General features: G+C 37.8%; 2 protein-coding genes and 1 pseudogene across 3 annotated transcripts; 1 reads left to right on the forward strand and 2 right to left on the reverse strand.

Annotated features, from left to right (window-relative positions):
- Positions 1-27,634: 27,634 nt before the first annotated feature.
- LOC115293598 lies at positions 27,635-44,552 on the reverse strand (annotated as a pseudogene).
- Positions 31,740-44,550, reverse strand: BBS12 (Bardet-Biedl syndrome 12). 2 transcript variants are annotated; one of them, XM_029941298.1, is made up of 4 exons: positions 41,883-41,966; positions 37,090-37,246; positions 36,151-36,215; positions 31,740-33,934 (listed from the first exon to the last, which is right to left on the reverse strand). In XM_029941298.1, the coding sequence occupies exon 4, from the start codon at positions 33,922-33,924 to the stop codon at positions 31,783-31,785; it is 2,142 nt and encodes a 713-aa protein (XP_029797158.1). In that variant the 5' UTR covers positions 33,925-33,934; positions 36,151-36,215; positions 37,090-37,246; positions 41,883-41,966; the 3' UTR covers positions 31,740-31,782. The 2 variants fall into 2 exon arrangements, with proteins under 2 accessions (XP_029797158.1, XP_029797165.1); XM_029941305.1 differs by lacking the exons at positions 36,151-36,215; positions 37,090-37,246; positions 41,883-41,966 and adding an exon at positions 44,463-44,550.
- A 257-nt stretch (positions 44,553-44,809) lies between the features above and the next one.
- On the forward strand, positions 44,810-48,420 carry LOC115273478 (centrin-4-like). Its single transcript, XM_029916573.1, has 5 exons — positions 44,810-44,917; positions 46,056-46,193; positions 46,562-46,690; positions 47,304-47,432; positions 47,631-48,420. The coding sequence occupies exons 1-5, from the start codon at positions 44,915-44,917 to the stop codon at positions 47,718-47,720; spliced, it is 489 nt and encodes a 162-aa protein (XP_029772433.1). The 5' UTR covers positions 44,810-44,914; the 3' UTR covers positions 47,721-48,420.
- Positions 48,421-72,089: the final 23,669 nt, after the last annotated feature.

Raw genomic sequence — 72,089 nt, forward strand, 5'->3', positions numbered from 1 at the left:
ATCTATTTTACTTTTGAGAGGGAGACACAGAATCCAAAGCGATCTCCAGACTCTGAGCTGTCAGGGCTTAAACTCGTGAACCGTGAGATCATGACCCGAGCTGAAATCAAATGCTTAACTGACCGAGGCACCGATGCACTCCTTTATTTTCTTGATTTACAGATATTCATTTGATATCATAAATATATATGAACTCTACCTACTGTGTTTTTCCACTACAAAACAAGGGAAGAAAATGATATTTTAGTGGCCCAGCTTAACCAAAAATTAGCTATTATAAAGAAGAGAGTTCCCTACTGGACTTCATAACTTCCCCAATCCCATCTCACCAACCCATCAGAATTTCAAGCTCTTGTTCATTCTTTAATAATATTTACCCTGTTCTTTACTGAATCTTTCACTTATTTCATTCTAAGTATTCTTGGCAAGAAGTGGAAATCTATTTTGGTCTAAATGATACAAACTTAAACTTAATCAGTAAAACATTAGTTAAGTTGAAGGAGAATAAAATTTCCCCATCCAATACTTGGCTTGTTTATTTATTAGGCAATTTGGTTACAAAAGACTTGAAAAGTGATAGATGAATTTAGCTCTTTTTATTCCAAAATGAAACAAGGGGTCAGATATTAGGATCACATTCTCTTATTTATATATATTCAACTTATCACATTATTACCCATAGTAATAATAATAATAATAATAATAATAATAATAATAAAATAATAAAAATGGTTTTCCCTTGTAGGGAACTTTTTGTTTCTCTCTTGCTGCTTTTAAAATTCTCCCTTTATCTTTAAACTTTGACATTTTTATTATTATGTGCCATGGTGTGGACCTCTTTGGGTTCATCTTGTTTGGAACTCTCTGTGCTTCCTGGTAATAAGAAAGTTGGTAACAAAAAAAAAAAAGTTGGTAACAAAGTGACCTACAAGGAAAAAACTATAAGGCTATCAGGTGAGTTTTCCACAGAAATTTCACAAGTCAGAAAGAAGTGGTATGAAATATTCAAAGTGCTAACAGGAAACCTACAACCTACTTTACCTGCCAAGGTTCTCATTCTGATTTGAAGGGGAGATAGATTTCCTCAGACAAACAAAAGATAAAGGGGTTTTTCACCACTAAACTAGCCTCACAAGAAATGTTAAAGGGACTTCATTAAGTGGAAAAGCAATGGCCATAATTAGACATTAGACAAATATTAATAATAAGATGTACAATATGACAACATATACATAAAATGTGATGGGAGTAAAGAGGGAAGATAGAGGAAAAAGAAAAAGAAATATCTTCTCTTTCTTCTTTTTTTTCTTAGGATGTGCTTAACTTAAATTACCATCAAATTAATATGGGCTGCTATTTACTTAGGATGTTGTACATGAACCTGTTGGTAACCACAAACCTATGATAGACACACAAAAAAATGAAGACAAAGAAAGACAAACAAAACACTATAGATACTTATCATGCACAAAGAAGGAGAGCAGGAGAATAAGAAAACAAAGAACTATAAAAACAACCCGAAAATAAAATTTTAAAATGGCAATAAGTACATACCTATCAATAAATACTTTAATGTAAATGGCCTAAATGTTCCAATAAAAAAACATGAATCGATAAAAATAAACAAGACTAAGGGGCACCTGGGTGGCTCAGTGGGTTGAGTGTCCAACTCTTGGTTTTGGCTCAGGTCACGATCTCACGGTTCATGGAACCGAGCCCTACACTGAACTTTGTGCTGATAATATGGACCCTACTTGGGATTCTCTCTTTCCCTTCTCTGCCCCTGCCCTGTTCATGCGCTCGCTTGCTCTCTCTCTCTCTGTCTTTCAAAATAAATAAATAAACTTGAAAAAAAAACCCAGGACCAATCTATATGCTTCATATAAAAGACTCACCTCAGACCTAAAGACACATACAAATGCAAATACAAATGGAAGCAAACAAAAAGCTGGGGTAACAATATTTATATAAAACAAAATAAACTTTTTTTAGTTATTTTAATTTTTTCAGATTTATTTATTTATAAAGTTTATTAATTTTGAGAGAGAGCATGCAAGCAGAGGAGGGTTTGAGACACAGAGGGAGAGATAGAATTCCAAGCAGGCTCCATGCTGTCAGTGCAGAGCCAGATGTGAGCTCAATCCCATGAACTGTAAGATCATGACCAGAGCTGAAACAATCAGACGCTTAATTGAGCCACCAAGGCACTCCCAAAATAGACTTCAAAAAAGGCTATAATAAGAAACAAAGAAGGGTATTATATAATGATAAAGGGATCAATCCAGCAAGAGGATTATAACAGTTATATATATATCTATGCACCCAACACTGGAGCACCTAAATACATAAAGCAAATATTAAGGGACATATAGACTGAAATTGATGGTAATGCAATAATAGTAGGGGACTTTAACACTTTACTTACATCAGTGGATAGATCATCCGGACAGAAAATCAATAAGGAAACAAATGTCTTTGAATGACACACTGGACCAGATAAATATGATGGAACATTCCATCCAAAAACAACAAAATGCACATTCTTTTCAAGTGCACATAGATCATTCTCCAGAACAGATCACATATTAAGTCACAAAACAAGCCTAAATAAATTTAAGTAGATTGAAATCATACCATGTATCTTTTCTGACCACAATAGTATAAAACTAGAAATAAGTCACAAGAAAAAAAACTGGAAAAACACAAACATGTGGAGACTAAACAACATAATACTAAACAACCAATGGGTCAATGAAGCAGTCAAGGAAGAAATTTTAAAAATATGTGGAGACAATAAAAATGAAAGGGCAGTGGTACAAAAATCTCCAGGACACAGTGAAGGCAGTTCTAAGAGGGAAGTATATAGCAATATAGGCCTATCTCAAGAAACAAGAAAAAACTCAAATAAATGATCCAATATTATGCCTACAGGAACTAGAAAAAGAAGGAAAAGCAAAGCCCAAGATGAGTAGAAAAAAGGAAATATAGATCAGAGCAGAAATAAATGGTGTAGAGACTAATAAAACAGTAGAAAAATTCATTGAACCAAGAGCTGGTCCTTTAAAGACAAATAAAATTGGCAAACCTTTAGCCAGACTCATCAAGAGAAAAAGAAAAAAAAATAACTGACATCACAGAAATACAAAGGATTATAAAAGAATATTACGAAAATTTATATGCCAAAAAGCTTCACAACCCTGAAAAAAAGTATAAATTCCTAGAAACATATATTCTTCTAAAACGTTTGAACCAGGCAGAAATGGAGAATAGATTTATTACAAATAATTAAATTGAATTGGTAATCAAGAAACTACCAACAACAAAAAAGGTACGAGGACCAGACAGATTCACATGTGCATTCTACCAGACATTTAAAGAAGAGACAATACTTATTCTCATCAAACTATTCCAAAAAACAGAAGGGGAAGGAAAGTGTCCAAATATACCCTATGCAGCCAGCATCACCCTGAGACCAAAACCAGACAAAGACACCACAAAAAAGGGAAACCCCAGCCGATATCCCTAATAAACATAAGTGCAAAAATCCTCAATAAAATATTTGCAAACTACATACAACAATACATAAAAGAGATGATTCACCATAATCCAATGGGATTTATTCCTGGGATGCAAGGATGGTTCAGTATTTGCAAAACAATCAACATCATATACCACATCAACAAAATGAAGGATAAAAATCATATGATCATCTCAATAGATGCAGAAAAAGAATTTGACAAGATTCAGGATCCATTCATAAGAAGAACCCTCAACAAAATGGGATTAGAGGAAACATACCTTAACATAATAAAGGCCATCCATGAAAAATCTACAGCTGACATCATCCTCAATGATGGAAAAACTGGAAGCTTTCCCTCTGAGGTCAGGAACAAAGACAAAGGTGTCCACTCTGGCCATTTTCATTCAACATAGTACTGGAAGCCCTAGACACAGCAATCAAACAAGCAAAAGAAATAAGAGGTATCCATATTGGGAAAGAAATTAAATTGTCACTATTCACAGATAACATGACATATACATAAAAAATCCCAAAGAGTCCACCAAAAACCTAAAGAAGTAATAAATGTATTCAGTAAAATGACAGGATACAAAATTAATACCTAGAACTGAGTAGCATTTTTATATATTAACAATGAAGTCACAGAAAGAGAAATTTTAAAAAACCGTATACAATTGCACCAAAAATAATTAAGTACCCAGAATAAACGTAATCAAGGAGGTGAAAGACTTGTCCTCTTAAAACTACAAAACACTGTTGGGATAAACTGAAGATTACACAAACAAAAAGATATTCTATGTTCAAGGATTAGAAGAATTAATATTGTCAAAATGTGCATATTACACAAAGCAATCTACAGATCAAGCATTCCTTATAAAAATATCAAGAGCATATTTCACAAAACTAGAACAAATAATACTAAAATTTGTATAGAATCATTAAAGACTCCAACTGGCAAAAGCAACCCTGAGAAAGAAGAACAAAGCTGGAGGTATCACATTCCAGATTTCAACATATACCACAAATCCGTGGTAATTTAGACAGTACGGTACTGGCACAAAAACAGATACATAAATTAATGAAACAGAATAAATAACCCAAAAATAAACCCACAATTATATGGCCAATGAATCTATGACAAAAAAGGAAAGAATATATAATGGGGGAAAAGACAGTCTTTTCAATAAATGTGCTGGGAAAACTGGATAGCTACGTAGAAAAGAATAAAACTGGGCTACTTTCTAACATTATATACAAAACAAACTCAAAATAGATTAAATATGTAAATGGAAACCTGAAAACATAAACATCCTAGAAGAGAACATAGTCAGCAATATCTCAGACATCTGCCAATCGCAACATTTTTCTAGATGTGTCTCTTAAGGCAAAAGAAACAAAAGCAAAAATAAGCTATTAGGACTACGTCAAAATAAAAGACTTCTGCACTGTAAAGAAACTTATCAAGAAAACTAAAAGACACCTAACTTACTGAATCAAGAAGTTATTTGCAGGGGCACCTGGGTGGCTCAGTTGGTTAAGTGTCTGACTTCAGGTCAGGTCATGATCTCACAGCTTGTGAGTGTGAGCCCCATTTCAGGCTCTGTGCTGACAGCTCAGAACCTGGAGCCTGCTTCAGATTCTCTCTCTCTCTCTCTCTCTCTCTCTCTCTCTCATTCTGCTCCTCCCCTGCTCATGCTCTGTCTCTCTCTGTCTTTCAAAAATAAACATTAAAAAATAAATAAAAAGAAAGAAGTTGCTTACAAATGATCTATGTGATAAAGGATTAGTATGCAAAATATACAAAGAACTTACACAACTAAACACCAAAGAACCAAACAATCCAATTAAAAATTGGGCAGAATCATGCACAAACATGTCTCCAAAGAAGACATACAGATGGACAACAGGTACATGCAAACGTGCTCAACATCTTTGGTTATCAGGGAAATACAAAGCAAAACCACAATGAGATATCACCTCATACCTGTTCGACTGGCTAAAATCAAGAAGAAACAACAAGTGTTGGCAAGGATGTGAAGAAAAAAGAACCTTGTACGTTACTGGTGGGAATGTAAATTGGTACAGCCCCTATGGAAAACAGTATGGAGGCTCCTCAAAAAAATAAAAATAGAAATATCGTATGATCCAATAATTCTACTATTGTATATTTACCCAGGGAAAATGAAAACACTATCTTGAAAAGATATGCACCCCCATGTTTATTCCAGCATTATTTACAATAGCCAAGACATGGAAACAACCTAGATGTCCATCAATAGACAAATAGATAAGGAAGATGGCACACACACACACACACACACACACACACACACACAGGAATATTACATAGCCATAAAAAAGGATGGGATGGTGCCACTAGAGACAACATAGATGGAGCTGGAGGGTATTATGCTAAGTTAAATAAGTTAGACTGAGAAAGACAAGTACCATATGACACCACTTACATATGGAATCGAAAATTAAAAAAATTATAAACAAGCAAAAAGCAAAACCAGAACTATAAATACAGAGAATAAACTGGTGGTTGCCAGAGGGCAAGGGAGTAGTAGAGGTTGGGCAAAATGGGCACAAGGAAAGGGAGATATAATTCACAGGAATATAAAGCACAGCATAAGGAACACAATCAATGATACCGTAATAGTGATGTAATGGGACAGATGGTTGTGGTGAACTAGCATAATGTACAAACTTGTCAAATCACTAGGTTGTATTACCTGAAACTCAGGTAACATTGTATGTCAACTATACTCAACTTAAATGAATAAATTAATTCATAATAATAATTATAAAATTGCAAACATATATAGCACTTACTATGTAAAAGCACTTATAAGGACTTAATATGTATTAACTCACTTAAAACTTGACATGTAATGGCTATACTATGCATGAGTCTCTGTTCTCCAAGAGAGGCTTATAAATCTGCATCAGAGCTCCCTAGTGGCCAATTGAAAAATGGAACAATGATAAGTAACATCACAGTGACTATTAATTTAAAATAAGACAATCTGTCAGCAGGAACTCAGAAAATTCTTGTTTTTGTGAGCCAGGAGAAAATTCTTTCATGGATCTTAATAAACTGTACTGTATAGAGTACATCAATGTCAACCTTGATTTTAATAGTTAGATCCATAAATTAATTTCCTTATAGTTTTCTTTGCTATAGGCAGAGAGCCTAACACTCAAGCATAGTTAAGTAAAAGCAGTTTTACAAGAGGCCAACTTCATATGCTATACATGGAGACTCTTCTGTAACCCGGCTTGATCCAAGTATGAAATTTAGATTATTTTGAGAAAAAGGTAATCCATTAGGAAATCCTCCACAAATGTGATTCTCCAAACTGAGATTTTATAGTTATGAGGCAGCACAATTTAGAATTCAAAGATATATTCTGTTAGGTAACTAACAGGCAGACATCTATGCTATTATTTGAGGTTGGAATCCTAAGATTCAACAGTGTCCTGTTGAGAAAGTCTGAGAAATGTAACCAGGATGCATGCCTCTTTCTGGAGGCAGGAGCAGAGAGTGTCTTGCAACAGGCCAACATTCTTTAAATGCTACTGTGGTAATTTGCATTACTGGCTTCAATTCCTCAGACCTTATTGTGTTTGGAGTTTGCCTCTTTACTTAGCAGTTCCTCCTACTAAAGGTGAAGTTGGCTATTCCAGTGTCCTGGGCAGAAGTGACAGTATACTGGTTCTGAACCTAAACCTTAAGAGATCCTGTATATTTTTGCTTGTTCTCTTGAACCTATGCCATTACCATGAGAGGAACTTACTTGGATAGTTGCTGCCCCTTTCATCTCGGCCCAGGAATAAACTAGTGTTGAGCAGAGACGTCCCAGCCTGTCTGTAGACAGATCTATGAGCAAAATAAAAGTTTTTGTTAAGTGACACTGTGGGCGGTCGTTGACAGACCAATAGTTGACTATTGCAATTGTGCTAGGTCAGTTTCCAAAGCCTGAGTAACTAGAAAGTGAAGGTTCTAAATTTTTACCCCAAAGAATATGGCCATGATAGTTTTAGCTTGAAACGTTTTTTAAAGCAAGTTTATTAAGTGCCCACTTTGACTATAAAATACATTAAGTATCTAACAGAATGTCTATCATTAAACAATTTAAATTCTTGAAGCTTCAAATAAAATAATAGTAACAAATACATCTTTTTAGAGACAAAAGTAAGCCAGGTGTTACACTAGGCATATTACATTAATTATCTCACATTAGTTATGCAAGGTAGATGGCAAGAATGCAAACTTCTGTCAGTGAGTTGGCCAACCAATCATTACTTAAGAGAGTTAATTCACAAATTCCCTATAAGTAGCAAAATCTTTGGCTAGTGCTCCCCATTCTATTATTAACTAAAGAGGTTTGGAATAACTCACTGAGGTTTGGAAACCACACTTTGGTCATTTTGCCTACAGAAATAAGACTTAGTACCTCCATTTCCTCTTGCAAATATTTTCTGGGCCTATGACAATTCTATTAAATTTTCTATCCTTGTGATCTGTTAGCATTACTGTGATTTATTGCTGTGATCAGAATTGAAGATATTTAGTCAATTGTCATTCTTACTTACCTGAATAAAAAGTAAAGTCAGATTCTGCTTGGGCGCCAGTGAACCTATTCACCTAAAGGCACTTACTCGTCTTTTTACATTGCAGATTGAAAACCACAGGCACACTCTTTTTGCAACCCATCCTATAAAGAGGAGTCTGTTCCCTACCCTTTAAACCTAGACTGTTATAAAGAACTTAAAAATTCAACACCCAAAAAAACAAATAATCCAGTGAAGAAATGGGCTAAAGACGTGAACAGACACTTCTCCAGAGAAGACATCCAGATGGCCAACCAACACATGAAATGATGCTCAACATCACTCATCATCAGGGAAACACAAATCAAAACCACAGGTGATACCACCTCACACCTGTCAGAGTGGCTAAAATCAACAAGTCAGGCAACAACAGATCCTGGCAAGGATCCGGAGAAAGAGGATCTCTTCTGCACTGCTGGTGGGAATGCAAATTGGTGCAGCCACTCTGGAAAACAGTATGGAGGTTCCTCAAAAAATCAAAAATAGATCTACCCTACAACCCAGCAATTGCAGTGCTAGGTATTTATCCAAGGGATATAGGTGTGCTGTTTCAAAGGGGCACAAGCACCCCAATGTTTATAGCAGTACTATCAACAATACCAAAAATACGGAAAGAGCCCAAATGTCCATCAATGGATGAATGGTTAAAGAAGATGTCATACACACACACACACACACACACACACACACACACACACACACTGGAGTATTACTTGGCAATCAAAAAGAATGAAATCTTGCCATTTGCAACCATGTGGATGGAACTAGAGGGTATTATGCTAAGCCAAACTAGTCAGAGAAAGACAAATATCGTATGACTTCACTCATATGAGGACTTTAAGACACAGAGCAGATGAACATAAGGAAAACAAAAATAATATAAAAACAGGGAGGGAGACAAAACATAAGAGACTCTTTTTTTTTTAACAGAAGAAAAAAAACCAGAATTTTATTATGTGTACACAGATGCCCAACAATGAAATTGAGACCCAAAGATAGAGAACAAATGGAAGGTTACTGGAAGGACTGTGGGAGGAAGAATGGGCTAAATGGATAAGGGGCATTAAGGAATCTACTCCTGAAATCATTGTTGCACTCTATGCTAACTAACATGGATGTAAATTTAAAAAATAAATTAAGAAAAAATAATCTAGACTGTTCTTGTCACTTGCTTTGACTAAAAGAATGTGGTAGAAATGAAGTTATGACTTCCAAACTAGACCTTAAGCTTTTGTCTTGGTTAAGAATGCAGCTCCGAGACTAACATGTAAGAGAGCCAATTTAGCTTACTGAGGGTGAGACCACAGGAGAAGCATCCGCCGCCAGATATGTGCCTGAAGCCATCTTAAACCTCCAATTATAAGCCCAGGTAAAATGAGTAGCACCCAGCTGACACACAGAATTTGAGAAGTAGTCAATGGTTGTTGGTTTAAACCACTAAATTTTGGTGTGGTTTATTACACAGAAATATATAGCTCATATTTTTTTCTTCTCTTTTCTGCCAGCATAGTAGAAAATACTAGATAATTTAGGAAAAGGTAGTGAGCTAAGGAGAACAGACAGTGATTTAAGTTCTATGAAGATGGATCATACAGCTTTACTTCATCAATAGGAAGAGGAAAAATGAGGAAAATAGCATTGAAGATTAGAAGAGATGAGTGACTCTGCAGGTAAGGGAGGTAACCAGTAAATTGTGGGGAAACAGCTCTGTCATGGCACCTTGGTGACCTTACATATATCCAGATAGGTTAGTTTGGTTGTCAGCTTGCCCTAGGTCTGACGGATGCTCCTTATGGTCTTTTTGGAATACGAGAACCTGAAGGCTTGTGAGGAGGGGTTACCAGGACATTTGTCACAAGCTTTCCTATCTGTTAGAAAGACTGACATGAGGCAGTTTCTCATTGCCTCCCAGGTTCTGATGAGGTGTGAGGCTTTCTGCCTCACTCCCCTTCAGATAGAAATATAGGCTATAAAACCATCTAGTTGCAATCTAGAATTCCCTGCTTGGCAATAGAGAGTATTTCAACTTGTTTTGTAATCATCTGGCCCTTTAGTCTCCATGCCATGCCTCTTGGGCTGTGAAACAAGCACCTTTGGCTACTCTTCTCTGTGTAAGTAATAAACCCTCTAAAGCTAAAAGGGACTCCTTGTCTTCCCTGGCCAATTCTGGCAGGTCTTTGCTGTGGCCTTGCCTGCTGTCTGCTTGACACAGGTAGGTAATGAAATTTAAAAAGCACAAAAAACGAAAGACAAAGTTGTCATAAAGAACTAAAAACAATCCATAATTTTGTAAAGTGGAATAAAAATTTGACACATTTTCTGTTCCCCACCGTACCCCTAGTCTCATCTTCAGTAATGAATACACGGATTATAAATGCTTCAATTGCTTGTTAGTCATGCCCCTAACCTTTACAAGTTCACCCATACCACCAATAAATGCATCTCAGTAAATACAAAACTATAAATACTTTGGAAAGATAGCATAGGTTGGCTCAGAAGCAAAGGCACAGCAAATATTTAAAACTTCAACTCATGTCAGTGAAAGTAGGGAGCATAAATTGTTTGAAGTTATTGAAGTATTTAAGACAAGGGGCGCCTGGGTGGCTCAGTCAGTTAAGTGCCCGACTTTGGCTCAGGGGTCATGGGTTCAAGCCCCTCGTCGGGCTCTGTGCTGACAGCTCAAAGCCTGGAGCCTGTTTCAGATTGTGTGTCTCCCTCTCTCTCTCTGCCCCTCCCTTGTTCACATTCTGTCTCTCTCTGTCTCAAAAATAAATAAACATTAAAAAAAGAAAGAAAAATATTTAAGACAAAACTCATGAATTCTATTTTTTTCTTGTCATTGTTAACTTTCCATAAAGAAAAAAAGACAGAAAAATAAGTCAGTAATCCTGGGAATTTAATTTTATTGTTATGTAAGTAGTTTTCCAAATAAACAAAATTCAGATGGGATGGATATTTTCTCTACAAAAGAACCAGATTCTCAACATAAATAAATATATCTCTGATATTAAAGTTATTAGGAAAGCACATAGAACTTAGGGAAACTTTTAGTGAAAATTCTTACTCAAAAAATATTTATAAAAATTAACTTATTTTCTTCTTTCATTCTCCCCACTACCTGTGAATATGAAGTCTTTAAATGTTAATGTAAAACATTGGACATCAGAAGGAATAAGAAGAAGAAAAGCAAAGGACTTGGTTTATAAATAGAGTAACAGAGGCTCTGAGTAATCAAAAACTACCTGTGAACACATCCTGTGTTCAAAACCTAAGCAAGGATTCTGCCCACTCAGGTCAGGCAGAGAACTACTTTTGCTCTGAGTAAATAGCAAGCTAAATGAGCTCGTTTTTATTGAGAGGATATTTGAGCATGTGAAATGTAAACAATGAAAGTGGTCTAGCCAAACTAGTCTCTACTTTTTGCAGACACCATTTATTCTTCCACACTTAAAAAGTTTTAAATTTGTGCAAGCCAATATGGGGATGGAATACTCATCCATGAATAGAAATATAATAATTCAGGGGCCTGGGGGGCTCAATCAGTTAAGTGTCTGACTTTAGCTCAGGTCATGGTCTCATCCAATAAATGATTATTGGATGAATAGTGAATAATAAGAAATATGTGTATGAGTGCAAGCTGAATGTGATCTCAGTGTGAGCTGAGACAGTGGAAATATTTGTTATAGTGAAGATCAGAATAATTCTTCAGAGAGAGCGGGGAGTATCCGGGCAGTTTCTGTGCTGTCAGTGCAGAGCCTGACAGGGGCTTGCTCTCATGACAGTGAGATCGTAACCTGAGCCAAAATCAAGGCACAAACTTAACTGACTGAGCCAACAAGGCATCCCTGTTAACTGTTATTGTTATCCAGTGTATCGAAAGAGAGTGTGAAAGGATGGATCTTTTCTGGGAGTGGCTAGATTCAGTAAGGGTGGAGAAAAATATAATACATTAAAAAGCAACAACAACAAAGAAAAGTGCTTAGTTCTGAGGAAGTTCTTTTTTTTTTTTAAATTTTTTAAAAATGTTTCTTTATTTTTGAGAAAGATACACACACACACAGTTTCAGCAGGGGAGAGGCAGAGAGATGGAGACAGAATCTGAAGCAGGCTGTAGGCTCTGAGCTGTCAGCATGAACCTGATGTAGGGCTAGAACTTGTGAACCAGGAGATCATGACCTGAGCCAAAGTTGGACACTTAACTGACTGAGTCCCGCAGGCACTCCTGAGGAAAGTGTTAAATTGTGCTAATATAACAATGTATTAAACGGTGCTGATATGGGGCCGCCTGGGGGGTCTCAGTCAGTTAAGTGTCTGACTCTTGGTTTCAGCTCAGGTCATAATTTGTGAGCAGGTGTGTGAGTTCAAGCCCTACATCAGGCTCCATGCTAACAGAGTGGAGCCTGCTTGGTATTCTCTCTCTCTCTCTCTCTCTCTCTGCCCCTCCCTTGCTTGCTCTCTTTCTCTCAAAAATAAATAAATAGACTTTTAAAAATTTAAAGAAAAATGGTGCTGAATTAGTTTGAATATCTGCTACTAAAAAGGAACTAAATAATTTACCAAAAAGTTTTAAAGAACTTAACTATAGACATTTCTCTGGGTCTCAGTTTTCTCATCTGTAGATAAGGAGATTTAAAAAAAAAGAATCTATAACATTTTTCCTAGCCACAAAATTATCTATGTCTACTACAGGATTTGATCCCAAATAAGGGAGAATATATATAAAACATATATTTGCTTGTACTAAGAAACAAGATGTACCCTTCTTTTTGCGATTAATTTTCCTTAAGTGAACACAAATAACATCATTAATAAAATAATTAATGTAAGATTTGTTAACCAATGAGGAAACAATTGAAAAAACTAAGAATTAGAAAAAAATTACTCATTATTTCTAAATCTAGCTAAAATCTTGGGTGTTTATGTTATGGTGATGTCCTCAGGAAAATTAGAATAATTAAGAACAAAGCAAATTTAAGATGTTTATTTTCTTTGTAAAAAACAGAACCAAACCAGACAGATATAAGAATATAAAAGCATAGTCTACAATGGACTGTGCTAATGGAATAAGAAGGAGTTCTGGAAATTCGTTAAAAGATTTCAAAGGAAATAGATGGCATGTAAAGCAGAGCTTATGAAATCAGTGGCAAGGTTGAACTGACTCAATTCTAAAGACATAAGCCTGGAACCAAAGGTGTCAATGTTGAACCATGCTGTTGTAGCCTACAAGCATTGTTGCAAAAGGAAGTAGACATTTTCCAGAACCTCGTGATATTATAGTCATTTCTGGAAACTAGAAGTCTTAGAAATATGAGTAGAGCTAAAGAAATCTAAGAGGCAATAAAGTGATGAAACTCTGGAACATACAAAGAAAGAAAGTGGAAACGACTAAGTTCTTAGAGCCTGGAAAAGCAATATGCAAAGAAAGGAAAGAGAGTCTAGGATTGTCAGCATATTAATGGCAATTAAGAAAAAATTACTGGGGATAATATAAAAGAAATGATATTAAATTGATCTTAGAAAAATTCAGTTTGATGACTGGTGAAACAGATTTACAGTAAGTTTTGCTGAAACTAAAAAAAATATACAAACTAGCTAATTCTCTTTGGCAAGTATTCTGTTATGGGAATTCAAAGTTCTTTTAGTTTTTCTTTTGTCTGCTATTTCCCAGAGTAAAAAGTAAATATAAACTAAAGGTAGACTCAAAGAACTAGATCAAGTCTCAAAATACTATCTGGTCATTTACTACAAGGTACCATCCCAAAATAGAACTGATTTTACTGCAAGGCTATTTTTCTGAGATCTAAGGACAGAGATTCTATACCCATCTTTGGAAAACAATTCCAATATCACATGACTGTATTGTTAAACATTATCTTTGTCTCATCAGATGTGCTTTTGTTATAGATTAAGACAGATTATTTAGGCAATCTTTCTGGTATTCTTAAGTGGAGGAGTCTAAATATCTTTTAACCTTTTCTTGAGAACCCCATTTTCTAGGAGCACAAATGATGAATATACAGCTAAAAAATGGTCAAAAAGTGAATTCAGTCCTGCAACCATGATTCAGATCATGAAATAAGAACCTGGCCAGCACTTCCAGAGCCCTCCTTGTTTGCCTTGCCAGCCTACCTTTCTCACCTCCCCAAAGGTAACCCCTAACCTGATTTCAATCACTTTGGTTTAGATATGTCTGTTTTTGAAATTTATAAGCATGGTTAAACCATATGTTCTCTTTTTTATTTTATTTATTTATTTATTTATTTATTTATTTATTTATTTATTGAGAGACAGAGAGAAACAGCGTGAGCAGGGGAGGGTCAGAGAGAGAGAGGGAGATACAGAATCCGAAGACAGGCTCCAGGCTCTGAGCTAGCTGTCAGCACGGAGCCCGACGCGGGGCTCGAACCCACAAACTGCGAGATCATGACCTGAGCTGAAGCCAGACACTTAACCGACTGAGCCACCCAGGCGCCCCGTTCTCTCTTTTTTAGTAGCTTTTAAAATTGAGATATACCTCACACAATATAAAGTTCACCTCTTTAAAGTGTACATTTTACTATAGTCTCTGTTGTCCAACCATTACTATATGGTTTTTACTAGAGTTTTTACGATAGTCTCTGTTTTTACTATGGTCTCTGTTGTGCAACCATTACCAGAATATTTCCATCTCCTACTTTACCCCACAAACACCCTGTACCTATTAGCAGTTAGTCCCAATTAGTATGTTCTCTTTTGCTTTTGGCTTCTTTTTCTTAACATTATGCTTGTGAGATTCATGTGCTATGATCAGTAGCCAATATTTTCTTTTGAATAGAGCCTAAGGAGTAAAGTGCAGGTTTTTCTAATTAATTGTGACTCCATACACAAAACCAATGGTGCAGACCCTGGTTGCACAGTAGTAGCAGCCAGGAGAGTTAAACAACACTGATGTGTAGGTCCCATTCCAGATAAATACATTATAACCTGGGGTATGGAAGGGGTAAGCCAGGGATTTAGTAGTTTTAAAAATTCTCCAGGTAATTCTGTTGTGTAGCCAGAGCTAAGAACTACTATAAGCGAATCAGTAAAAGACTTAGCCTCCCAGAAGAAGACTCTAAGTAAAAAGACAAAGTCTCTTAGACCCTCAGGCATACTGAATTAGAGTTTTGAGACCGTGAGAATCGGCATTTTGACAAGTGACCCATGTGCTTCTTATAAGGCAGTTTCAGAAAAACTTCAGGAAACCAATAATTATTTCTAAAAAAATAAATGATTTCATCAACAGGTTTCCATTGCTTTTAAATAAGAAAACACAAATGCCAGCTTAAAACACTTGTAATACATTAAAAAGAAACGATTTTAATGTATGATTTAATTAGAGTGATGAGAGGAAAAATATATTGCATATGCCTCATTTCTTTTCATTTGATATCAGTCCAAAGTGAAAACCTATTTACTGGGAAGTAGCCTTTTCCACTTCCTGCTCTGAGGTTAACACAGGAAACAGGTCTACTTTTTTTAGACATCAATCCACTCTCAATGTTGTCAACAGACTCTGAAATTCGCAATTTGCTTTTCATTCCTAGTAGACAATATACAAAGAGTCTTCTTCACAACACCAGATTAACACATTGGGAAAATTTTTAAAGCGATTGCCAAGAAAAATGGCAAACAAAATGGAAAAGGAAAAAAAATTCAGAAAAGGAAAAGACACCCCAAACAGTCTGAAAAAGATTTGATTATATAACATAGTATAATAGAAACAACTTTACATATTGATAAGTAAGAACATTTTATTAGACACCAGATTTGCCATTGGGCCCTTGTAATGCACTTCTGTCACCTAGTCGTGCTGGAGATAGTTTCTGTACCCAAGGTAAGGACAGTGCTTTCTATAGGGCTCTGTACATCCTCAGCTCCTAATAATGTGTCATGCTCATTATTGAAGCATAACTTCCCTTATTGAAGTGTTCTCCTGATATACTGCATAGTTATAAATATGATGTAGTAATTTTTCACTTTACCAATTAATCATTAACAGTAAACTAGATTCTGTTATTTAGTACACTAATTCAATATATTGGATGGTGGTTAGCTGTTTAAACAAATTAACATTTCTAAAATAAATTTTTAACTTTAGGATAGTTTAGATGCACAGAAATACCGTAAAAGTAGCCAAGAGAATATCTATATCCTCCACATCTAGTTTCCCTTATTATAACATCTTTTATTAGTATGGTACATTTATTATAGCTAATGAGTCAGTTTTGATACATAATTCCTAACTAGAATCCAGAATCCATACTTTGTTCTGATTTCCTTGTCTTTAGCAAATGTCCTTTTCCTGTTCCAGGATGCCATCCAGGACATCATGTTACCATGTAGCTGTCACACCACCTTACCCTCCTCGGGGCTGTGACTGTTCTTCACACTGTTCTTCAGCTGGGTAAGTTTTAGAGTGTCACATACTATTAAACTTTAAAGATACTTAATTTATTCTTAGATTCAGTTAATACATTAGAAAAATCAGACTTAAAGCAATCCTAAAAGGAAAAAATGTATCTTTTGGAGATGGTTTAAACTATTAGAATCAATTCAAACAGACTTGAACAATTGGTCTTGGTGTGTATAGAGGTAGAATACGAGAGACTAATTATGACTAATAGAATTATTGTCATTTCTAAAACTTGAAACTTTACAAACTAATACAAATGAAATCATTTACATTCCTCTGGGTTCTAATCTTTGCTATTGCTTTTACATAGCCATAAAGTTCTTTTTTTCTTGAGTTCTGTTTTTTAATTTTCTGCTATTTATAAACATGTTTATGTGTTGAAGTAAAATGTATACTTGACAGTTTTAAAAGCAGTGTTGGGAACATTCTTTCATATTAAGATGTCATATTTGTCTAAATACCCCCCCATTGTTGGATATTTGGTTGTTTCCATTTTTTATACTACTAATATCATCATCTTTGTGCAAGAACAATTTAAAGTTGAACCAATGTGCATTTTCTCCAGCAATATATTTAAATACAAGCTTTTCTGCACAATACCAACACGGAGTTCTATCTTTCATGTATTCTCAACTCTAGTATGAAATGCTGCTATAAAGTTGCTTCTCTAAATACTGTATTATTGGAGCAAAGTTGTTCATTTTTCCATGTCTTCTTGTGAAAACTGTCCCTTCTTTTTCAAATGGGAATTTAAATGCCAACCTTACAGATAAATTAGATGGAGAAAATCTTACTTACTAAAATCCTCTTAGGGAGAGTTGTCCTTTTTGGAAAATGGGAGTTTATAGTCAAGGGCAAATATAAGAAGAACTCTTTTTGAGATTAGGGATAATTCAACTGATTAAGAAGGAGGGGAGATGGTGGGGGTGCCTGGAGGCTCAGTTCGTTAAACGTTCGACTTGAGCTCAGTTCATGATCTTGTGGTTCCTGAGTTTGAGCACCACATCTCTGCTGTCAGCACAGAGCCCATTTGGATCTTCAGTCTCCCTCTTTCTTTTCCCCTAGCCCATGCTCTCTCTCTCTCTCAAAAATAAACAAACAAACAAAAAAAAAAAAGGATGGGGGATGAGGGAGGAAAAGCAAGACAGAAGGGTATAATGAGAAAATAAGGAAAGGTCAGCACTCCACATTTTGACATCTGCCCTCTAACTTACTCAGATCTTAAATACTTTTAAAAACTCATGAAGGGGGTGCCTGGGTGGCTCAGTCGGTTGAGTATCTGACTTCAGCTCAGGTCATAATCTCATGGTTCATGAGTTCGAGCCCTGTGTCGGGCTCTGTTCTGACAGCTCAGAGCCTGGAGCCTGCTTCAGATTCTGTGTCTCCTCTTCTCTCTGCCCGCCTTCCCCACTTTCACACTGTTTCACTCTGTCTCTCAAAAATAAATTTTAAAAAACTCATGAAGTACATAGTATGAATAGGTAGATCAGTTGTAGACATTAAGATTGAAGACGTAAAGGGTGAGAAGAAGAAAAAAATAGTTTACCAATAAAATACAGAAGGCAGAGAGAAGCAAAAGTATGTGTGTAGGGTGCACAATAAAGGTCTCAGGAGTATTTTTTATTTTTTAATTAATATCCACTCCCAACAGGCTTGAACCCACAACCCTGAGATGAAGAGCTGTGTACTCCACTGACTGAGCCAGTCAGATGCCCTACTCAGAATGTTTGTTTGCTTGAAGTTTATTTATTTATTTTGAGAGAGAGAGAGAGAGAGAGAGGCTGAGAGAAAGGGAGAGAGAGAATCCCAAGCAGGCTGTGCTCTGACAGCACAGAAACTGACGCAGATATCAAACTCATCAGCTGTGAGATCATGAGATCATCACCTGAGTCAAAACCAAGCGTCAGATGCTCAATCAACTGACCTACCCAGGCACCCTGAAAGTGTTTTTGATATCAGAGCAACTGGGTTTAAGATTTGGGTCAGGTTTAACCTGTGTTTTCGGTGCTCTGCTGCCTGGATTATACATATTTATACTATTTAAAATGGTAAGTCTTTGGAGCACCTGGGTGACTCAGTTGGTTAAGCATCCAACTTCGACTCAGGTCATGATCTCACAGTTCATGAGTTTGAGCCCCCCATCAGGCTAGCTGCTGTCAGCACAAAGCCCACATCAGATCCTCTGTCCCACTCTCTCTCTGCCCCTTCCCTGCTGGTTCTATCTCAAAATACATAAACTTAACAAAATACCATGTCACGTTTATTTCTTCCTGTCATTTAAAAATGTTTTTATTCTTGTAGTATGAAAAATAAATATTTTGTGTTTAATGGCTTCCTCTCTTTTTTATTTATTTTTATTTCTATTAATTACTTTGTTTGTTTTGAGAGAAAGAGTGCAGGGAAAGGACAGAGGGAGAAAGAAAATCTTAAGCAGGCTCCATGCTCAGTAAGAGCCTGCTGTGGGGTTTCATCCCACAACTGTGGGATCATGCCCTGAACTGAAATCTTAGTTTCAGGTGCCCCCTTCCCCTTTTTTTTTAATATCCATTAATTTATCTCCTACCCACAAAAGGGATACATATGTTATTCTGTTTCCTTTGGGTTTTATATTTTATATTCTGGTTTCTTACAGATTTATAACTTATATGCTTGTTTTGAACTCATTGTAATTTATGGATATGGCTAAGGTGACAACAGTCTAAGTTAATTCTTTTTCAGATCATTGAAAAAGTTATTTAACCCTCTCATATTACTTTTGGTTTATTATAAAATAAGTGATTATAAAGGTTTGAATCCATAGTTGGCCAGTGTTTGAAACCCCCATGTTATAAATATCACGCACTAAAGCTTTTGTAATCAAATTTAAGTTGGCCTAATCATTATAATCTTTTAAGAATTTTTTCAGAGCCCTTTGAAAGAACAATTTGACATTTTTGCCACCTTTCAAATGAGTTTCACTATCGCTCAGAATCTGTCATGGATTTAAGTTGGTAACAAGAATCATAAAATTTAGAATTGGAAAGTATAGTACGGGGATGACCTCATTCAACTTTGCTATTTAAAGGTGAGAAAACAGAGGCCAGGAGAACTTCAATTACCTTCCCAAAGTCACAGCTGATTGAAAGCAGAGCTGGGCCTCTGACTCATGTCTCTGACCATCTCAAAACACACAATAATAAAAAAGGAACTGCCTTTAACTTTTACTGTTCTTTTACTTTAAATCTCCTTACCTTCATAATTATGCTAACCCACACTAAAATAATCTCACCTTCCATTTGGAAGATTTTAAACCGGCAGGTCAAAACTTTAAAAGAGGATAAGGGTGGAAGTTTGCCCCCTGCAGGTCAAAAGAAGAAATATTTTAGGGTTTTCCAGGGTAAAGCTCTAATGACCCTTACAAAGCAAAAGTGTGTTTTAAAACACTCCTTTGGGGGAGTAGCTCTCAAGACGGCATAGGAAAACTTTCATCATGGGAATGCTGCCTTCATTATCATCACTTTTAGTGTGACAAGCTTCTACAGTATTCCTCTTCCACATATACTATGGTAGAACACGGGACAATATGAACCCATAATTAGGCCATGAAAATGTTTCTTAGCAACTGAGAACATATCTCTTTTTCTGTTGGAATTTTCTACTTACTGCTAAGAAATATCTGAGTGGGCAACAATATCCTATAATGATTTGGGGACAACTGGATAACCATCTGGAAAAAGTTCCTTTAGAGTCTTGTATCTTCTACTAAAATAAGTCCCTGATGAATTGATATTTAAATGTGAAAGATGAACAAGATCATAAAATTACTAGAAGTCTGTATACGTGATTGTAATGTAATCTTGGAGTAGGGAAGAGCTTTGTAAACATAACACCAAAGGAAGAAGATCAAAGGAAAATACATTTTACAAACATTAAAAATATTTTTTTAAATGGGGCACCGGGGGGCTCAGCTGGTTGAGCATCCAACTCTTGATTTTGGCTCAGATCATGATCTCACAGTTTGTGGGATCACACCTCAGGTCAGACTCTGCACTGACAGTGAGGAGTCTGCTTGGGATTCTCTCTCCCTCTCTCTGTCCCTTCCCGTGCTCATGCATGCTCTCTCTCAAAATAAATAAATAAACATTTAAAAAATATATAAAGAAATTCACTGTTCTTAAAGATTATTTAAGATGAGATTGCATTTTCCAACAAATTAGTCAAAATTTTAATAATAATATACACTGTCAACAATGGCTCTGGAAACGACACTTTAATTTGCAGAGCCTTTTGAAAGAATAATTTGGCAAAAATACAGGACAAACGTTAAAATGTCCATCTGTTGACCCAATACCTATCTCTAAGAATTGATCCAAAGGATACATTCATGAATAAGAGGTAAGATTCAGTACAAATCTTTTTTATAGCCTTACGTATCAAAGTACCCAGAATGAATTGAACTGCTAGGATATGGGTTAAATAAGTAAGTTATAGTAGGCTATTGTTCTGGGATATGATGCCGCTGCAATTCTTTTACTGAACTCTATTTAATGGTATTGGAGGAAATGCTTAATATGTTACTTTACTTGACGGAAGCAGGTTACATGACAGTGTGTTTAGTATGAGCCCACTTATTGATCAGAAAAAACATACATATATCCAAATACACGGAAGGGGCTTTAGAAAACTGCACACCAAATATTAATAATGGTTACATTTGTGGGGGAGAGGAAGAGATTAAGATTTTACTCTAAAAATGTTCTTGAAGAATAATGGAAATAATTAAAAGGTGAATGTGTTTAAAAAATAAAACAACCCCCCGCCCCCAAGGACAGAAATGCGAATAGAGAAGAGCAAAGGAGATCTATAGTTAGAGATAAAAAGAATGGGGTCTGGCTCTGAGGAGAGAAATACAAGTACTTAGGAAGAACGGAGGTGCTGAACACGCAGTATAATTTGTCAAGGACACACTCAGGTGTGAAGCAGGAGCTGGTACAACATGATCTAGGAGTTCGGAAGTGAGACCGCCCAGGCCCCAGGCTCATCAGCATGCTGGCTGCTTACACGACATGGTCTCTGTTATCCCTGGAGTCAATCTAAAACATTTTAAAAGTTCTCTAGTTTATTTAGGTTTAAAAAAATATTCTTTAGTTTAAATGAAGATCTAAGCTGTCTAAAAAGCTCCATAGAAATACATTGCTAAAAGGTCACCGATGAAAACTCATTTAAAAATAATAAAGAAACTAGAGTTTTTAGAATGGCTCATTAAAAAGTACTTCAAAATATTTGAAGATACGTCACAATGTTTTACATATAGAAGGTAGAGCTAACCAAAATCTATTTGATTTTCACCAATTTTTAAATTATTTGTTAAAAACACGTATTTATTTGGGGCCCATGGGTGGCTCCTTCGGTTCAGAGTGTCTGACTTTGGCTCAGGTCATGATCTCATGCAACCTTTCGGGTTCCATGCTGACAGCTCAGAGCCTGAAGCCTGCTTTGGATTCTGTGTCTCCCTCTCTCTCTGCTCCTCCCCTGCTCAAGCTCCATCTCTTTCTTTCTCTCTCAAAAATAAACATTAAAAGAGAAAAAAACAAAAAAAACCCTATTTATTTATTTATTTAGTAATCTCTATATCCAACGCTTGGCTCAAACTCACAACCATGGACCATGAGCTCAGGAGTCCCGTGCTCCAATGACTGGGACAGCTAGGCACCTCTGATTTTCATCCTGTAGCAAATAATTTGCTCCTCGTTTACTTTCTACTCTATCAAAATAGACTGATATTCTGCCATATGTAGAATTTGTTTTTTTAAATGTTTTCTGTTTTATTTTCATATCAATAATGCATAGAGAAGTTTCCCAATGCTAAAATGGAACATGGTGTGATAGAGAGCAGGCTGATAAGAATAAATGAAACCCCATTCTCCAAGAAGCAGCAACCTACTAGCTTACCATACGGCTTGAATTCTATTAATTTATCCTCGTCTTTTTTCTTTTTTTTTTTTTCACTTTGTGGTATTCCCGCCGGTTTTTAAATTTATAGTTTATTATCAAGTTGGTTTCCATATAACACCCAGTGCTCTTCCCCCCAAGTGCCCTCCTTCATGACCATCACCCTCCCTTATCCTTTCCCCCTCCCTCTTCAGCCCTTAGTTTGTTCTCAGTATTCAAGAGTCTCTCATGATTTGCCTCCTTCCCTCTTCTTAACTCTTTTTCTCCCCTTCCCCTCCCCATGGACCTCTGTTAGAGTTTCTCCTGTTAGAACTATGAGTGAAAACATAAAAAGAGAAAGTAGTGTCTAATTAATTAACATATGAATAGAGTATGACAACAGAAGTGAGTGTAAAGCTCACCTTCCTGGTTGGTGGTTGGTGTCCAGCATTGTCCCAACGAGAGGGTGTCTGGCTAGTTCTGCATCAGAGGAGTGCCTTGGCTTCAATTCCAGCCTCAGCAAGCAATATGCTAGCTTCCCAGAGACTTTCATATACAGGAAGAAACAATTCTTGGTTTAGTTCATAAGAGTATTCTGTTTTTTCTAATAATCATGTTACAAATATAACTACAAAATCAGCATCTTGGTTTCCGCAATTCACTGTGAATTTGGTTAGCACAAGTTAAGAGTTAATTTCTCTGATGATGATCTCCTCCTGTTATCTTGACAGAAGTTTGTGGGCCTGGAAAGCTATGCTCATGGAAACCTTGTCATTTGGTGACTGCAAGGCACTGCCTCTCTGAGAGACCCTGGGCTGCTTTCCCGTCACTAAATCGAGCCATTTATTGACACAATAGCATGAACTAGTGAGCCAAGGACTATCCCAAAACTTAAATGAGTCATTAATGGCTTTGAAAAGTTCCAGAGGGTGACTCTAATGTTATACTGGTCTGTGCTTTACACAGGAAAGTCATCCTTTGTAAAGTTTGGCCATTTAAGCCAGCAACTTTAAAAAAAATGATAAAACACAGATCTCTGTTTGAAAATTTAGAAGGGTTTGTGAGAGATTACTTTCCTGGGTTACTTCCTTTACCACGCTCTCCATGGACTCTATGTGCTCTTGTGTTACATGTAGTTCCATCCAGTTATTTTCTGAACTGTGTCAGCTGTCATTCCATAATCTGTTCTGACATCTTCATTTCTAATGTGTGCCGTTTTTTTTTCAAACACTCCAATCTAAATGATTTAACTCATTTAAAAACATTAATTTTCATCTGCTTTATAGCTAGAGTGGTTTTCTGATCAGTTCTCATGTCTGTTCAAAATTCTTTAATCCATTTAAACCTTTTTTTTTGTACTAAGGTCATTTGAGGTTAAATAGCATGTCTTTTTCCCCCTCATTTCCAAATTACATGGACTTTTGTGGATCCCAACAGAGGAGGGATTTTCTATGGAGATGGGGATGTAGCAGGGTCAGTTTCTCAGCTTCATGGCCCATGATCTCTGTCCTATTATAAGTGAAGGACCAAAAACATACCCTTTTTGTGTAACCTTTCTCTATTTGTCAACACAAAGTCTAGCTGAAAAGAATTTCTGAATTTAGTTCTGTGTTTCCTAGAAGTCTACAGACCTTCTGTAGAGGAAGATCTTTTCCTCTTGAGTCTGCTGGTCACCCACACAAAATGATATTTTTTCCATTCTCAGTGTAAGTTTTCCCTGTTCTTTATTCCAAATGTTCTTGTCCTGCTGTATTTTACTTCTTTCCAACATTTCCCCGCCTCTCAGACCAGGGCTCAGTCCTTCTGGAAAGAAGCATGTGCAGAACAGTTCAGATTTTCTTCAGAGGTTAGAGGACTACAGCACTAGTCAATCCTCTTGCATCCCACAAACACACAGAAGTGGGGTTGTTTTAGATTTTTGTTGTTTCTTTGCACTCACCCAGAATGTGACGCCCATTCCCAAAACTGTTGATCTGTATTTCCATTCAGGTAGAGTCCTTTCAACAATTTTAGGGACTGTTGCTCAAAAGGACCCGTCAGTAACCCCTTCACACTTGCTGCCTCCTGCTTACTTTCTGCTGATCGTGCCTCTGTCCAGCGTTGAGGCAGATAGGTACACCTGCCCATATTCTGGTTTATGTAGGGATTCCATTGCTAGAATTTCTTGAAGATTATTTTTTGAAGAGCCAGTGCACCCCTGGTCGAGTTATTTATCTTTGGGAAGACGGGCTAAAATGTAATGTAAGATAACTGAAAACCTCCTTGTAATCTATAGTTTTAAAGAAGCAAATTGGTCTCAAAGATGTCAACAGTTCTTTGGTCTCTTAAGAAATGTCTACCTGCTTATGCATAGGGTTTCTTGGAAAACTCATTTATTTACATGAATCAAGTTTATGTGAGGGGTTGGGCTCAGTCTGCAAGGACAGCACAGTTCCCTGAGTAATTAAAACTTAAAGGAATTTCTTACAAAAATTGGAAAAATAGCAGATAAACCATGTAACAGTAAAAATATATTTTATAATCTGGAAACAAAATGAACTTACAAATCTATATTAAAATGAGACTTCTAGTGTCAAAGGAAAGTATTTATAACAAGATTTTACTAAATATTTAATGGCACTAATACACGTAAATACCAACTTTGCAAAAGATTTATTATATAAAGTGAGCTAAGCATCTGTATTAATATTAGTGGCACTCATAATCTTTATAATACTTTAACAAAAGCTAAGTGTTAATAGTATACAGGAGAGTAAAAGTATCAATACCTACACAAATAAAATAATACTTTATTTTAAAAAACAGTTCAACACTTAATGTTGTTATTTTAACAAAGACAGCATATAATGTTTATTTGAACAAAGACAGCATATATAACTAGAATGATGATCTGTGCAAAGTATTCATGTGACCACATTTTTTAAAAAGTTTTTTTATGGTTTTATTTTTGAGAGACAGAGAGAGACAGCATGAGCAGGGGAGGGTCAGAGAGAGAGGAGATACAGAATCTGAAGCAGGCTCCAGGCTCTGAGCTAGCTGTCAGCACAGAGCCCAACATGGGGCTCGAACCCACAAACTGTGAGATCATGCCCTGAGCCAAAGCTGGATACTTAACCGACTGAGCCACCCCGGTGCCCTTCATGTGCCCACATTTAAGACAATCTCTAAACCAAAAATTACATTATTTTAGTAGAGGATAACCAAATAATACTTTCTAATATATTCAAATTATCCCTATCAATAAACTAGACATTCTCTTTTCCTGTTTTGTTATTGTTACAGTACAGAAAAATCTTCCTAACACGGCTAATACTTAGAAATGTATTTTGGAGCTTACCTATTAACTGTAAGATTTAGGGCAAGTTTCTTAACCTTATTAAACTCATTTCCTTCTCTATACAATGGAGAAAAATATGTTTTAAAGATTGAGGTAATATGTGTTATGGGCTGAATTGTGTCCCCCTCCCCAATTCATTGGTTGAAATCCTAGTCCCCAGCACTTCAGAATGTGACTATATTGGAGGCAGGCTTTTTATTTTTTTATTTTATTTTATTTTATTTTTCGCTGAAGGAACTTTGTTTTATTTAACAGTTTTACATTCTTGTTAAAACATTAAAAAAAGAACAAAGCATTAACATTTATGACAAGAAAGAAGGTCCTCTCCAACAGTATCTACTCCTTTTTCCTCTCGCAGAGCGTCATAATTTTGCTTTCACCATGTTTATTTCAAGGGGGAGAGTGAGTAGATGTAAGATTCCAATAAGTTAATACTAAAAGTTCATAGTGAGCTAAAATATAATTATACCTTGACTACAAAATTTTAAAGTTATTTTTATTTACAAGTTTTGAAAAATGTACATTTTTTACATGGGTTACTTGTGCAAAGTTCGATTTAGAAGAGTGACAAACACACAAAAGGTGACGATGGAACATTACACGAAACATGTACAAGCCTTGTCCCACACTGCGGCGTAAACATACTGCCTATTTAAGTATAAATATCCACAGAAAGATCACGAACGTTGACTTTAAGTTTCTTATAATACTGAAAGGGAGGGTGTCATGCTAAGTGAAATAAGTCAGGCACAGAAGGACAGACACCATATGTTTGCACTCATAGGTCTAACAGGAGAACAGGAGAAACCTAATGGAGGACCATGGGGAGGGGAAAGGAGAAAGAGAGTTGGGGAGAGTGAGGGACACAAATCATGAAAGACTCTTGAATACAGAAAAGGAACTGAGGGCTGAAGGGGAGGGGGAAGGGAAAGGAGGGTGATGGTCATGGAGGAGGGCACTTGTGGGGAAGAGCACTGGGTGTTTATATATATATATATATAAAAGAAGAAGAAACTATAGCATGCAGCACGACCTCGGGAGTGGAGTGGAAAAATAGTTTGCCACAGATAGCTCCCTTCCTTGGGTTCCTTAAAAGTCTGAAAAATGATGGGGGGGGATTAGAAGTCTATCGAGGGTAGCACTGCTCCTTTAAAAAGATGAACAGATCTCCAACCTTCCCTAGCTTCAAAACTAGTGATTGTTTCCATTCCTCTGCTCCCACACCTCTTTAAAAAGCCGAAACCCAGAAGATGACTTCAGGCTTCTGAAACTTAGCATGGGTGAGCCCAGGAGCATCCCGCAAGGAGAGGACGTGTCAGTCACAGTGACTGCGGCGCGCTTTTGGCCGAGCCATTTTACTGTCCCCTTCCTGCCGGTAAAAACCCTCTTGTAAGTCATACTGGTTGGACCTTACCGTCCTAGCAGTTCTGGCTTCCATCGCTCTTTCAAAATGGACGTTTATATGGATTTGTTCCCCTGTTTGCCATGGGCCATGTTCCAAGCGTTCATGTCTGAATCCAACACGAGTGAACGGCCAGCCAGGATGCGACACTTCAGCATTTTGTTAAAAATAACACCCTGGACATCGAGCTGTGCGCAAGTGCCGCTTGTGTAACGGTTCACTTTAAAAGCTTAGTGTAAAGCACGGCAGCACAATATGGCTCTAAACCCGGAGATGAGACACAACAGAAAAGGAATTGAGCATTAGTAAAGTTTGCACGTAACCCAGGTATAGTCAGTACATTTGATCTCAGGGTGTTTTCTGATGTTCAAGGAGAGGGGAGGAGGGGTCAAAAAAGCTCGGCAAGGGAAGATGGAAACGGCACAACAGCTATTTTGCTTTTAATAAAGTAAATGTAATGACAGTGAACAGGAAGGTGACAAACACATCAATATAGATTTTCCTCTTGACCAGCCTCTTCCTTCGCTGCACCCGGGTCAGCAGTCACGCCAGCTCTGCTCCACGATCACAGAAACACGTTTTTCATATTCCCGCTTGTTCTCCTGGTACAGCTGAGCAGCCTGGCTGTTTGCTGGGCTGTTGGGATTGGGTTCATCCAACAGAGACTGTATGGATGTTAAAATGGAAGATACATCATAGGTTGGACTCCAACGGTTCTGAAGTATGTCCAGACATATACTACCATCTGCGTAGACATTTGGATGGAACATCTTAGAGACAAATCTAACCGTCGGTGGCTTATTTGGATATTCTTCAGTGAATTCTATTGTAAGCTTGAATGTTCCATCCTCGAACGGGGTCCCTTCAGGCCCGAAAATGACCGCGTTCCAAACCAGAATGTTGTTCTCGGAGGGAGCCCCGCTGACTCCGGCCGGGGGATCCTCCTGCAACCTCTTGAAGTCCCTCATGAGGCGCCGCCGAGCTGGGGTGGACATATCTCTAGCGGGGTCAAGGGTGGTGCATACACCGGCGTCTCAGGTCTGGAGGGGGCTGAGGAGGTCGACAGGGCGGACGGAGCTGAAGCGGCCGCTGAGGAAGGGCCCAGAGAAGTCGAGGGTTGGTGGAGGCAGGCTTTTTGAAGAGGTAATTAAGATGAGGTCATTAAGGCGGGCCGTCATCCATGATGACTTAGGTTCCTTACAAGAGGAAATTAAGACAGATATAGAAGGAAGACATGAACATACAAGGATGAGACATCCATCTAAGGGTGATGGGGAGAATCCTCGGGGAGAAGACTCCGTTGGAGATCTCAGACTACCCCCCGATTTATGAGAAAATAAATTTCTGTTAAGCCCCCTGATATGTGACATTTTGTTGTGGCAACCCTAGCCAATTAATACAATATGTAAAGAATTTCACATAGTGCCTGGAACATGGTAGGTAATTAATAATTTAATTACTATGTTATTTCCCCAGAGCTCTTCTAATATTCAACTCCACACATAATTTGGCTCTTACAGTGTTCGATTTATGGCTAAGTAGCAAAAAAGCAAGACTCTGCAATGGGCTCTCAGCATTCCCACACCTTCTTGCTGAATTTGAACTCTTGGTTTTGTTTTGTTTTGTTTGTTGAGCCCTCCTTTTCCAGGCCATTTCTCAGGGACTTGTTTCCAGTGAGTAACCTTCAATGATGACATATCTCACTCTAGACAAAGAACAGGCTTCCTTCTGCTTACTGTAAAAGTTGTGAACTGCCCAAGTCAGTTGTTCCTCTCCTGGAACACAAACCATTGCACACACAGGCATTCATCCTGGGCTTTTATGTCACCCATGTGGGGCTTGGAAAGACAGAGGAGCAACAAGAAGCTCTGCCTACTATATGACCATTTGTTTCCAACCCAGGAGTCTCAGGTCTTCTGCCAGTATCCCATGGAATTTTAATTGTTAGCATGTAAACGAGGCAAATCTCAGACCCTGCCAGGTCTTGTTGTTTTGGCTGAGAACCATGGTTTCCTGGAAAAGATGAGAGGCCCAATGGGTTGGATTAAAAGAGAGGTCTTCCAGACATCCAACAGTAAATGTTTTCATGTAAGTAGCTGGAAAGGGAAAGGGAAAGATAAGTCCCCACTGTCATAGTGTACCCATACTGTTAAATTATGTTTGGAGGATAAGCAGTGAGAAGTAGGATTAAAACAAACCACCCAAATCGTGTATTGGTTGTTGCTCACTCACCTCAGGGTGGGAAGAGAAATGATATTAATACAACAAGGCAGCATGCCCCACAGCTCTAGCCAAGAAGAAATTTGGCAGTGGCTGCTAAGTCAAGGGGTCTTCAAAGATGAAACAAATGCTAACAGCAATGAGGAAACAAAACTTCGAGTAAACCAAAATCGTAAGTTTGTTGAGCTCAAGGTGGGCAGCTGACCAAAACCAAAACTAAATGCAAATCATTGCTTACTGACATGGAGCCATTCTCTCTGCATTTCTTGGTAACTCCTTCACCTTCTACCCTGACCTCAGATGCTTTAAGGAAAAAGCCAAGTGTGATGGGGAAACTTGGTGCCCAAGTCCCCACTCTAGGGGAAATCGGTATTAGGCATTGGGTTACACTTCTTGGTCCATGTTGACATAGAGGGAAAAAGTGACTGAAGTCAACACTAACATTAGAATAAATTGTTATAAAAACATATAACTGGTATTGAGGTGTTACATGCTTACATTACAAATGATCATTCAGTGTCAGAGGAGATTTTCCTATTCAGGGTATTACTGCATGTGGAGAAATGAGACAAACTTCCTGCCATTTACTACCATACCCTAACCCACCCTACCCTTTCGCAGGTTGGGATTTAGTGTGAGTACCTCTGTTCTGATGTCCCAAGTGTTCACTATATAGATGGTGTTCTGGTGGTTAAGTTAGAAGCCTGTCTTAATGATCAATGGCTCTGACTGTGACTATTATCTTCCTCTACCAGTAGAAGTAGCTGATAAACCTGAACAAAATTCAGAACTTTGTTTGCCAAGTAGTTTCTCAAGATTAGACAGTCATAGCACTTAATTCCTCTGAGAGCCAAACAAACAAATGTTGTCCCCTTAATAAGACTCTTAGGGGGGCATCTGGGTGGCTCAGTCGGTTAAGCCTTTGACTTCAGCTCAGGTCAGATCTCACGTTTGTGGGTTTGAGCCCCATGTTGGGCTCTGTGCTGACAGCTAGCTCAGAGCCTGGAGCCTGCTTCCGGTTCTGTGTCTCCTTCTCTCTCTGTCTCTCTCTGTATCAAAAATAAATTAAAAAAAAAAAAAAGACTCTTAGGCAGTATTGGAGGCGGTTCATAATGCCATCAATGGCAGCTTCTAGATGTAACAATGTACCAACACAGGAACAGGACAACCTTGTTTCAATCTGACTGATGGTATACTTCTCTTAATGTTTGAGTAGCCTTGGATTTTGCCATGTATTAGCAGTAAGGCTGCAACCGCTGAGTGACACTACTTATTTGACTTAGTCAAATCACATAATGGTGATTCAAATCAGGTTTCACAACAAATCTTTAATTTGAGTGACCTCACCCTGGTGGGATGTGCTTGTACGTGGGGAAAACGGGCCACAGTAGGTCTCTCCATTAGGGATGGGGAAGTGTTTTGGCCATCTATTGCCTTCTGTAGTTTTGTCAGTAACATTGAAGACCAGTCAAAGCTTCCTGGCCTGGGTCATAATATGTGATACATTGATCTTACAGTATGTCCAGGCTAATAAAAAGACCCCCCTCCCATGGAATTTAAAATTGACTAAATTCAAGACCCTAGGTATCATCACTGAAGTCAGTACTACCGACACGTTTCATCCTGCTGCTCAGAGTCTGACAGCAGTCTTAAATTTAACTGCTATATGAAACAAATTAAACAGATTTGGTATTGACTAAACAACCTGTCAGATTAATCAGACTAGCCAAGAGAGTGGCATTCTTACATGAAAATTCAAGTTTGATCAAGAGCATGTCAAGTTAAGGAGTGAAGAGCTGGAAGAGGGTATTCAGTATAGGCTCTGAGTGGCCCGGCATATTTCTAGGTATGCCATGAAGGCAAGGACCTGACCTATCTTTACCCAGTCCATGTCTTGTATTTACACTGAATAACCTTGAAGCATGAGGTAACAACTCCCCTTGGACAAAGAACAGGATTGTTTCTGTTTACTATAGAAGCAAAAGTCCTAAGCTGAGCATTCCTTTTCTGTAACACAACCTACTGTGTGTGCTGGCTTCCAACACTGATACAAACCAACAGGAAGCTCTGGCTACCACTTTGTGAATAAGAAGAGTGCTTTGTCTCTGACCCAAGTGTCTCATGTATCCTGCAGCATCCCATGAAATAGTACAGGCTCACCTGTCTCACCTGTTAGCTTGTAAGTCTGGTGAAATCTCAGACCCTACAGTTATTGACAGACATCAGTAATTTCCTTCTTGGTAATAGCTGGCATTTTAGGTTCTATGATTTCACTACTAGGAAATTTATTATTAGCATGATATATTACAAAAGATTATTTTCCAAAGGCTTAGCCAATAATACTACAAAAATAAAAAACCCTCTGTTTCCTGTGAATTTATCTGTGTGTGTCCATGTCCAGTAATAATTTCACTGTCGGTCTGAAGTACTAAGAGCACTAAATCCAAAGCTCGGCGCCACGCCTCAATTTTTGGTGTAACAATGTCATAAACGCTTGGAATCTGTTCCAGTTTATTTGAAATGCCTGAATTAAAAATTCCACTATTTAGTTTACTACATTCATTCAAGATGTAAGATGAAGGAGAGCCAGAGTCTGTAGCATTTTGTAGATGCTGTTGAATGACTGTGCTGGCTCCCAATTCTGATGAGTAATTGGCAGTGTTATACATGAGAGTTGAAAGGTATTTGTGCCATCCATTTGCCAGGCATTTCAGCACAGTTGATCTGTATAGTGCCAGAGAAGAGGCCAGCCAAGAGGATGTATTATGAAGCCATCCTGAACAGACGTGGTTTCTTTTACTCAGTGGTTGCTCTACAAGAATCTGAAGATGGCTAAGACACAAAAATTCAACTGCACCACCTCCAGGAAAGACCTTCTGCTCTTTTAGAGCATAATACAGACGATAGGCACAAGTCCAGAACCGATCTTCTTTGGCTTGCATCTGTGCAGGGACTGGGCTAGTGAGCACTACTGTAACCAAATTAATTCCTGCTGTTTTTATCATGATTGTCATTATGTTGATCCTTTCTATGACATCTGAGGGAATACTTCTCCAGAAGTTCACAGAGACCCCACTGCCCACACAGTTTTCATTCACTTGTGCAATGTAGGCAACTTGTACTGCTCCTGAAGCTTCTGCGAAAGCCTGCATCACATTGCTGTTCACTGACCCAATTACCAACCGCTTACTATGTATGCACTTTTCAATTAAGTCTTCAGACACGTTTCCTTGTACCAGGACAAGGTTCACATTGAACTTGATTAATACCTGTAATACATAATTTGTCCACCGTTCTTCTGAGCTGTCTTGTTGAACTTTCATGCTTTCTAATAGTGTATTAATATTTGCAGCCTTATTAAATCCCAGGTGGCGATAATTCTCTGTGAGGTCACCCTCAATGAGAATAATCCGGATAGGCTGATTCTGCAATTCCTTGATCAGAGTATTATTAGATATTGACACAACAGTGATATATCCTTGGCAGACACAAGAAAAAGTTTCATCTACACCGGGTAAACAGCAAGTGAAGATTCTTGAAATGTCAAACATAAATGGTACTGAACAGCTGCCCTGTTGCATACTTGCATTCTGATATTGCAGTCGAACTGCTTCATCTACTAATTTCATGCTGTTGTGATCTCCATGACTCAAACCCATCTCCAACTCTATCAAATCATTACATCTGTAAGTACGGGGAATAGCTGCACCATGGTGTTCTAGAAATCCCTCTGGTTTGTTCATCCACTGATTACTATCTGTCCTATTAAAATGCCTACTGTGGATTAGTATTGATTTTCTACAGCGGTTGTCTGCGACCAGACTCTTTTCCAGAGTTTGAGGATTTTGTAATGTGTTTTTATTTGCTTCAACTTCAGCCTGAGGCATAAAGAGTTTAGGTGATCTAACAGGTATCCCAGAAAGGTTGTAAATGGTCAATGATGGAGAGGCAACATCTTTGAGATCATGCTCCTTCTGTAAACCAGTATCTGAAGGGATTTGTAGAAAAGGACACAAACGAACACTACCTGTGTCAAGTCCAGAAAATGTCTTTGTGCTGTCTATCTGGTCAAATACATTGTGGATAGGTACCTGAAGGGAAACTACCTCTTCAATGCAAGAGTTCAAGCCTTCTGACATTACAGACACTATTAATGAAATGGGGACACCCAAATGAAGACATTCCTCAGCAGCACTGCTCCATGCACCAACAAGAAATAAAAGGGTACTGCTTCCAGTTTTATACGTGTTATTTTGTGTCTGAACTGCTTCATTGAGAAGTTGTCCCACTGCGCTGGTTAAATCTAAACTTTCAAGAAGCCTTACTACTGAACTGATTAACATACTTTCATGACACTCTTCATCAGTAATAAATTTAGATGATTTTACTGGGCCTAGGAAGGTTCTTCCCGTTCCTGAAAATGATGAAAGTTGCTGAAGTCCCACGTGCCTTCTTTTATTTATGACCCTGCTCGCCATCATCATGAATCATCATCTGCAAGTAAAATAAAAGCTTGGAACTTTATTCAGTGTAACTCATGGTTATAATTACTCAGAAAAGAAAAATCAGATATGGTCCCTGCTTTTGAGGCATTTTTGATATATATAATTTCTATTAAATATGGCCAGTGCAATGATACAGTATTATAATGATATTATAATAAAGGTATGGGCATGTAGGGAAGGAACACTTCATTCAATAGGGGAAATGGATCATGCAGGTAATAATCCTAACAGTGTTTCCAGAATAAGGCAGTGATTGAAATGAATCTTGAAGAATAATCTGAAAGAGCGAATTGAAGGTCGTAGTAGTAAATGTACAAATATGTGAAAAAACACAGTGTATTTGGGTAATACAAGTAGTTTAGTTTCACAGGATATAAACAAAGTAATGGGAAAGAGGAGATGAAGCTCTAGAAGAGAAAAGGGTTGGAACATGAAGGGCATTATGTCCCACATCAAGCCTGACCCTATGATGGGAATCAATCACTGAAGTGTTTTAAGTAAAGAAGATTAAGAAACAGTTTAATGTTGAGTTTGCAAGCCTGTGCTCTCAGTCTAGAAGTCTGGGTTTGACCTTGGCTCTAATGCTTACCAGCTGTGTAGACTTCATCAAATGATTTAACTACTCTATCCTGCTTTCACATCTGAAAAATGAGGACAATAGCACAAGCTACTTCATAGGGTTATTATAGGGAGTAATGCTTCAAATAGTGCCTGGCACATAACCCCTTCTGAGTAATACTGCTATGACTACTAGTGTTTTGGATATATCACCACTCTGAAAACAGCACAGAGGATGAACGGATGGTGGCTGACTAGAGGCAGAGAGGCCAGCTAAGATAAGGAACAAGGAAGTGGACACAGATTAGGAATGTGGAAGAGGCGTGCAGTTGAGAAGATCACTTGGTTATTGGTTAGAATGTAATGGGGAAAATATTGATTAAAAAGAAGTTCAAGAGCTGTTAGGTTTTTTCCACATAATATTTCAAAATCTGCATGTAAGACTAATAAAAAAGAATTTACATGAGAAAAACTCTATCCCAGTAAAAAAGAATTTTTTAACAAATACCCCTTAACTGAAAAGCTGTCCATAATAAAATGACTTGTCATGTGAAATATGAGCTCTAGAACTAGTCGTTCTAGTTAAAGGACTAGAACTGAAAATTGTACATAATATAAATTTCTTTTCTAATTCTAAGACTTTATAATTCTTTGAGTGATATTTTTTATCAAAATCTTATAAATCCAAAATATCTAAAAGCAAACAATTTAGAGTTTTGCTTTTCATCTGATAAATTTGTTTCTTTTTTACTTTTTTTAAAGCTTTTTAAAATGACATATGGCAATTAGGGTGATTTATTTACTTACATATTTATTTATTATTATTTTTTAATGGTTATTCATTTTTGAAAGACAGAGAGAGAAAAAGCACATACAGGGATAGGGCAGAAAAAGAGGGCACAGAATCCGAAGCAGGCTCCAGGCTCTGAACTGTCAGCACAGAGCCCGACACGGGGCTTAAACCCACAAATCGTGAGATCATGACCTGAGCGGAGGTTGGACACTTAACTAACTGAGCCACCGAGACACCCTGGCAATTAGGATGATTTATAAGTTCTTCATGTTTATTTATATTTGAGAGAGAGAGAGACAGACAGACAGACAACAAGCAAGCAGGGGAGGAGCAAAGGGAGAGGGAAACATATAATCTGAAGCAGGCTCCAGGCTCTGAGCTGTCAGCAAGGGCCCTACATGGGGCTTAAACTCACAAGCCATGAGATCATGACCTGAGCTGAAGTCAGACACTTAACTGACTGGGCCACCTAGGTGCCCCTGATACATTTGTTTCTATAATACCTAGATTCATCCTTGAAGCTGAAGAACACCATTATTTGAGATACCTTAAGATCACATGAAGCCATAACACAACTATTCCTCAAGAGTAGCTTCCTATAAGCTTTCCTATAAGACATATTCCTAGATAGCATAAAATATACTCCAGTACTCCAATATTCTAATCCTGAGACCCATCGTATCTTACAATGATCTGATTTCACCATGTTTTTGCTGTCCTTTAACCCTCACCCACATGTTATCAATTCTCTACTTACTCAGTTTAAATTCTAAATTCCTATTTGTCAATTACAATCACTCTCTTGCACATATACCCTCAAAATCTTCATCCCTCTTTAGGTTCATCCTACTCACCTTGCAAATCCACAAATCATGATGAAATCCAACTCTCTGTCTACTCCATGCTTACCCTGGTGCAGCTAAAAATAAACAAAAACACACACAACCATGCTGGTGTCATTTCAAACCTCAAGAGGCCCTTAGTATTGTCTGGCAATCTACTTCCCTAATTCACTTATCTTTTTTTTCTTTTTATAAAAGATTATCACTTTTGCCTACCCCTGACTACAAAAGATATTCTTCTATACTTCTTCTAAAAATGTTATGGTTTTAATCTTTTTAAACTGAGGTGAGCACATAACATAAACCATTTTAAAACGTACAATTCAGTGGCACTTAGTATAATTCACAGTGTTGTACAATCACTACCTTTATCTAGTTATAAAACATTTCAATTACCCCAAATGTAAACCCTGTAGCCATTAAGCATTCTCTCTCTGTGCTCTCCCCAACCTTCTAGCAACCAATCTGCTTTATGGCCCTATGAATTTACCTATTTACCTGGATATTTCATATAAAGAGAATCATACAATATTCTTCCACTTAGCATAATGTTTCTGATGTTTATCCACACTGTATTATATATCAGTACTTCATTCCCTTTAGGGCTGAGTAATCATTTATTGTTTGTATAAATCATCTCGTTTATTTATCTGCTGGTAAACATGAATTGTTTTTACCATTTGACTATTCTGAATTTGTGCTACTATCAACATTTGTATACAAATGTTTGAATATCTGTTTTCAATTATTTTGGGTATACACTTAGTTGTCACATGGCAGTTTTATGTGAAACTGTCTGAGGAGCTGCCAAACTATCTTCTGTATCAGCTAAACCATTTTACTTTCTCACCAGCATGAGAAAAGGGTTTCAATTTCTCCACATCCTTGCTGTATTGATTTCCTAGGGCTGCTACATGAAATTACCAAAAACAGGGTGGCTTAAAACATTACATTTTTATTCTCTCATGGTTCTGGAGTCCAGAAGAAATCAAAGTGTCTGCAGGGCCAATGATCCTTCTGAAAACTCTTCCAGCTTCAAGATGCCTCCTGGACATCCATGGCTTTTGGTAACAAAACTCAAATTTCTGCTTCTCTTTCATATGGATTTCTTAAAAAGACACAAGTCATTGTATTTAGGGCCAACCATAATCTACTAGGGCCTCATCTTAACTGAAAATTTCTATAAAGACTCCATTTCCAAATAAAATCACATTCTGGGATTCTGGCTAGACATAAATTTTGGAGGGAACACTATTCAACCCAGTATGCTTACCAATACAAATCTTCCTTTTTTTTTGTTTTGTTTTTTAAATAGACATCCTAGTGGATATGAAGCGATATTTCGCTGTGATTTCGACTTGCATTTCTCTAGTAACTAATAAGGTTGAGCATTTTTTCATTTACTAATTGGCCAATTGTGTATCTTCTTTGGATAAGTATCTATTCAAATCCTTTGCCCATTTAAAAACTGGATTGTCTTTTTGTTGTTGAACTGTAGGAGTTACTTATATATTCTGGAAACTAGAACTTTATCAAAATACAACTTAGAAACATTTTCTCTCTTTCTGTATGTTGTATTTTCCACTTTTTTGATAATGTACTTTGATGCATAAACGTTTTCCATTTTAATGAAGCCCAATTTGTCTATTTTTTCTTTTGTTCCTCATGCGCTTGGTGTCATATCTAACAATCTACTGCCAAATCCAAAGTCACAAGATCTGACCCAGTGTTTTCTTCTAAGAGTTTTACAGTTTTATGTCTTATATTAAGTTCACTGATACATTACATTTTTGTATATGCGGTGAAGTAGGGGTCCAACTTCATTCTTCTGCATTGGGATGTCCAGCCGTCCCAGCACCATTTGTTGAAAGCCTATTCTTTCCCCACTGAGTGGTTTTGGAATCTTTGTCAAAAATCAATTGGCAACAGATTTTTGGTTTATTTGTGGACTCTCAATTCTATCTGATTGGTCTAAATGTCCATCCTTAAGCCAGGAACACACTTTTTTGATTACCGTAGCTTTGTGGTAAGTTTTGAAGCAAGGAGTGTGAAAGTCCAACTTTGTTCTTTTTGTTTTAGCTTTAACATTTATGTTTTTAATTCATCTTAAACTGATTTTTTAAATGGTGTGAGGTAGGGGCCATTTTGTTCCCTCCTGGATATCTAGTTGCTCCAGAATAATTTGTTGAAAAGACAAGCTTAAAAAGACTGGTTTTTTGCTTGTTTTTCATTTTTAACATGTTTTTAGAGTTTATTAAGTATGAGGTAGTCTACATGCATTATGTAACATAGTCCTCACAATATAATGAGGTACAAAAAGGCTATTAAAATGACAAATAGTTACTATTACTGCTAGTAATAGGTTATGAACTAAAGCCCAGATTTGTCTAAACCCAAAGTCCCGTGCCATTAACTACTGTACAATACTGTCTTCTGGCTGCCTCTCTCCCCAACATGATAGCAATTCAACCTCTCTTCTGTAGAATCTTCCATTGCATTTCCCACTTCCAAACCTTCTTGCCTTCTTCTAAGGCCGTTCATATCCTTACTATAGCTATGCCTTTTCTTCCCCAAGCATGAGTCTTTGTTATGGTTTCCTCTCTATAAAATGTTTTTTTTTGCAATCCAGTTTTTTCTTAATGTTTATTTGTTCTTGAGAGTGAGAGGGGGAAAAAAGCCTTGGAGGGGCAGAAAGAAAGGGGAAAAGAGGATCTGAAGCAGGCTCTGCAATGACATCAGAGGGCATAATGTGGGGACTCAAACTCCCGACTCTTGCGATCATGACCTGAGCTGAAGTAGGATGCTTAACCGATTAAGTCACTCAGGTGCCCCCTCTATACTATGTTTAAATCGCAAGATATTGCTATATGAATGGAAAAGTTACAGAGAATTTAGAGAAAAAGGAAAAAGCCACAGGCTATCAAACTTACTGGAACTTTCTTTTCTTTTCAATTTTTTTTTTTTTTTTAGCATTTATTTATTTTTCAGAGAGATAGAGAGAGAGAGACAGTGCAAGCAGGGAAGGGCAGAGAGAGCAACGGAGACACAGAATCCGAAGTAGGCTCTGGGCTATCAGCACAGAGCCTGATGTGGGGCTCAAACTTGTGGACTGCAAGATCATGACCTGGGCCGAAGTTGGACGCTTAAACAACTGAGCCACCCAGGAGTTGTTGAAACTTATTCAAACTTTCAAAGTCTATATTTAATTTATGTGAACAAGGTTTTCCAAGGGAAGACATGAAATTACTTAAAGAAAACTAATCTATAGACAAAAGTTACATATAACTGATCTAAAAATATTCAATTATTTCACTTATATGTAGAATCTAAAAATAACAACAACAAAAAAAAGCAAAACAGAAACTGATCCATAAATACAGAGAACAAACTGGTTGTTGCTGGACGGAAGGGGTGTAGAGAATGGGTAAGGAGGGGTGGAGGAAGTAGGAGGTACAGGCTTCCAATTAGAGAAGGAATAAGTCACAGGGATGAAAGTACAACATAAAGAATATAGTCAATGGTATTGTAATAGCTTTGCGTGGTGACACTTGTGATGAGCAGAGCATAGAGTTATGGAATCATATGCTGTATATCTGAACTAATGTAACACTGTGTGTCAACTCTACTCAATAAAATATGAATAAACAAATACATATTCAAGAGAAATGCTGTTTTAGCATTTGAAGACTCTGTTCCAAGTTTCAGCAGCAATTTAAAAAAAAAAACAGTCTTAGCATTCCTAAGTTTAGAAAAGCTCCTAAGTAATTTATTTTGGAGAGATTCGTTAATTAAAGTAAAATAAACACTCAAAAATCCCTCATCTTCTAAAAAGTGAAGTATAAAAAAGGCAAAGACAGTGAAGTGGATGGTGAAATAGATAATTTCAAAGATAAAAACACCTCTGGTAACTATTCTTGGCACTGAGTTGACACGCTCTGATTCTTGTTCGGTGATACATCAGCACCAGTGTTTTCTGTTTTATTATTGAGATTCCTAACAACTTTACTTGCCAGCTTAAAAGAAGCAGAGTCACACTACTTCACTGGGATGTGACATCAGAAACAGCTTTCTTTTCCTCTTATCATGTCTAGTCTTATCTAAGGTATTTGTTTTAGAATACTAAGACATGCAATGCTTTTCAGGAGATGAATTTTTTAAAATACAATTATTTTCTGACAGGTATGATTAGCTTTTTTCATCATCAAAATCAACAGTTTGCGTATCTTGTCTATTCCCAATACAGAAGTCTAATCATGATTCCATTACTTAAAAACCTTCACCGTGGAACATAAAGGTCTTTGCTCCTTTGTCTCCCATAGGGCCCCCTTTAAACAGTTAACTCAGATCCTTTCACTCCTCTGCTCAAAATCCTGCAACACCTTCCCATTTCACTAGGAATGAGAATTAAGTGTTTTAAGCCCTAATAATCTGCACTCCTCCCTTTTCCCCTCTTTGTTTCCAACTATGCTATCCCTTGAGCATTTGGCTCTGGCCTCCTTTCTGTTCCTGGAACATGCTCCTTAACTTAGTTTCTGTTCTCATTGTCCCCACTTTCTGGGATGCTCTTCCCCAAGAAATCTATTGCCTCACCACCTCTAAGCATTTACTCAACTTTCCCCTTTTCAATGAAGTCTACCATTGGACACCCTCTTGCGGAGAGCCGGGTCTCTCTGAGCTCATAAGTAGAGGAAAAATCTCCTTGTGAGGCAAGACGGGTTTGCAAGGCCTCCCACCGCCAGATGGTGGCCGGCATCTACACCCACTCAACCCCCACTCAATTCCTGCTTGAGCACTGACCCCCAAGGTGCCTGACTGACTGATGTCAGGAGTGAGTTGCCTTCTTATGCTAAAAATATGTGAATTGTACCTTGTGAAAAAACTTGTTATAGGAGTTTCTTCTTTTGTAATTATAGGAGCAAATGTTACATTTCCTGAGAAAATCTGTTTTTCTTCCCCTCAGAAATCAGGCTATTAACCTCCTGCTCACAAAGACCTAACTCTTGCCTTTGCTATGCTAAAAACATTGCCTTGTATTTGAATGCTACAATCCCTTCCTTCCCCATATGATAAACATCCAGTCACCTATTGATAAAGGTTATGCAGGAGTCTTCCACCAATCTATGTTCTGGGAAATTTTTACATACCAAAGAATTTGTTATCAGAAATCAGTGTCTAAGGCAATTGCTACTGCTGTTTTGTACCCCATTCATTTTTTCCATAACTAAAGCTGACTCTGGTCAGAGTAGAGACGCCTGCCTGGTGAGCAGAAAGAATCAAGGCTCTCTTGCTCCCTTTCGCAGACACCGTCCGTCCTTCAGGGAGCCCTGGACTCCAGCTCCCTATTTAACACCACAAACTACTCTTTTCCCTCTTAAGCGTAGACTTCCCTTTAACTGTTTGGATTAACTTTAGCTTCGTGGATTCCCTTTAACGCTCTACTTCCTTCCCCCCCACCCAACCCTTATCACCTTATAAAATGGCACAGTTTACATACCTATTTATTGTTTATTAGCTATCTCCCTCTGTTGGAATGTAATTCTCAGGAGGACAATTTTAGTCACTGAGGTATCCTACATACCAAAAATACTGTCTGACATACTCCAGACACTCAAGAACTATCTGGTAAGCAAATGAAGAAATGGCTTTCATCAAATTTGCTCTCTTAACTTTTAAGTACAAAACTGACAAGATTAAACAGATGTTGCTGTCAGTATTCCCCCACCACAAATTTAAGTTTCAATCACCTTTAGAGTTGATGTGATTCTTACATGGCACCGTCTTAGCTGAGATCCTGTAATTCCAAAATGGTACCGCCTTCATATGGTTGTCAGAAAGATCTTTGAAAAGAACAAAACTAATCAAAGTACTCCATTGTCTAAAAACATCTATTTATCTTAGAAAATAAAATCTTTACCTCCTAGCTTGATATAGGTGTCCCATAATTGGACCTTAGTGTAATTTATGCCTCATTTTCCACCCTTTCTTATAAACTCTATAATCTTGCCACACTAGAACATACATGTATTTTCATTTTTATACATGCTATATGCAGATTTGAATGTCCTACCCTTTCTTCATCTTGGCAAATGCTATGTATCTTCCATGACCTAAGGCAAATGGCACATTTTTTATATAACCTTCTCCAAAGGCCCCAGGAAGAAGTAGTGCCTCCTTCCTGTGCTCAAGCACTTTCTACACACACCTACTAAAGCACTTAGCACCCTGAATTTCAAATTCTGTATTTGGGTCTGTACCTTTCTCTGCCACTAACTTGTGGGTTCCTTGTTTTTATTTTTCTTTATACTTTACATTCAGTTCCTTTCAAACTCACCTAATAGTTGGCACAGTAATTGTGGAAAGTATTAAATTATTATAGATTACTTAAGAATGCCAATGGATCTATTATTAAGGTTTTATAATACAATTATATTAGTAATAGCTATTTTTCAAGACTAAGTACTTTTTACCCAACACCTAGAAATTGCAATCTGAGCCTATAATCAAAAAATCATTTTTACTATAAGTTAATTTCCCAAATATAAGAACCTAAATCATAAAGTGGTGTAGAAGCAGGTTAACATATTATGTCAGCCTTTTAATTGTCATAAGATCAAACTTTATCTAGGTTAGAATTTGGTTCTATCTATTTGGTCACTATTCATTTCTGGGTCTCAGAAATACTCTTAATATTAATCAAAAAGATGAAGTAAATGTCCTTGAAACTGAGCAGGAGGAACTTTCCCAGTGAGACTAATGGCCTGAAAAATCAATACACAATTAACGCTTAAACACTGGGAGTTAGGGGCCCCAACCACTGCACAATTGAAAATCCAAATAAAACTCTTGACTCACCTGAAACTTAACTACTAATAACCTACTGTTGTTTGGAAGCCTTACCAATAACATAAGCAGTCGATTAACACGTTTTACATGTCATATGTACTAAAAATATACTGTATTTTTACAATAATACCTTTGTCTTAAAATGTTTTCAGATCTCTAGGCTACAAGGTTCACTCAGAAGTCTTTTCAAATAGAGGTAAATCTCTAAAAAAAAAAAATAATAATCCATGTATAAGTGGGCCCACACAGTTCAAATCCGTGCTATTCAAGGGTCAGCTGTATAATAAGTGAATGAATATTTTTACTTAGTTCACAAAGTATCTTGAACTTGCATCATTTTAATTCCCACTGGGACAGCTTTATACAGGGAAAAAACCTTCTAATATTAGAATAACCTTACCTATTTTCCAGAATCCTAGTGAATTGTTTATCTATGATTAAAATGCTTGGGTGTCTGACTGGGATATAATGTGAACCAGACAGGATAATGGTTTTGGCAAAGGTGCCATGCTTCTACTTACTACAGTATGAACAGTGATTTGGAAGACTGCTTCAGGAATCTACTTTGCACAGTTTTCTTGCCCTACCTTCAAGGAGGAAGTGGGATAAAGGAGGAAAAAAATCTAGGCAAAAGTTAATGTTCCTCCTGAATCCACTCACTGCTGGAGAGTCCAGTATGAGTTCTGGAAAATAAAGTACTTACTCTGCACAAGCTACTGCAGGGGGCATAAAAGGAATCCTGCTGTGTACGCAATATGGGTTTTAAGTTGTAAGGGGCTACCACCTCTTCATTCCTACCAGGAAATCAGAGGTCCACCTCATTCTTTTCCCACCCTTAAGTTGGTCCCTGACCAGATTCATGATTGGGCAAACCAGCAGGTCTGGCCTCTGTACAAGAATTTGCTTTGATTGACAGCTTCTAAAACCCGGCAGTTACTGAATCTATTGGATAATCAGGCCACCTGTGTCTGACTCATGAGTGTGGATCTATGCTAGATATGCCTGGAAAGCCGGCCAGATATTGGGATTAAACCATCTGAATGGTTGAGGATGAGCTGGGCGGGGGAAAGCGGTACGTGTGGGGCCAAAGTCCTGCCAGGCGAATAAATACTACAACAGGTAAAAACCCTTTCCTATGCGGTGAGGCTTGGTGCATTACAACACCCATCCCCACCTCCTTCCAGCCATACCCCTACCGCACCAGAATCTCTTCGAGCCAAAGGGAAATGCTAAAGGCCAATCCCCAGGCCTCTACCCTGTGGAGGTAGAGAAATATCTAGCGACGCTTGGAAAGGGCAGTCGTCTCCACCTCTGGTAATCCCAGCCGGATGGTAAATCAAAACTGGACCAATTCACCCGGCCCGCCAAGGCCCTGGATTCTCATTCTTAACCCGGGGCACGAAGAGGTCAAAAAAGCAAATAAGGACTCTCCACGTCTGCACTGAAGACTCAGCAGTCAGTAGAAGCACCTCGTTACTAACCTCGTTCTTTTCTCCATCTTCATGCGGTGCTCCAGTTCCCGACTTCCCACCGCGAGACGCGGTTCTGGCTGGCCTTTGAACGTCAAAGCGCCAGGGCGAAAACGCCCCCTTCCCCGCCCGCATTTGCGCATGTGCAAAGCGAGGCCTTGTAGGTCGGCTGGGTGGGGCTGGTCGCTAAGAAACCAGAGGAAAAGTTCTGCTTTATGATTGGCTGGGAAAAGCAGAGTGTTACACTATTGGTAAAGAGTAGAGAGGGGGGCTGGCCTCAAGCTCCTTCTTTTCTGACTATTGGGTGAAACTACTGTCAATCAGTAGGCCTGGGTGGGCGGGGCTGGTTGTGAGGCCGGCGAGAGCGGCCTTAGCAACGGTTTCTGAACTGTGAAGAGTGCGGTTGGGTCGGGTTGCAAGCGGCTGAGATCAGGAGATCCCGGCTGAGGGCATCGTGTAGAGACATGGTGAGTTTGAAGCTTTAACCGCTTGCTGGGCCTGGGCTGGTGCTGCAATTTCTCCCCGGATCAAAGAAGGAATTGTGTTTGGTATATGAAATCTATTATTCGCCTCCTAATCTCGTGGTCACAGTGCCCGTGGCTCTTCGGGACGCAAGAGCGTGTCTCCAGTTTATCCCCGCCAGCCGCTAATACCAGCACTCTGCTGTAGGCTTCTTGATGGAAATAGAAACCACTGTTTGGTCTGAAAGGAACTGAATACAGAGAATAAGAAACTTAAAGTCTGTTGGAGGGTCTAGGTCTCTAGGAAAGAGTTCCTGACCTCCGAAAAAGTGACTGGCCGAGTAGCTACGAATTCTGCCACTGTTGGGAAGGTGAAGGTTGTGAAGGCTGAACTGTGGAGTTGAGGACCACACTAGTGTATTTGCTGTCCAGGGATCAAGAATCAGCGGCTACCACGACGAACCCACGCGAACCTGGAGACGAGGTGCACAGAGGAGCGCGGAGTCCAGTTGCCGTCTCTGCCGCCACGGCTTCCTAACCCAAAGATGGGGAGACGAGATATTGAAATAAGGATGAAGAACAGCAGGCAGATGACCTCCACTTTGCCTGGATACTGATAATTGGCCCAACATTTATTCTTATCCAGATCGCTAGAGTAGTTTTTCACCTGGAAGATGTAGTGTTTTCATTTCTTAGCCTTTGCAATATAGAAAAGTTCTCTAAAAGGAGAGAAAGGATGTCATGTTTCAGTCAAGCATATCCCACAAAAATAAATCTTATTAGGAGATATATAGGCCTAGGTAAAAGGTATACTTTAAACACTTATTTTCAGATATACCAAGTAAGGCCAGTCTATTCCGACTTAACATCTAATGTTCTAGCGTGCCTGCCTTTGCCTCTTTCAAAAGGTACTAGGTTGAAGGAAAAACAAGTGGTAAAAAGACCCACCAGGCTTTCCACAAAAATATGAATAACTAATAGCATAAATGGTAGCAAAGGGAAAAGATGGAAATTGTTGATGGTCATTATGTCCTCGGAAATAGGGTTCTTGACCATGCTTATTTAATTAATTTATCATCAATTATTCTGGTTCTGGTAGCTTTTCCTGTCATGTAGTTTTTGATGCATATGTGTATTTTTACAGGCATCCACAAGTTCAGACCAATGGAAGAAAACAGCAGCAAAACTTGAATTGAATGAAACCCGAAAGCAAGAAATTAAAGAGGCCTTTGATTTATTTGATGTTGATAGGTCTGGAACCATAGATGTGAAAGAATTGAAGGTTTTGAGATTACTTCTAAGTCTAAAACATTTTAAAAACAAATCTTTCAGTCTTTAACAGCAGCCTTCTAAAAGCTTGATATAAGTCTCTTTATGGTGGACACCTACACCATCAGTGTATGCACCTACCACATACTAACAAAATGATACCTTGTTAGTCATTTGTTGTTTTATGAATGAATACAACAAAAACTCAGGGTGTAACTAACATATCCTATGGCATAGTGGGATTGCAACCTAGGCCTGCTGATCTGACTTGCTAGGTTCATGCCTAGTCCATAATAAAAATGAAAAAAATCTAGTACTAGGTAATTTAAAAGCTAGGAATGAGATCGTATTATAATACGATTTATTTGATTTCTATTTCAGATTGCAATGCAAGCCTTAGGATTTGAACCAAAGAAAGGAGAAATTAAAAAAATAATAGCAGAAATCGACAAAGAAGGAATTGGCACCATTAGTTTCGAAGATTTTTTGGCCATAATGAGTGTAAAAATGGTATAGTAGTGATTTTGTTTTTCAAGAAATATGCGCAATAGCCTTGTACTTTTTTTTTTTTTTTTTGGCTGGAGCAATCAAAGAATTGGAACTAGGTCTTTAAAAATGGATGGGGTTTAGATAGACAGGAATAGCAAGATTAAAGACATTTCCAGGGTAGTAATGAAGGCTGTCCAGTGTGGAGAAGGTTATTAGGAGATAATAAGGATAAATGGCTGGATAGAGATAATGGGGTCAGCATTTTGGAGACTTGAATTCAGCAAACTACTCTTGAGTGCCTATTTTTGCCAGGCACTATTCTAACTGTTCTAGAGAGCACTGGATGAGACCACCTCTCTGTTAGAGCTTACAGTTGTGGTAATTGATACCAATTACCGGTGTTAATAGAGATCCATTATCTTTATCACCCTTGCCTTTTCCACTTTAACAAATTCTGAATTTAAGCACCCTCAGAGCAGATGTGAGTGCTTTGGAATAATTGTTAAAAGCTAGAACAGTAAATAAATAAACTCAGCTACCGGGCACATTGCTAGACCTCAAACACCTGAAAGTCCAATTTGATAGAATAAATAAATGTAAGATTAATGACATTTAGTTGTTTCTGTTTTTAAAGAGTGAAAAAGAAGAAATATTGAAGGGTTTCAAATTATTTGCTGATGACAATACTGGAAGCATAACACTAAACAATATCAAGAGGGTTGCAAAGGAACTAGGGGAAAATGTAACACATGATGAACTTAAGGTAAATTTTACTTATTTTTATAATTTTTATTTTATACTTTATATTATATTTATATATAATTGTAACTTATATATTATGTACAATTATATTCTTTAGATGGACTCAAGTGCATTCAAAATAAAATTTGTGTATATATTTGAATATTGTATCATTCATTTTTAATGATTTCACATACCATATTTACACTTTGTTTTACAGAAGATGCTTGATGAAGCTGATCGTGATAGGGATGGAGAAATAAATGAGGAAGAATTTTTGAGAATGATGAAAAAGACCACTCTTTATTAATACTTTTTTAAATTCCTTCTGGAAATTTAATAACTTTGTATTTGTTATACAGTTCCATAATATCTGAATGTATTCATTTTCAATGTCTAGTTTATTTGCACAAATTGGCGACTTGATGTGTAATCTATACAGGAAGTTAGGCTTCTATCAACATGTTGTTAAACATCTACAGCATCAAGCAAGAAAATATGATTTCTGTGAACCATGAATCCAAAACCAGTATTAATTTCCACTGCCAGTTTTGGACTCCCAGGGTCTAAAGACTTAGAATTTTTTTAAGTTTAATGAAACTGAGCCCACATCCAAATGAATTTGGCAATTACTTTCCCTATTTTCCTTTTGTGCAACTCTTTAAAAACTGATAAATATTTGCTTTTTAATCAGTTATTCTGATATGTAAAGTATTAAATAAAATTCCCTAGCAACTACTTTATTTGCTAGTTTTCTTCTTATAAAGAAATTATAAAGCACTTATACTACCCAGATTTTCCTGTAAGTTTGACCCTGCAAGTGAGCATTAAGTGACTCTGTCTTGGGAGGTGGTAGGGATTTTACATATGTTATCTCAGCTAATATGTTACAACTTGGAACCTGGTGGTATTAGCTCCATTTTACTACATGCGAGAAAACTAAAGTTAAGAGAAATTTAAAAATTGCTCAATTGCTCATAGATAATAAAACATGGGTTGTAAATCTTGTATCTTATGCTTCATTATACAGCTTTGCTATGGATAAAAACTCTCAGGATAATTAAGTATATATTTTCTAACTCATTTAATATTGTGACTCTCTTGTAATTTAACTTTGTTTCCTGTGAAAACACCAATCTGTTGAGAAAGGCAGTCTCAAGATAGTTTTTGATTTCCCACTGGGTCACACAAGACTGAGCCTTGGGCCTGGAACACTTCCGTACCAAGAGGCAGAGTCTCTATAGCTTGTGCTGGAACTGTCTGAATATTTTTCCACTTCAGACTCAATGTGTACTTTTTTCTGCTTAAGCATTGTGTATGGTATAGTGCCTGAGTGTGTAATATGACACCTGGCCAACTCCGTTTTGGAAAGAGGCGAAGCAGGGGTTCTTCTGCTGTACAAGATGGGTTGGTGCAGGCCAACTGCCCTACATCGGCTTCTGAGAAGGACTGTTTGGCCATGGAAAACTGACATTCACTACCAAAACCGATACTGCTTGGTCTTTTCTCTGTATGAGTGAAGAATTGTTCCACCAAGTAGCTGACTGCATTGTGTTTTCCTTGGCAACAAAACTGATACCAAGATGCACTGGCAGAAGCTCTCAGATTTCTGCTCCTGATAAAGGCAGCAGATGCCACTTGCTGGACACCAACTCTTCCTAAACCGAGGTAATGGTTTTTGGAGCAAGAAAGGCTTGCAGAAAATGTAACTTTAATTGTCCCACTTAGTACATTCTTAGCTCAACTGAAATGAAGACTTGACTTTGTCAACACAAGAGATTTTTTTTTTAATTGAAGCTGGAATGGTGTATATATGCTTATGTACATTAAGTGTTCCACAGGATCTTTAATTCCTAATTAGGATTTCCTTCTAAAGAAAAATATAACTACTAAACATCCTTCATAAGTGAAAATTATGGCCTTCAAGTTGTTAAGTGATTTATATTTTTAAGTGAGTAATACACATGAACAAGTTCAAAGAGTTCTAAATAGAAGTCTTCTTATCAATCCCCAGTTCTCTCCAAACAAGGTCCCTGAGCACTACTTCTATTCAACATTGTATAGAAGTGCTAGTAAGTACATTAAGAAGTAGACGACAAAGAGACCAGAAAGGAGGAAATCAAATTCCTTGCGTTTGCAAATGACATTACATCTATACCTAAAAGAATTTAGAGATTGCTGGATGCAAGTTGTTATGCAAATACAAATAGAAACATATTTTTACAAGCCAGGCAAGAATAATTAGAAAGTGAAATTTAAGAGACTATTGATAGTATTAAAAATATAAAAATCTTATGACTGAATCTAATGAAGACACACAGGTCTTCAACATCAAAACCGTGAGAGAGTACAGAGATTAAAGAAGACCTAAATAAATGGAGGAATATTATTATGTTCATGGATTAGAAGACTCAGTATTATATAGATGTCAATTTTCCTTTTAATGATCTATAGCTATAGTGCAATCAAAACCCTAACCTATGTGAAACCTGAGAAGCTAATTCTAAAATATATATGGAAATCCAAGGGACTGATACACACACAGAGAACAAGGTGAGAGGCTAGATTACCTGACTATCAAGATTTATTATAGAGTCATAGTAGTTAAAACAGTGTGGTGTTGAGAGGTTGGCTCAGTCAGTTGAGCAAATGGCTCTTGGTTTAGGCTCAGGTCATGATCTCACAGTTGGTGAGTTTGAGCCCCACTTTGGGCTCTGTGCTGGCAGTGCAGAGCCTACTTGGGATTCTCCCTCTCTCCCTCCCTTTCTCTCTGCCCCTCCCCTGCTCATGCTGTCTCTGTCTCTCTCAAAACAAATAAACTTAAAAAAAATAGTGTTATGTTCACTAGGATAGACTAATTGATAAATGGAATAGAACAGAAAGCCCTGAAAGACACTCATATGTATATGCCATTGATTTAAGACACAGGTAACTCTGCAGTGGGACATCTCCATTATAATAAATTGTTCCTAGTCAACAGGATACCCAAAAAGAATAAAAGAAAACATGATCTCACCTTCACACTATACATAAAAACTCTAAATTATTGTTGATCAAGACATGAAAGGTAAGAATATATCATCATGACCTTGGGGTCAGGTTCCTAATGAGGACACACAAAAACCATTAACTTTAAGGGAAAACATTGATAAAGTGTACTATATTACAAGTAAGAACTTCTCTTCATGAAAGGAGAGAATGAGACATAAGCTACTAATTGGAAAAAGATATTTTCAACAAATATACCTGACTACTTATAAGAGTATTCAACTTGAAAATTGTTGAAACTTACACTTGTGCTTTTAAAACTTACTCTTTGACATTCCTCCCAACAACAGGAAGAGTTTGACTTTCTCTCCCTCCAAATGTGGGTTGTACATAGTGACTTGCTTCTGAACCACTAGAATGTAGTGGAAGTGACACTTGATGACTTCTGATGATAAGTTAGGAAAGGTGATGTATCTTCTGCCAGGCTCTCTTTTCTGAGCATCCAACCTTGGAATCCTGCCACTATGCTATGTGAGGCACCCATATGGAATGACTACATGGAGGTATTCTGGGCATAGCCCCATGGAGATCTAGCCAATGGGAGCACCAACTACCAGACAAATAAGTTACTAACTCTTCAGATGGTTCCAGTATCCATCCTTTGAGCCACCATAACTAATTCTGAGGAGCTCTTCCTAAATTATAGACTGATAAGCAAAATAAATCCTGTTATCATTTTAAACCAGTACATTTTGGGGTAGTTTTTTGAGCAACAATAGAACACAACATTCATCCTAGACTTACTATAGTTTGCCTTTAATTAGTACTTTTACAATTTCCCCCAAATAGAGAATTTTACAACAGTAAATTGGTCACTCCATCTATCTCTCTGATCTATTGTGCTATTGTCATGTATTTTACTTTTATTTATAATCAAATCCATATTATTATTATTATTATTATTATTATTATTATTTGTCTTGTATAAACCAGTCTGTCTCAGATTAATTACATACCCTTTCTGGTTCTCTTAGTTCCTTTATGCAAGCCTGTGGTTCCATCTGGAATCATTTTCTTCAGCCTGAATAAGTCTTTAGTATTTGTTATAGTGAAGATCTATTGGTAATAAATTCTCTCAGCTTTTGTTTGTCTGAAAAGGCCTTAATTTTTGCCTTCTTTTTTTGAGTAATATTTCTATTGTGTAGAGTCCTTGGTGTGGTAGGATGGAATTTTTTTTAAAGCTTTTAGCATTTTAACATCATTCCTGATTTTCATATTCTTTTGGAAAGTAAGCTTATAGCTCTATTGTTGCTTCTTTGAAGGTAATGTGTAGGACTTGTTTCCCTTTGAATGCTTTTATGATTTTTCTCTTTATCTTGATTATTAGCAGTAAAATTGTGATATACCCAGGTGTGGTTTTCCTTATACTTGCATTCCATAGAGTGTCTTTCTAGAACTCCAATTAAATACATGCATGTTAGACTTTATCACTATTCTTCATTTATCTCTCACATTCTTTCCTGAACTTTCTATCCTTTTTTTCTCTCCGTGCTTCAAATATTTATATAAATATAAATATACTGACTTGTTTTCTGATGAGGTTTTGGGGGTGACAGTAGGGCTCATGGGGTCCAGAACAACCAAGAAAGAATTCTTGAAGACATCTTTGGTGCAAAAAGGTGATTTTATTAAAGCACAGGGACAGGACCCATGGGCAGGAAGACCTGACCCAGAACCATGAGGAGAGACTGGTTATACACTATGGGGTTGGGAAGAGGTAAGTCCAGGGGAAGTTTCTGGTGAGATTTTCATATGCTGAAGACTCACAGGATAGTGGAGGCCTAGCAAACTAAGGTTGTTTTTCCCTGTAGCAAAGCATTAGCATTAAGACAGTACGAGTGGCTGGAGAAACATTTTGCTCTACCAGTCTCAAGTATTTGTCAATGGGCTCTAGGTTAATAAGGAAATTTAGTTCTATCTGCCATTTCCTTCTGTCTTTGTTTCCCACATCACTATGGTGGGTGATGGAGACTTAGGTCCTTGGGGATTATGATTTCTATCAGTTAGCCATTTGTTTTTCCCCTTTCCTTTGTTCTTGGGCAGCCAGGAGTGCCTGAGGAATATTACACATATCCCACCTAGGGGTGGGGGTTTGAGGGGGTGTTTGTAGCCTGTCAGCTTGGGGCCGATTTTCTCTATTTTTTTTAAAGGCTTCTTTGAAATTCCAGTTAGCTTACAGTGTAATGTTAGTGTAATATTAGGTGTAATATTGGGTGTACAATACAGTGATTCAACACTTTCATACAATAGCTGGTGCCCGTGCTCATCCCCTCCCCTTCCCTCCCCTTCTGGTAGCCATCAGTTTGTTCTCTATAGTTAAGAATCTATTTTTTGGTTAGACTCTTTTTTTCCCTTTGCTCCTTTGTTTTGTTTCTTAAATTCCACATATAAGTGAAATTGTATGGTATTTGTACTTCTCTGACTGAATTACTGCACTTAGCATAATATCCTCTAGCTCCATCAATATTGTTGCAAATGGCAAGATTTTATTCTTTGTTATGGCTGAATAATAGTCCATTGTATACATATGTGTACCACACTTTCTTTATCCATCAGTTGATGGACATTTGGGCTCTTTCCATTGTAAGGATGCAGGTCTGAACCAAACTGACTCCATGACAGGCTTCAAGTTTCCCCTCTGACCTTGGAGGCCTAGGTGTCAGTTTCTCAGAATCATTAGACAATAAAAGGGCATACACCCAATCAGGAAAGGCCATCTAACACACTTAACATTTCTAAGGGCAGGCCTAAAGGTAGAAGCTATAGATAATCACTTATTGCTTAAGGCTAGTTACACCCTACGTGAGGGTCCTGGGTCCTGGGTCCAAGCTGTAACTGGTTAACACTCTAAATGTTGTGATTGGGTCCCGCCAAAAGTAACGAACACTCTGGGCAATGTGTATGGTTAAAGTTACTGCCAATGATGTTATGCGATAATGATTGGACCCCTGTACCTGTGTCACAACTTCCTGTAACTCCCCCTTCCCAAACCCATAAGGGCCCTACCCCACCTTTGTTCCTGGCGCTCAGCACTGATCCACTGCACCGGTGAAGTCTGCGAGCCCGAGTTTATAAGCCCGTAATAATAAAGCCCTTGTTTTTGCATGTGTGACTCGGTCTCCCTGGAGGCCTCTGGTTTTTGGGGACGATATTGAAATCTTGGGCCTAACACCATAATTTGGCTATTGTTGATAATACTGATATAAACATCCCTTTGAATTAGTATTTTTGTACTCTTTGGGTAAATACCTAGTACAATTGCTGGATCATAGTGTAGTTCTATTTTTAACTTTTTGAGGAACTTCATACTGTTTTCCAGAGTGGCTGCACTGGTTTGCATTCCCACCAACACCTTAAGAAGGTTGCTCTTTCTCCGCATTCTTGCCAACAGCTGTTATTTCTTGTGTTGTTAATTTTAGCCATCTGACTGATGTGAGGTGATATCTAAAGAACTTACAAAACTCAACACTCAAAAAACGATCCAATAAAAAAGTGGGCAGAAGACATGAACAGACATTTTTCCAAAGAAGACATACAGATTGGCTAACAGGCACATGAAGAGATCTGCAACATCATCAGCAGCAATATTTACCCTATTTTGTGATTGGAAAATGCCATCAGGGAAAAAGTCATGATGAGTGTGGCACTCCCCTCCAGTGCTTTTCTTCTCTCAAAGATTGTAGCTTCTCCTTTCCAATCTTGTCTGAACTGAACTGGGTACTTACCTGTTCCTTCACACAGTGCTTTCATATACCAGCTTTTATAGTTGTTTTCAGCAGGAAGATAAGTTATTCATATCCTGAGCTAAAAATGCCAATATCATTTTCCAGAAAATAAATCTGACTGATGACCCTGGACTGGAACTGGGAGAGACTGCTGGCTGCAAGGCCAGTTAAGAGGCTACTGCAGGGGCGCCTGGGGGGCTCAGTCAGTTAAGCGTCCGACTTCGGCTCAGGTCATGATCTCACAGTCCGTGGGTTCAAGCCCTGCTTCGGGCTCTGTGCTGACAGCTCAGAGCCTGGAGCCTGCTTCAGATTCTGTGTCTCCCTCTCTCTCTGCCCCTCCCCTGCTCACTCTCTGCTCTGTCTCTCAAAATAAAATAAAGACATTAAAAAAGAGGCTACTGTAATCATTTAAACAAAGGATGGTGAGGACCTAACAGACAGCTGCATTTGGTTTGGAAAAAAAAGAGGTGCGATTCAAATCTTTCATTCATGCTACCTTGTTTTCATTCACAGAATTCTGATGGAAGAGTAATATTAAGGAACGATTACTGAATTAGGCACTGTTCTACTACCTTTACATGGACTATGTATGCCTATGCCTATTGGACACTATTCTTATCATTTTGATTTTACAGATGAGAAAACCAAGATACAGAGAGTTTAAGTGACTATCTCTACATCACATGGACAATAAATGGACTTGGAGTCAGGCCTGTTGACTCCACCACTGTGCTCTCATCAATCCTTACAACTGGTGTGATCTTTTAAATGGGGGAGGGAGGGGGACTGATAGCCCATATTCCAAAGGGAGAAGAGGAGAAAAATGGATGCAGTTGTTCCCGAGCACTTTTTGTTATTGTTTGGAAACAGAAGTAAAATTAATTCTTTAGTAAAGTGATAAATTCAGAGAAGTGAAACCAAAGGAAAAGATAAACCTGTTTTTCTTTTTTAAATAAAATAATAGATTTAAGTCTTTATAAATTCAATAGTAGAGAGTTGTGAGGTGGCCAAGAGTAGGTAGTCAAGGCAAGTGGATAACTTGGAAGATCAGAGACTGATTATAGTGATGAAAGTTATTGCTTAATATTTTATATGTAGACATTTACTCCACAAATAGTTTTCCCTTGTTTTCTTGGTGATGGCTCATTTTAATCAGAAAATTTAAAGTACACGTTTAAGTATTTGCTGGATGAATGAAAGAGGGAAGTACAACTTTAACATTAAGAGTTTATGGTACTTCATCTTACCCAGTGGGTTTGGTCACACAGGATGGAGGACAGAGGTCACCCCACTAGGGGGCGTTGAGGTCTTGTCTCAGTTTGGCAAATGAAAGTGTGGTTTGATTTATGCTTGTTCTAATAGTTTGACGTAAATTAGAAAAGGATTTAAAGAGAGATCGAAATTAAAGATGTAATTTATCTAACACAATTAGAGGAAAGATTTACAGAAATTGTATTATTCTTTATCCCACCTTCATGGTAACTAACTACTCATATTAATGGGGGAATTATAACTAATTATAACTAATTACTCATATTATGGGGGAATTATAATTATATTATTGGAAAATTTTTAAAATATATTTCCCCCTCCAATCCAATTTTGAAGATGTTTGACATTTTTCTCTGTGAAGTTGGAATTCAATTGTTTCACCTAAAAATGACTAAAAAGAGACTTACTAAACTGTTGACAGTGGTTACTTCTGGGGCAGGAGAAGTAAAGGTATTTGCTTTTTATTCCCCATACTGTATATACGGTTTGAATTCTTATAAACATAATTTTATAATTTAAAAGGAAAGTAAAAAATTCAGTTGCATTTAAAAACTAGGTTAGGGTGCCAATATAAAAATCAATTAGAAATGTAAGTCCAATTTTATATAATCTGACTAAATATGAATAAATATAACACCTAAGTGATATTAAGAGGCATTCTACAATTAGAATCAGAAAGGAAGAATGTTATACTGTATATTTTAGCATCTCTTGTTTTGTATAATGAATAGTCACATATAGGCTCTGAGTTCCTCAAAAATGAAACTGATTTAAAAAAATGAAATGTACTTAATTTGTTCTAACCCTAAATATACCAGTTTACTTGAGAATTGAGTATTTTATTATCTTCACATGTAAGAGTAATAACACAGTTCTCTAGAATTCAGTTTGGGGAAAAACTGACATGAACAAAAGAACTAACTATATATAAACAAAGAAACACCCATAGTTAAAATAAATGATGTTCTTAAATAAAGTCCTTTAAATTAATTTTAAATTAATGTTAAGAAAATGAAAAAATATATCAGTATACTGTATTGCATTATTTCTTTCTTTTAATAGAAATATGTAAGTACCTTTTACTTCTCTTGGAAATGCTGTGGATAAGTCACATATCAAACGGCATAAAAATAATAAATCAATTATGTAAAAATGTAAGTAGCAACCCCATGCTATCACTGACTGAACATCCCTGACCCGCTGTGCCCTCGGGAGTGTTTAGGGACTGGACTCATGAAGTGTCGGGGCTCTCATTTTTTTACTACTAATTCAACCAAAAGGGCTACTGGGCAAAGAACAAAAGTTGAAATATCCCTTCCATCAACACAGTCGGGGAATATCACGGAAGCATTTGGCCAGAGGACAAAGGGCACACAAACTTTTTTCCAAGCATGTTGAAAAGAAAGAATATTTTAGAAAAACTATTCATCAAGATAGGATTTAAAATTAATTTTGAGCAGTCAGATAAGCAAATAGAGATAAGGGCTCTGATGATGGAAGCAACAGGTGAGAAGACTTTGGGACACACTAGAGAATCAGAAAACCACAGACAATGGGGAGAAAGCAGCTATCTAATTTGAGAGAGTGTAAGAGTCCATTTTCTTACCCATGCATGGCTAAGCATGTAGTGTGTGTGTGTGTGTGTGTGTGTGTGTGTGTGTGTGTGTATTTACAGCAGCTACTGTGTGTGAATAACGGCCCATTCCCTAACTGTATGTTTTTGATAAATGTTAGTATGGAATTATGCATAATTGTATATCCAGTCATTATTTCTCAAAACAAGCTTAGCCCTCTTTCAAGTCCTTTTTATTTATTTTATATAAAATGTAGGTTAATGAATCCTATCAATTATCTAAAATGAGTTGACATTACCTAATTAACAAAGCCAAAATTTCTTGCCCCAACTATGCAAAACATGATAAAGAACATGTATTAAACAATGCTTATATTTGTCCGAATGTGTTAGGTGTTACCAGAAAAAAATACTTATTCTTAATGTCCCCATGTATTTCCTACCCATTGTTTCAATATTATATCATGAAATCCCTCATGTTATTTATTTTTCAAAAACTCAAATACTTGGATTAATTCAGAAACTCAATATAAATGGCTACTAGTTCTCATGTTGTAATCTTTGTTGAACAGTATTAAAAAATCTATGTTACAAAATAATATTTCTTAATTAAAATCTAACCAAAATTAATTATAATCAGTAAAACTCCCATTTTTAAAACTTCTGCCAGGGGTGCCTGGGTGGTTCAGTTGGTTGAGAATCTGACTCTTGATCTCAGCTCAGGTCATGATCCCAGAGTCTTGAGATCAAGTCTCTTGTCAGGCTCTGCACTGAATGGGTGGCCTGCTTGAGATTTTTCTCTCTCTCTGTCTGTCTCCCCTGTTCACATGCTTTCCCTCTAAATAAAAAATAAACAGACAAAGCTTCTGCCAGCTTCTCAATTGTTTCACAAAATTTGCAGATCACTAGTCCTGTTTCCTTAGATCCTCGTTTTCAAAAGTGGAAAATCTGAACTTTCCTAAGTAGTGTGGATACCCAGTAAGTAAGCAAACTATGTTACACATCAACTGTGGAGTATGACTTGGAAGAGGTCCAATGGCTTTAAATGTGCTCTTACAGTTGGGTGTGATTTGGATTATTTCTAGCTTAGAAGACAAAGTTGGAGTCATTGTCTCTATAGCAGAAAATTAACAGACATATGGAGTGTGCTATGGACAGACGACCCCTTTCTAGTGCTCACGTCACCATTTAACTAGATTGGACACTTTGTCCATGCTACCTAACTTCTCTGGACTTCCTATTGCAGCATATATAAAAGGTGGATAAGAAAACTGTCTGTCTAAAAAGTACCACTGAACTGCTGACAAAGGAAACAGATGACAAAGGAAAACATCTTTTACTTATTATATATAATCCAGAAAATAATATGACAAGCACTATGCATTTACCAACTAGATTTAAAAGATGCAGACAGTTTGCAATTTGCACAAATCTCATTTCTTATTAAGAAGTAAAACATTACAGATAGAGCAAAAGTCATTCTCTTGCCTTCACTATCATTTTTCCCTTCCTTTTCAGAATTAGTTTGTGTGTATCACTCCCAACCATATGTTCATCCCTTTACTATACAAGTATGTGTCCCTAAAATTATAAACTATTGTCGCAGGTATTTCAAACTTTACTTGATAGATAGCATGTATAAATATCCTTTACAGTTTGATTTTTTGTTTGACTTTATGTTTTTTCATTTATATTTGATATATGCTACTATTGTTCATTCATTTCAACTGCTCTGTACAATTCTGTTATGTGAACAGTTTATAGACTTTTATACAAGAAGTTAGATTGTTTCCATATTTGTACTATTCCGAATAAAACTATAATGAACATCCTTACATTTTCTGGGATAGCCACTGTCTTAGTCAGCTTGGGTTACCATAACAAAATAACATACAGTGCGTGTTAAACAACTGAAATTTATGTTCTCACAGTCCCAGAAGCTAGAAGTCCAAGATCAGGGTGCCAACGTGATCAGGTTCTGGTGAGACGACCCCCCCCCCCCCCCCCCGGCTTATAGACAATCACCTTCTAGCCATGTCATTACATAGCAGAATGAGGGGGAATGAGAGAGAGGAGGACAGTGAGATTCACCTCTTCTTATGCTATCAGTGCCTTACCCTTATGACATCATTTAACCTTAATTACCTACTGCAGACTCAATCACCAGATATAGTCACATTGGGCATTAGGGCTTCAACATGGGGATTTTGAGAGGACACAGTGTGGTCCATAGCATCCACCTATAGTAAAATTGCTAGCTTGTATGAAATCTACATCTTCAGTTTTTCTAGGTTTTTCCAAATTGCTCTCCAAAATGGTTGCAATATTTTAGACACCCACCAGCAAGCATATAGATGACAGGGGATCATTATTATTATTATTATTATTATTGTTGTTGTTATTTAATGTTTATTGATTTTTGAGACAGAGAGACAGAGCAAGTGGACGAGGGGCAGAGAGAGGGACAGAGGATCCAAAGCAGTCTCTATGCTGATAGCAGTGAGCCCTACATGGGGCTCAAACTCACAAACCACAAGATCATAACCTGAGCTGAAGTCAGATGCTCAACCAACTAAGCCACCCTGGTGCTCCAAGATAGAGGGCACAATCGTTTCAAGTTGCAACTTCATTTTCCTATTCCACCATTATGTGGAAAGTCGTCTTCCAAGTAGCTGTCTACACACTGGCTTCAGTCAACCAGTTCTTTCATTTACGGCCATGGTACCACGTGGAGTGGTATGTTCTCTTCTCCAATCCCAATATGAAAAACACTGACCTTACTCAATCAATAGAGTTTCATTTGGGGTCAATGATGTGAAGCAGAACTACTCAGTAGAACTCAGTAGAGTTCTTTCCAGAGAAGCCACGTCTCATTTGCTGGGAACAGAAGATAACTAATGAAGTTTCAAGTCCACTACAGTAGAGCCTCTCATGATCCAGTCATCTCTGGTTCCAGTTGTGAAAAGCCAGCATACTTTGACATCCACAGTAATTTTTTTCTTCCTTTCTTCCTTCCTTTCTTTCTTTCTTTCTTTCTTTCTTTCTTTCTTTCTTTCTTTCTTTCTTTCTTCCTTCCTTCCTTCCTTCCTTCCTTCCTTCCTTCCTTCCTTCCTTCCTTTCTCTCTTTCTTTCAAATCAGTTATTTAATATTCCTTAAAATGGTTTAAACGCCATTTGATTTTCTCCTTTCATTCATTTCTCCTTTTCATTCCCCCATTTTTAGCATTTTGTTTTATTTCTGTAGCAGTCAGGAACCCTGAGTTCCTTTTGTTAATGTGTTACCTTTTGTTAATGTGATACCTCCTCATGCAAAGGTAGGGGCATTTTACTTGCCCCCTGAGGTATTCGTCCATGAATTGAGAAGAGTCTGATTAAAGAAAAAGATGGTTTCAATCATGAGACAGTCTATGAATCAAAGGGATTTTTCAGAGTGAGTTAAACAATCTATTTTCCTTCCTGTATGTGTCACCATTTTTCTGGAAACTCTTACTTATCAGGTAAAACTGTACTTAGGGAGGTTCTCCGACAGCTTAATCGTGGTCTCTGCTGGATCCCACAGCGAAGCCAGAAAGCTGAAAGTGTTTGCAGCTCTCATTTCCGTGGCAACTGTCTGAAGGGCCAAATATAGGAGCATTATTTCTCTGTAGGACCCAGTAGAAGAAGGAACTGAGTGGTGAGGAAAACCCCTTTTAGTCAGAAATTTTTCTTTAGGAGGTCAAGACCTTTGAAAAATTAATGGAAAAGTACCAAGCAATACCTTTACATGTATTTTTTACATGCTTCATTGGTCTTAGCTAGGGAACTTGACATTTGCATGTTGTAATGAATCCATTTTCCCTTCACTGTCCCTTCTTCCTTCTTTCCATGACTGTCAATCTATCCATTTCTTGTTCTTATCACTATAACATGATGCCTATCTAAGCCAGCAGGATGTGGAAAAATATTTAAAAATTAATACGTGTGACCATTTATGAATAATCCTATATATATTTGTGGCTCTCCGAATGATGAACCAATAAATACCTTTCTAATTTGTGCTCTGCAGATTCTCTGTGTCATTTGAGGGGGGGACAATGTTCTCTGAGCAGGAGTCAACATGGAGCAGTTAAATAGCTTTACTGTTCTTCTTGCCTTAGATCTTTATTATTTAATCTCAAAGACTCTGAATTTTTAGAATATTTCTCTTATACTCAAATAAGACCATTTTTGGATAAGCTTCCAGTATCTTTGCCATAAAATATAAGAAATCACCTCCCTGTATAATGGAAGGAAGGACCGTGTCTATGCCACACTGCTGAGCAATATGCATAATACACATGAAAAGACTTAGGTTAAGATGGTTGCAACCTTCAAAGGAAAACCTGAACATTTATCTCTGTCAGGTTGTTGGGCTTTTGATGGCCATAACCTTAATTTCAACTCCTTAGGAGCTGTTCTATATAAAAGAGATCATACAATTTTGAATATATACATATGTAATAGGGCAAATAATCATTTTTATAGCTAGAAATTAAACTGAGACATTAGTATGGTCATTATTGGGACACCTCTTTTGAAGTTACTAAGTGATTTGTAAAATTCATGTCATTCATCAACTCCTTTAACAGGATCAAAGTGAGACAGGGATTTAAGGCAGTTATCCAACCAGGGTAAAACCTTTTTTATTACCATAATACACCTGCCTCTTTGATCCGTTTTTAGCTCCCACTCATTATTTTTTAGTGTTCACTTACCAACTTTCTTTATTTCACTTCTCTCACAATTTACAATAGTTTTTTTAAGAAACACAGTAAATTCTGGGGCACCTGGTTGGCTCAGTTGGTTAAGCGTCTGACTTCAGCTCAGGTCATGACTTCATGTTTCATGGGTTCAAGCCCTGCATCAGGCTCTGTGCTGACAGCTCAGAGCCTGGAGCCTGTCTTCAGATTCTGTGTCTCCCTCTCTCTCTGCCTCTGTCTCTGTCTCTCTCTCTCTCTCTCAAAAAATGAATAAACAACAACAAAAAAAGAAACACTGAGTAAATTCTGCTGTTATTTGTTATGAAACAAGTCCTGAAAGGAAGGAGCTACATAAATGGACCAGAAGTATAAAACCTGTTAATCTGTAAAATTTCTCCCCAAGTTGTCCTCAATCAAGCTATTCACATGAAGAACCACCTTTTTAAGTCCTTAAGCACTAAATATGTTTATAATTCCTATGTATACATTTATTATGTTACAGTTTTGGTAAATGTATGTATATTTTTATATGTCTGTACATATATGCATATATACACACTCATGAAACAAAATTGTTCATATCTACAGTCTCTTGATTTTGTTTACTTCCTTGGTTGAATGGTTTTTGTCCTTGCAACCCCAAGGAGCAAAATGTCTCACTTTTGTTGATTAATATTGTTGATAGTAATAATAATGTCTTAGTTTAATATTGAAATATAGATTAGTTGATGGTTTCTTTATATTTATGATACTGTATCCCAAATTCTATAATCAGTAAAAGAGATTTTGTAAAGGAAAATCTCTTGTTAAACAGATGTGTAAACTGCTTCTAGCAGTAATTTCACCATGATTTCTAAAAGAAAGAAACACTCCATGCGTTTTAGGAGAAGGTACTAGGACCAGGATGGCATCCCCAATTCCTCCAAAGCTTACAAAAGGGGCATCTCAGAAGGGGGTGGCTCTTGCCCAAGTTCTCTGTGGGAAGCTAACCCTGGGACCCGACCTTCCTTCCTTGGCCTCCTGACAGCTGGATGCTCTCTCATAGGGGGGCTCACCAAGTGGCCAAAAGTAGAACCAGGCTCTAACCCTATCTCTATGTCTGCAACTCAAAGAGAAGAGTATTTTGATCTGTTTTAAAGAGAATTGAGTCATTCATGTAACTGTGGGAGGAATAGGGATGCATCTGGCCCTTGGGCACAGGAAGCCAAGGTCAAATCCTCCCAGAAGTTTCTCTCTTTCCCTTGCTTGCCCCTGAGTCTCACAGAATGTTGGTGCTCTTCCTCAGAAGAGCTTCTTCTGCACAGGAGGAGTTGGTTGCCCACTGCACCAAAGCTTCCCATCTCTGTCTACCACAGTTATGAGCCAGCATCTATGCAACTGACCGGGCTAGGGTGGCAGCTCCCCCTGGTCCAGCTCGGGTAGGCCACTCAACAGGAAGAGTACAGCACTCTGGACAGAATTTTTAAAGTGCTTTTGTTGGGTGCTCAGAATTAACTCATAAGGTAACCTTGCTTAGTCTTTAAGCCCTTGGCTCAAGTCACCTGTTTTCTAGAAGTGAAGTCTCACAATGGCCTTTATAAGTATTTGAACTGTCTATAAGACATGATATAGATTCAAACTCATTTTTACATACCAGTTATATTAAATGAAGGCTGGAAATTCTCCAAGTTTTAATAATGTTATTATATTTTTATAGTTAAAATATATGAGTATCAGTAATGTTTTACTGGCTATAAAATTTGTAGGGAAAACAGTTCAGTGACAATTCAATTGTCTTTTTTGGTACATGAGGCTCTTATGAGACATAGGTTATGAACAGAAATGACTTCCAGAGTGAATTTAAGGAGAAAATTCTGGTTATAAACAGAAAGGTCACATGTCTATACTAAATCACTTAATCTTAAAAAAAAAAAGAGACAAATTAATAATAAAGTTTTATTGAATTAAAAGTAAGGTTAATTAAAACAGTGATGTTACTGGGAGGCATGGGTGACTCAGTTGGTTAAGCATCTAACTTCAGCTCAGGTCATTATCTCACAGTTTGTGGATTTGAGCCCTACCTTGGGCTCTGTGCTGACAGCCCAGAGCCTGGAGCCTGCTTCAGATTCTCTGTCTCCTTCTCTCTCTGCCCCTCCCCCACTCATGCTGTGTTTCTATCTGTCTCAATAATATATAAGCATTAAAAAAAAAAGTGATGTTATTTAAGAATTCCCAGAGTTCTCTGAAAAAATGACGATGAGAGTTTGTATTAGAATAAGGGTTTTTTTGTTTCTTTTTATGGTTTTTATTTATTTTTGAGAGACAGAGACAGTGTGAGCAGGGTAGGATCAGAGAGAGAGGGAGATACAGAATCTGAAGCAGGCTCCAGGCTCTGAGATAGCTGTCAGCACAGAGCCTGATGGGGGGCTCGAACCCACGAACCGTGAGATTATGACCTGAGCCGAAGACGGACACTTAACCAACTGAGTCACCCAGGCGTCCCTAGAATAAGTTTTTATCAGTTGAAGCTAAGGTTAGCAAAAAGCCAAATCTCTGCATTCTGAACAGAGAAGGATGAGTTAATGCATTTTAATGCAATTTTTAAAGAAATGGAGCACATATATACTTTCTACTACCTCTCTTAGTTTCTCTAAAATCGACTCTTAAACCCCTCTTCTAACAAAACATGACCAGTACGCCTCCACAACAGAACTGAAGAGTCTTCCAAAAGATGAGTCATTGTGAAATGGGGTGTTTCCCCAACAGGACGCAAAAGGAGATGGAACCTGGGAAGAATTTTCCCACAGGAATAAGGAGCATTAAGGGTTGGGTCTTAGGACTTCTAAATGCCAGCTATCCCTGGCCCTTCCGCTTTCTGACTGATGATGTGCTTACTAAGGACCACCAGCCAAATAAGAGAAATTAAACACTGATTAATCTGCACAGGCATTTTTTAAACTCCCCGATTAATGAATTTGGACTACTCTGATGGAAAACCCATCTTCAGCCGGAGACTAACTTGGGATTTTCTGCTGCCTTTGCAAATATGAAATGTGGGAACTGTAGGCTCAGGTATGTCTGGGAAGGGGAGAAAGGAAGAGAGGGAAAAGGAGAGAGAGAGAGAATGAGACAAAGAGGGAGAGTGAGAGTGAGAGAGACTGTAGAGCAGACGTCAAGTCCATGAGGCCAAACAAGGCGGGAGGATGACAGAGCTAAGAAGATGAGGGCTCTCATCCTCTTTCAGTGCAGTGAGATCCTGCCCACTTAGGAAAGGGGGCCCAGCAGACCATCGGCTTTAACCAATCAGCTGCTTCTCTTCCTTTGGAAAGAGCAAATAAAGAGAAAGGGGGGCCTGAGCAGTGGGAGAAAAATTGTTCTTCTTTGTGGATCGTGGCATTATTGATATTTCATTTTATTATGGGGCTAAGTGACCTTTGGTACGTTTTCCCTGGAATGTTACAATACTGTGTTTCAATGGGGAAATATCGTTTCTACGAATTCTAAATAAGTGACTCATGTGTGACGTTCTAGATTGCAACACATCAAGCAACTTTAGCTGCTTTTCAAATGAACTGTGCATGCCCCTGTGCTGTGATGGTATATGCAGGACTATGTCTTGTCTGCAGTGACTGGACGGTCCTCCCCGAGTTCTACACAGTGAGGACGTAGATACATTTTCTTCTTAGGCTATGCTAGAAAATATATTTCATATATTTCATATATTTCAGCAAATAATACAAATAAGAATTAATATAATCAATTATAAAGCCAGTAAATGCAATCAAAGTGGAAATTATTCTGGAAATAATAGCAATTTTTTCTATTTATATATTCACTGTACTAGGAAAATAATTGTATCAGTTATCATTTAGTGTAGTATAACCATCCCAAAATGTAGTGGCTGAAACAAAAGCTATATGACTTACATGTCCATAAGAGGCAATATGCAAGGCGTCTTGAGGCCCAGGCTTATAATGATACATTGTCATTTCCATTTCATTTTATTGCCCAAGGCAAGTCACTTGGTTAAAGCTGAAGTCAGGGCTGGGGGAAGCGGTGCTTCTTTGGTGGGGAGGATTGCAAGATGGATGGGAAAAGGCAAGGGCACTGGAAGGGGCAGAGAATTAGAATTAAAGATGCAGTCTATCACACTGATCATTGGCCCCATAAACTTAAACTAGATACGACTCCTTGAAGATTCAGGTGTCTCTGTGAGTACACAGGAATTAGGAATCAGAGAAAGGAGGGAAGGGTAAGGTTTTGAGTGGCATGCCTTGTAAAGGAACAAAGGTTAAACCTGCCATTTAAAGATTTAAGACTCCTTGAATCTGAGAATGTTTTAAAGCATTTGATCCACTGGTCCTGCAGAGAAAGCTGGAGTCATCTTAGAGCTGAGACAAATAGAACGAGCCAAGAACTTTCCAGTCAGTTAGGAGTTCCAATTAATTGGGGAAGTTTAAAAAAAAATCTTTTTTTGGTTCTATTTATTATGAAAGAGAGAAAACACGAGTGGGGGAGGGGCAGAGAGAGGAGACAATGAGAATCCCAAGCAGGCTTCACACTGTCAACTCTGAGCCTAAGCCTGACCCAGGATTTAAACTCAAGAACCTGAGACCATGACCTGAGCTGAAACTGAGTGCTTAACTGAGCCATCCAGGTGCCTCTGGGAAAGTCTTAGAAAGAGCTCCAAGTGCTAGAGATATGCCTCTGGCTCTTTACCCTTATCAGGATTACCAAGAAAAGAATGATAGAGTAATTGGTTTGGTGACAATGCTTAATTTTGGGGGGATGTATAAAAAAAAAAGACTCCATATTTTCTATAGCTCTCCTGACAGTTATGCTAAATGACCCTCTCGCCCAAACCTTTCCCTCTAGTATATGCTTCCTTAACAACATCTTGGCCTGTCTTTACAAATTTTTAGCACATTTTGGTTGTTTGAACAGTCTAATTCTGCCATTTAAGATTCAGTGCTGTTCTCAAAAATTATTCCAAGTAATCTTCCTTTCCTCCAGCTCAGCCTAGAACTGAGTGGAGGGGCCATGGCTGCATCTAAGTCCATCTCCTTCTCCTTCTTCCAGCTGGGGGTTGGGGAGGAGGGGCTGAGTGGCAGACCTTGTCTTGGTTAACCATGACTGCACTTCTGCTCAGGGTCTACACAGGCTGACAAGGAGTCTCCAACAACCTTCACAACTAATAGGGGAGGGAGCCTTATTTGCCTTCATCCTAATTACACACACACACACACACACACACACACACACACACACACACACACCTTACATTGCCCAAAAGTATAACCCTGGTTCTCATCTTTCAGGAAATCCTGAGGTCAGCAGGGACCCATGGATCCATCTTTTAATGGAAACTGACAGGTCACAGGCAGAGTGGTCCTTGGATCTCACCTTGCTCTCTCTCTCCCCAAATTTCTGCGCCTATTCAGGTCACATGGGGGCCAAGCAACATGTCCACTCTTAAACCAAATCCTTTGGAGGATAAAAATGTTGGCCTCCACTTCTTGTAGGTACCCCAATCTTTAGAAACAGTTCTCTTTCTTTTTCTTTGTCCTTCCCACTAGCTTTGGGGAAGGGAAAGCTGCACCTCTTTCACCCTAAGTCCTTTCAGGGAGGGAAACAGAGGTGGGAGGTGCATAGAATTAGTTGTAGGACCAATTCTGCTAGGTGAAGCTAGGAGAGAATATGGCTGGCTCTAGATGCTTGTAGCTCTCTGATTTTAGATTGTAAACTATATGTCCCATTAACTCTGGAATCAGGCAGAACTTGTTTCAGATCTGGGCTCTGCTACTTACTACTGAGTCTCATTTTCTTCATCTGTAAAATGGTGTTACTAGAAACAATTTCTCAGGGTTACTGTGATAATAAAATTAATGAATGGATGTCATTTGGCTCCCTTATAAAATGTGTTAATCACCATTTGTTATTTTTTTCATCATCCTACCCTCCACATTCACCTCCTGCACCTTATTTGAAACCACTTGTGCATGTGCATATCTATGTAGACAGATATAAATGTATATTGTATAGACGATCTAGGCTTTGATATTTCTCCCCCTTGAATCCATGTTATGTTATTGGCATAGAAAAAGATATTTGGGACATCAATTTTCAACATTCAGTAGTACTAGTCCTATGTTCTTATATGATTCATGTAAGTCATGAGTTACTGAGGGCATCATGTATGGACTTTCTACTTCCTGCAGCACCCTGTGTAGGTGTATTATTACCAGAAATCCTCCACAGCGCTACCCAGTCATTCTGGTCTCTGTTTTTACAGAAATGACTAGGATGAAAGAAAAGAAAGATTGAAACAAAGAAATGTGATTGTTTTTATGTTATACCATCAAGAATATTGTTTTAGTTAAAGTGAGACCATTCAAATGAAAATAAACAAATTTAAATAAAAAAGAAGTTTTGATGATGATTTCTAAACTGAATGGGGTTTTACCTGATAAAATCTACAAAGCAGAATATTTATCCTCAAAAAATATCAGCTGAACGTTATCATTAATTCATGCTTTCACACCTTCAAGTATGGTAGGAATTTAAAAACTCAATAGATTGAAAGCTTTTTAGAATACCTGAGCTCTCAGTTTCCAGAAAAGATACGTAGTTTGATCATTTTTTAACAAACATTTGTTAAATTACAAAGCTAAAGAGGCTCTGTCCTTCTCCACTGATGTGAAGTTTCAAGTTGAAAGCTCCTCTAACAGAAGAGAAATGAAGTGATCAAACAAACAAAAATCACACTTTAGTGTCTTCTTATTCTCTACTGCCTAACACTGGCTTCCATCAGCTCTGCCAATTTTTGACACCCCTAGCAGTACCGTGACCTCCGTCATCACAAAACAATCTTATTAAAAGCTCTGCTATATTTGCCCTACAGGAAAGTGTACAAAATTGGAGAATTCTTGATTCATTTCCTCTCAAAGATTCATCATCTGTAAAATCTACACAGTATTGTCCTGACATGTCACATTTACCATGTTACCAGTGTCTTCCATAGGTAGCATTTGGTAAAGACAGTGACCATGCCTAGAATACCTATGCTCAGGTCCTGCTTTAATTTTCACACACACACACACACACACACACACACACACACACACACATTAACATGTAGCCTAAAAGTAACTGGGAGAAAGGCAGAATTTATGTTTGATTCTATTTTATTCTATTTTGTTCTATTCTAGTCTATTTATTTTATTTATTTATTTTTGAGAGAGAGAGAGGGAGAGAGCAAATGCAAGATGCAAGCAGGGGAGGGGCAGAAGAGGGGAGAGAGAAAGAGAGAGAGAGAGAGAGAGAGAGAGAGAGAGAGAGAGAGAGAGAGAGAGAGAGATTGAGAATCTTAAGCAGGTTCCATGCTGTCAGCACAGAGCATGGTGCAGGGCTTAATCCTGTGATCCTGGGATCATGACCTGAACCAAAATCAAGAGTCCATTGCTTAACAGACTGAGCCAACCAGGAGGCCCTGATTTAGTTTTTAGACAGAGACTGCAAGAGGATGCACTATGGCTGGTTTGACTAATAAAAAGGACTGTAATAGCTCTTACAAAAATATTCCATGAGATTTACACACATACATAGATAATGGCCAAGAAATTGGAGTAACAGGATGTTGGAATTGAAGGGTCTCAGAAGTCACTTGTTCAAATCTCTCATTTTACTGATAAGGATATTTAGACGTCTGGCTGTGTCGGGAAAAATTTGGAAGACATTTAAATGGGGAAGAAATCACTTGCACACCCTTCCAGGTCAACTAGTTCTAAAGGGGGTTGAGACCAGTCTGAGCTATTTTATAACTCTGTAAGTCTTAGAAAACCTATAGTAATGCAAATTATTTTTGCCCATAGAAATGTAAATGAGTGTTTTCATGTGGAATATGACTGATTGTGGCTCTGTGGATATTGTCCAGTTTTCCATCTGTTTATCAATCTCTTTCAGCATTCCTAATGCTGCTTTTGAACCAGTTTTTTTTATCTTACTGGCTTCCTCATTAATTTATATGTTAAAGAAAATCACAACTACCATCTTAGTTCCCCATTTAGCATATCAAGGAACAGACTTGTCCAAATATACTCTAGAGTTTTTACGAGGTCCAGATATTAAAAGAGAGGGGGGCAAGCTTCCTTCGTTTGTCTCCAGATGGTTATGAGAAAAGACAGGAGATAGAGGCAGTGACAGGGCATGGCCAGATGCAGCCCCAATGTCACTTACAGAAAAGAAAAGAAATAAATATGTGGGTTTTGTTATAAATGTGATTTCCTGAACGCAGCCCAGACTTACTGAATGAGTCCGTGAATTTGAGCCTCACACGCACTCAGGTTTGAAAATCACTGTTCCAGAGTGACAAAAATCTTTCAGATTATTAGAAAGGGAGGGAAATCATGAATTAAATGAGACAAGAAAAGAAAGCCCTACAACTCTGATCTAGTTCAAATTTTAATAGGGAATGGTCCATAGAAAACTATACCCTTATCTTTGGTGCAATGGCTTCAAATGCTGGTATCGTTTTGGCAGTATTATCTTGTATTTCATTTAAAGCAACTATCAGGGGGTGTTTTCATATGGTTCTCCAAGCACAGTGAGGCTTTTCCTGAGAAGCTATTTTGAACAATAGCTGCAGAATCCCTCCCAAGCAGCTCCTGCCTCAGAGGGAAGAATTAAAGTCAGAATCCTTCTCTAATGGGCATTTGTTCATTCTACAATTAACAAAGAAAACATATTTTGTTTGTTTGATGCTTCAGAACTTAAAACACTAGTTATAATAGAGAAGAAGTCCAAGTTTCACCTATACTGCAGAAGACAGACAAATTTTTTCATGACAGAAAGTAGCATTATCCTTAGAAAAATGAAAGGTGGCAAACTGCGTCCAGGGCACAGGGCCACTCACGGACTTTTTGGGGCCAGATGCACTTGAGCTCTGGAGCATGTTTAATGTACCTCTGGTCTTAAATGTTCTACAAATATCAGTGTAACCAAATTAATTAGGTTACAGAAGACTTGGACTTCAGCAAAATTTAAAACTTTCTTGCCTCTCATGTCTGAGTGTGTGGGTCCAGACTAGTTCAAATATTGGGAAACTAAAATAGATTCTATTAAGTTGTTAAGACAACAACAACAACATCAACAAGCCCCTAACTATTTCATGAGAAACAGAGAAAAAGAGGCATAGTTAAAGCAAAGTATTGAAATAAAGGTTCTGCAAAACTGCTTTTGTGCTGTTAAGGATTTCCCCATATCCTACTCACAATAACCTCAATTCCTACATGTGCCCTGTGCCTGTCACCAAAGGGACTGTAAGAAAAATAAGTGTTGGCCCTCCAGCAGCCTTCATATTGTTTAACAATAATACTGATGAGCTGTGGAACTATTAAAGAACTCTTCTCAGTAACACTAGATATTGACATTACACAAATAAAACACATTGTTGGTTAGGCTCAAGCTATGTTTAAAGCTGAACTAAGGTTAAGTATCAACACTGTCATTTAGGTATCTCTTAGATGACATGTGAAAAGACTGACTTATAGCTGTAGCTCATGACAAAGTTCTCCAATGACCCCTACTGAGTGAACTAAGTCTGACTGAAGAATAGGCCCTAGACAGGGAGACTGCTTGTTATAGAAATGAATGAATACTTTCCATTATAAACTCCTGACATGAGTGTTAACAGAATTCAGTAAGTGCCATGCCCTGAAATGACTAGAGATGACTTCATCACTTACACAACAACTTAATTCAAGCTCTGGAAGTATTGCCCATCCACCTGCCTTGGCTCATAAAATCCGAGAGGTATAATGTAGATTTGAAAAACCACTCTGAACAAAGCATAGAGTTAAATATTCATCAGAATGCAGCTCAGGGTTATGGAGATCCTAGTTGTTCAAATGGCAACAAAACTGGCAAAGTTGTGTTGTTATAGAAAATCTACTTACGTGTAGCAGGGCCCTCTATTATGTACTAATAACATTGAAACTAACTCTCCTTGTAGTGTCTTAATAGAAAAATAAAACACTGGGAATGGAAGATTAAACAAAATTCAAAATATTATTTTGCAGCAGGTCTTTTTGGGATCCTTTTTTATGCCAATATCCCCTAGTAGAGCAGGCAATAAGATGGGCACAATTTCCCAGATATATCTGACTATTGTATTAAGATGAAGTTCAACTAGGAGTGACAGGAAAAGTAAACATGTAAGTGTCCTAACATCTTAAACCAGATAAAAGGTTGTTTCTTTCTTCAGTAAAATCCCAGAGACATATAGTCCAGAGCTACTTTGGCTCTTAAGGTATTATGGCTCAGTCTCCCATTGTGAAGACCACCTTATGGTCCCACAAGGCTGTCCA

The sequence above is a fragment of the Suricata suricatta genome, chromosome 1 (genome assembly GCF_006229205.1).
Source record: "Suricata suricatta isolate VVHF042 chromosome 1, meerkat_22Aug2017_6uvM2_HiC, whole genome shotgun sequence".
NCBI lineage: Eukaryota > Metazoa > Chordata > Mammalia > Carnivora > Herpestidae > Suricata > Suricata suricatta.

Coding starts and splice junctions, on each gene's coding strand:
- BBS12 (XM_029941305.1), bottom strand. CDS start 33,924: ATGATGATGGCGAGCAGGGTCATAAATAAAAGAAGGCACGTGGGACTT.
- LOC115273478 (XM_029916573.1), top strand. Junction 46,194..46,561: donor TAGATGTGAAAGAATTGAAG/GTTTTGAGATTA, acceptor TTTCTATTTCAG/ATTGCAATGCAAGCCTTAGG. Junction 47,433..47,630: donor TAACACATGATGAACTTAAG/GTAAATTTTACT, acceptor TTTGTTTTACAG/AAGATGCTTGATGAAGCTGA.